Source organism: Nicotiana tabacum, chromosome 9 (genome assembly GCF_000715075.1).
Source record: "Nicotiana tabacum cultivar K326 chromosome 9, ASM71507v2, whole genome shotgun sequence".
Taxonomy (NCBI): Eukaryota; Viridiplantae; Streptophyta; class Magnoliopsida; order Solanales; family Solanaceae; genus Nicotiana; species Nicotiana tabacum.
The window spans coordinates 115802308-115874396 of NC_134088.1; the positions used below are offsets into that span (position 1 = coordinate 115802308).

Consider the following 72089-nt stretch of genomic DNA (forward strand, 5'->3'; position numbering starts at 1 on the left):
CACTTTCACAATACCCATGGTACGGAGAATACGATGACACTTTTCTAGAAATCTCCGGGCATCCTTGGTAGTTGTGCAACTGAAGGTAGGTGGACTATACCTCTTAAATCTCTCAAATCTCTTTTGTCCTTCTTCTGATACTCTGGCTTGACTTCCGCTGAACCGGAATAATAGGTTGTACCAGCATCACACCCGGAACCTAACCAATGTGAACCTGTTGCTCTAGAGTACGGGCGGTAGGACTTTCGACTCCTCCCCCAATCTGTGAAATATTTGGTGAAACAGAGATCAATCCCACCTGAGTTAATGTTCCAAACATGTTCAGGAACTGTGCTAAAGTCTACCAAAGTCTGGGGGTAACACCAGGTGCTTCCGGTACCTGTCCCCTAACTAGAGCTATTGGCGGCTCCTAAACTGCCGCTCTAATATGTGCTTTAACTGCGGCATGTGCCCTTCCTCGGCCTCTACCTCGACCCCGGCCTCTTGTGGCCCTAGCAGAATGCGGGGGTGTCTGCTCAGCTACCCAGTAGCACGTGTCCTCATCATCTTGAGAGAATAGAGATACAAAGGCTCAAACTCTAAAATCAACAAATTCGACACGACGGGAATGAAAGAAGGGGAAATTTTCTAACAGTTCTGTAGCCTCTCGAAGATAAGTACAGACGTCTCCGTACCGATCCGCAAGACTCTACTAAACTCGTTCGTGACTAGTAGAACCTATGAATCTAGAGCTCTGATACGACCTTGTCACGACCCAAAATCCCACCACACAGGCGTCGTGATGGCACTTAGTCTCTAAGACTAGGTAAGCCGATTACAATTACATTTCGAGCCATTTTTTTCTGAAATAGAAAATCGAATACACGTGTCGAAACCAAAAGCAGAAATAAATATAACAACCTCTCAAGACTGGTAATACTGAGTCACGAACTCTAACTGAATACATGCAATAATCTCAAGGATCGAATATACAATATTGATCGAATAAGAGTGGACAGTACAATAAAATGGAAAGACTCCAAGGGACTATGACGACCAAGCAGCTCTACCTTGAATCCTTGTGATCAACACACTAATTCTGCTCGAGTCCAATATCTTTAGTACCTGGCTCTGCAAAAAAATGTGCAGAAGTGTAGTATGAGTACACCACGGTCGGTACCCAGTAAGTATCAAGACTAACCTCGGTGGAGTAGTGACGAGGTACAGTCAAGACACTCACTAATTAAATAACCTGTGCATTATAGCAGTATACAATAGTACTGAAAAATAACTAGCAGTAATAGCAATAAAAATCAACTAGTGATATAAACAACAAGGCAACAAGAACACCATAATTATTACTCAAACGAATAAGGAACACAAGTACAACCAATTAAACAAGTCCTTCAAATATAAATCTTTCACATATAATTCTTTTGAATAAATACCTTCCTAATATATTTCTTTCAAATAAATATTTTTTGGATATAAAAATTCTTTCATATAAATATCACTATGTGATACCTCATTTCATAAACCTAAAACACGGGTCTCAGCGCACTTTCATATTTTGGTAACACGGGTCTCAGCCCACTTTCATATTTTCATAACACGGGTCTCAGCCCACTTTCATATATTTGTAACACGGGTCTCAGCCCACTTTCATATTTTCATGGCACCTTGTGCCCATATTTCTATCAAAACCGCACGGACAACTCACGTGCCAATAATAAAAATTATCATATTTTCTCCGGCACCTCGTGCCCACATTTCATATCTGTTACGACGTGCAACCCGATCCCATATAACATAATCCACCCGGCAATAGCCACAGGCTCACAATTTCAACATAGATCAGACTATTATCAAGTTTACCGAAACAACAAGACAAGTTGCACAAGGTATAAAAATAAACACAAGGCAAATCAAAGCACCACATGAAAATTACCAACGTAATAACCCCATATCATCACATAAAAATTACCAACACAATAACCCCATATCACCACATATCATCCCTGACAATAGCCACTCTTACCTCTCATATAGCCACCCTTATCACTCCTATAATAGCTTCTCTTGTCCCTCCGTCCTGACAAGATCAATAGCCACCCTTATCGCTCTTATAGCCACACTTATTGCTCATATAGCCACCCTTATCGCTCATATAATAGCCTCTCTTATCGCTCCGTTTAATAGCCTCCCTTATCGCTCCGCCCAGACAAAATTCCAACACACATAACAACAATGAAATTCCACCCTTATGCCCACATAATATCAACAATGGAATGCCACCCTTATACGCTGCATAACAGTAACCCAACTCACATAACAATTTACATAGGATATTATCACAACAGCACATCATCATCAACTCGTATTTACAAATTGCCCGCATGCCACAATCATTCCAAAGGTACAATAAAGTCAATTTCGCAACAGATAGTCCACGGCTCAACACAATGTATATAAAATATCAAAAATAACCACAAGGATGGGAAAATAACTCATCACGGGACAACGCCTTCTTTAATCCAACTTTTTGATAAATATATAAACGCCTCAATTTTTAAACTTATTTAATTAATTATTTGCAGATGAAAAATCCATAATGTGATTATTTCCAATAAATATCAAATCAACACACACGGAATTCACATAAAAATTCAAGTGGCAATCACACTAAATTATCATATAAAATACAAACTCGGCAAACAAGGAATGAGGTATGACAAATCAAGGATTTACTAAGTTCCAATAATTTTCCAATTTAATATACAAGGACATCTACGAATTTCAACTGATATAATCTGCACATATAAACCAAGTACGTACTCGTCACCTCGCATATATAATTTTCAATTACATAATTTCCACATAAGACTCAATGCCTAAGGGGTAATTTCCCCACTCAAGGTTAGGAAAGATATTTATCTCAAGCAACTCAATCCACTGGTAAGTTGTTTTCCGTGATTATCGAACTCTGAATGGCTCGAATCCAGATAAATATTTGCTTGAAACATTTTCGGCAAAATCGCTACAAACCGAGCTTTCTTGATTCAAATCTTTAGTGATATTAAAACCTCCAACTATTCTTACAACTTCGATCTACATCAACATAATTCGATTGGACCAATATTAGCAAAATTTTCAGGTTTTAGGTAATTTAAGTATTTTATCAAACACCTAGTAGGCATGAATCTCTACATATATTAACCATAGAATTAGTTCATCCAACTACTATCATTTACCAACAATTTATCCCACCTTCTCTCTTAAATAATTCATAACTTCCAACGTCACATACATGACAATCCATCCACACCCAACCAACAAAATTTCATCAAATAATCACCTTTCAATTTCTACAATGGTTATATATTTAAATTGGGAACATATGACTTCCAATCACCATATCATAAGTTCTAATACTTAATTCATACTCATATTCCTATAATATATCTATGCATGTAAGTCTAAGGGTGTAGGATTACCTTTTGGAAGAAATCTTGCAAAACCCTCCTTTGAGTTCTTGAAGAAATTTCTGGAAAATCTATGTATTTTATGGAGGATTGAGTTAGGTTTAGGGTGGAATTGATGGAATAAAATACCAAATTAGTAGGGATTACTCACCTTGGTGGGAGTTGGAGGTCTTGAGAGAGTGAAGGAATGTTACATCCCGTACTTTGATATTAGAATTAGTCATAGTAATCCATATGAGCTGGAGCTGACCCGCGCCCGGTCTGGCGAAGTGACCCTTACTTTGCTATCCACTGCACGCAAGAGAAGACAGGATCCACGCCCGGTCTGGCGAAGTGACCCTTACTTCACTGTCCGCCAAAATAACTAGGTGATCTAACTTTGGTAATTTGATCATAACTTTTAGTAGGAATGTCCAAATAACAAACGGCTTGATGCGTTAGAAACTAGAATCAAAGGGCTATACTCTAGGTACAAAATTTATGGAAAGTATCTTAACATTATGAGAGTTATACCCATATAAAGATAGGTGTTGTGCAAATTAAAATACCTTTTTCACTTAATATTTTTAACTTTCGCCAATTAGTGTTGAAACCTTCTAGACCTATTGAGATGCAAATCCAGGCATACGCCCAAATTCAAAATCACCATCCGGTCCTAACGGTACCATCAAAATTCCGATATGATGTCGAATACTAAAAAGTCAAATTTGGTCAACTCTTTCAATTTAAGGCTTCCAACATAAAATTTATTCTTCCGAACTAATTCCGAAATACTTGAAAATTAATATCGATGATTCACATACGTTCTAATATATCATATGAAGCTATTTAAAACTTCAAATAGTTAGAAGGAGCGTAAATGTTCAAAACGACAAGTCAGGTCGTTACAGAACTTCCGGCATTTTGTTGTGGAAACGGATATATCAAATTGGCTAGCACTGAAGCTCCCGCAGAACTACATGAATTGATCATGACTGACACAGAAGAAGCTACAGAATTTAGCAAAAATATCCAAGCATTTAACAGCATTTTTGCATTTACATCTTTCAGTGTTATGCTTGATAAGGAATTGGCATCCTCAAGAAAAGGAGTGTACACTTTTAAGGCACAGGGTTAAGTATATCACGATCTACAATCATTGGTACCGCGGGATAATAACCCTTGTTACTTTCAACTATACTTTTTTGATACAGATAATGAGTTGGGCAATAGGATATAAAAAATCAAAGAAGGCAACCTGTCAAACACACTCATGAGAAAAATAAGGCAGACCCTCGGTAGATCAATTTGCAGCAATTTGGATAGATGAAAACAATCCAAATATATCCTTCGACTGGGAGATCATTGTTCATGAACATTCTGGGAACAAACATCGCGTCAAGAACTATTATGGTTGTTATGATCCATTGCAATATCCGTTATTGTTTCCAAGAGGCGAAGGTGGGTGGCATCAAGGAATAAGGAAACAAACAAAATCACAACATTACACAATAAAAGGCTCCTCCATAACACTGAGCAATAATATTCCAACATTTATATTAGCAAATTCAATATTCGCCTACGAAGATCAAGGTAACACATCTCAATTACAAATATACTATAATTATATATGATTACATATAACATACTTATTATAATTTGTAGATGTGCACCGCTAAACAAAAGGCGTTGTTTCTTGCAGAGAATATTACTGCTATAAGTTACAAGTGTGGAATCATAAGGGTCCATATTACTATATTGTAGAAGATTATTGCAGCAATTTGTGGTTGACATGTACATAAAATTAGAAACAACAAGGCTTGAATATTTCAGAAAAGAACAATCTAATTTTATAAGAGAGGTTTATCAAGGTATAGTTGATAGTATTATTGCCGGAGAATCTAGAGGAGATAAAATTGGTCAAAGAGTACTACTTCCAGCTTCTTTTATTGGAGGTCCACGAGATATGCGAAGGCGGTATATGGACGCAATGGCTTTGGTTCAGCATTTTAAAAGACATGATCTATTCATAACAATGACATGTAATCCTGATTGGGTGGAGATCCAACAAGAATTGGGCAAAGGCCAAACTCCTCAAGATAGATCAAACTTGGTGACTAGAGTATTAAGAGCAAAACTGCAGGACCTAAAAGACCAAATTTTCAAAACAAAAAAAATTGGAATTGTTGCAGCTCATGTCTTCGTAGTGGAATTCCAAAAAATAGGGCTACCTCATATACACCTTTTGGTCATACTGAAAGAAGGCCACAAGATACAAATAGCAGATCAGTACGATAAGTTTATAACTGCAGAAATTTTAGACAAATCTAAATATTCGCTCTTGCATGAATTAGTAGTCAAGCATATGCTGCATTGTCCATGGGGACAACATCATCCAACGAATTCATGTATGCAATACGGCCAATGCAAGTATCACTATCCTCGCTCTTTTATCAACAAATCAATGCAAGCAAAGGATGGGTATCCTATTTACAAAAGAGGAAATGATGGAAGGTTTGAGATCGTTCACAGAATGAAAATGAATAACCAATGGGTTGTGTCCTATAATGCTTATTTGCTTACAAGATACAATTGTCACATTAATGTCGAGGTCTGCTCAGGCGTAAAAGCAATAAAGTACCTTTACAAGTATATATATAAAGGCCATGATAGGTGTGTTGTTTATATTGAGTCTGGTGATGGAGAAACAATAATTCATGAGATCCAAAGTTTTCAAGATGCGAGGTGGGTTTCACCACCAGAAGCACTATGGAGAATTTATGAATTTCATATAAGTGAAATGCAATATCCCGTTATTAACCTTCAACTACATCTTCCTGACAAACATTCAGGTAAATAAATGTTAAAGTCACAATTTTAAAATTGCTGCATATTTTGATGTAAAATTATAAATATGAAAATTTTAACTTTAGATCAACTCTTAGTATTTTATTGGAAGAACCGTAATTTGCAAAGTATCATCGAGTGGGACAACAACAGTCAAACCATGCTTACCGAGTATTTCAAGACGTGATCCATCGACACTGAAGCACGAACATACATTTATAGAGAATTCCCTCAACATTATGTTTGGAATCCTCAAAGTAAGCTTTGGAAAAAAAGAAAAATAAGATCTGTAATTGGTCGAGTTACAACATGTAAGGCATACAGTATTAATTTTTAAATATATACGCAACTCTTACATTTATTAATTTTATTAACATATACTAAATATTACAGCTAATCCTAGGGAGGGAGAAAGGTATTATGAACGGTTATTACTAAACCATGTTAGAGGACCATTTTCATTCAAGGACTTACTCAAGGTCAATAGAAGACAGTGTGACACCTTTAAAGAAGCAGCCAAAGAAAGAGGGTTGTTAGAATCAGATGACAACATATCAGAATGTTTGCGTGAAACTGCCTTTTTCAAAATGCCATCAGCTCTCCGAAGTTTGTTCGCAACAATTCTGGTACACTATAACCCCATAGACATTAGGAAACTCTGGGATACGTATTTCGAGGATATATCTGAAGATTTTTGCAGGATAGATGAAAACTCACCCACAACTTAGATGCAATATACTCTTAAGAGTATTAACTATTATTTGGAGAGTATGGGCAAGAGCATCAACAAATATAATCTACCCTGCATTGTTCACCAATCGCCCGAAGTTGTCCCATCGGAATGCAGAGAAATTGTTGAAGAAATATCTGTGCAAATACCTACAGAAAATTTAGAGGCACAATCAAAATTAAATCTAGAACAAGAGTAAGCTTTCAAAACCATTTTGCATTCGGTCGATTGTGGAAGGAATAGATTATTCTTTGTTGATGAACCTGGGGGAACTAGAAAAACATACTTATATCGAGAATTACTGGCAAATGTTAGATCAAGAGGTATGATAGCCTTAGCAACAGCAACCAGTGGCGTAGCAGCTTTAATTTTACCAGGAGGTCGTAGACATTCCTCTCCAAACAAATGAAACGACCATGACAAACATGTCCAAACAAAGTGGTGCAGCCAAATTGATTCGAAAAACAAAATTAATAATATGGGATGAAGCGCCCATGGCCAAGTGTCAAACAATAGAAACAGTCGACGGGAGCTTTAGAGATATAATGGACATCGATAAACTTTTTGGTGAAAAAGTCATGATTTTAGGAGGAGATTTTTGTCAGGTATTACCAGTTGTTCCAAAATCTACAAGAGTAGAAATAGTCAATGCAAGCTTGGTAAAATTATATCTCTGGCCTTTGATGGAAAAAATCAAATTTATCCGAAATATGAGAGCAAGAACTGATCCAACATTTAGTGAGTTCTTTCTTTGTGTTGGCAATAGAGAAGAGCCTATAATAAAAGACAATTTGATCCTTCTTCCAGAATATTTGATTGTCAAGTATAATAGTGATGGTATTGCTGAAAAATATTTAACAAATGAAATATACCCATCAGGGCTATCCTAGCAAGCAGAAATGATCATGTTGATAGCTATGTTCCGAGGTGAAAGCAAAATATTTATTAGTTTTGACTCTGCAGAAGATGACACCAATAATTATTACTAGGAAGAATATCTAAAAACTTTAACACCCCAATGGTCTCCTCCCGCATAGGTATTTTATCATATACATCATGATTTATAAATATATTTTGTTCCTCCACTATTTCTCTTTAATTTACCTTAACCATACACACCTGGAAGATGCAATAAAAAATGACTTTTCTTTTAAACTTTAATTTAGTATGCAGGTTAGTGTTGAAGAAGAACGCACCCATCATGCTACTCAGGAACCTAGACCCTTCAAATGGCTTATGTAACGGAATAAGAATGATATGTAGAGGCTTTGACAACAACATTTTACATGCAGAAATTATGATCGGCCATTGTGCAACAAAACATGTGTTTATTCCATGCATTCAGCTTTCACCCCCTGAAAATGAAAGATATCCTTTCAATTTCATTCGCAAGCAATTTCCAGTACGTCTTTGCTTTGACATGACAATAAATAAAGCACAAGGATAAACCATTCCCAATGTTGCCTTGTATTTTCCCCAACATATTTTTTCGCATGGACAACTATATGTTGCACTTCAAGAGGGATATCAATGTCCACAACAAAAGTTCTCGTCATGACAGAGCAACCAACACGTCGAAGTGAAACATATACTAAGAACATCGTCTACAAGGAAGTGTTAGGTACGGTAGGGGCATATAACATATTTGCAATGAATAACACAAGTAATTAGATTATTATATATACTGCATAACTAACTAAATTGGCTGATTTTACTTTTCAGGTTCAGACAACATATAATCATTGAAGTCCGATAATGAACTCATACAAATAGAAAAATCATTCTTCAATTGAGCTTGTAATTTTTTTCTTACATTTAATACTATTCATTACATACATCTTTTAATATTATTACTAACCTTTTAAAATATCTGTACTTGTACCTGTGGGACACACGTGCCAAACAAAATGTCTTCTTTTCCATTTTCTGTGCAATAATTTGGTTGAAAGAAGAGCATACCCTTTTACTGATGTACATAGACAGCAACACATGTTGAAAATAGTATTTTTAATGGTTGAAACATGTCTGTCAGTAGTAAAAGATTCTTGTTTTGTATCGACTAGCTATGAATATAATTAGAGGGTGAAGACGGGGCAAAACAAACAACAATCAAAAGGTGGCTGACTTTGTAGCAAATGTAACGTACGACACAGAGACTTTGTTGTAATATGTTAGTGATGAAGTGTTGGTAAGATATGTACTCATAATTAGGCACCTGGATATCCAATTAAACAACGTATTTGGATGTTAATGGAATCTGGTATGGTCCTCACTGCTTATAAGAATGTATTTGAATACATATTATCTAACTTTTATCTTAATTTGTTCGTCATAATTGATAATTGGATATTACAAGCTCATCATACTATACAAAGGGAGTTTGGTTAGATATGCATATGCATGATTTATCAAACATTCTGTTGCAGCAATTTACGCTTTATCTTTACCACCTGCACGACTTTCTTTCCCCTATTTCTCTTTGTAATTGTTTTCCAAAGTTACCCTTTTTGTTCCCTTAACCGAGTATTTAATCGCACTACTATCTATTATTCATTTATTATTATCCAATTGCTATTACCTCTGTTTTGCTGGAACTATCCTACTTCCTCAGTAGCCAAAACATTAATTTAAAATTCCTTTGTAACACCTCATCCTATTTTGAAATAAAGAGGTTTGATGCTGGTTTCAAATGTTCAAGTTTTCAGTTTCTAAAATAGTGAATACTTTTGTATCTCCTTTCAGTTAGAAATTTGTTCAATTGCCCTTGGGAGAATGAGACTATCAACCTTGAACAAAAACAGTGTTATGTACTTATATTGTATATGACATGTTTTAATCATATAGAATAGAGCGCTCTCATGAAAAAAATAGCTAATAATTAGTTGTTTGGGGAGTGGAGATTTTCTGTTCAAATCCGGCGGATTTTCTGTTAATAAGATGAGCAAAGAGGAATATGCAATAGAAAGCTAACTCTATATGATATTTTGCAGCAGGGAGGATTATTCGAGATGTTGGTGCTGCACGGCGTCTCAAAGGGAAACAATGCAACATTTATTCCTTCAAACTCTAGCAGCTTCTGAGATATGACACTACTTCATAACAGCTTGTGCTTTCAACGTGAGAGGAAATATATCACGACATCCTTTCTTGCTTTGGCGGAAAAATAGGACATTACCTTTAGACAGTATCAATAATACACAAAATAAAATTGATGTTCGATTGTTCTTTATATAGGTAAAATGCCTGAGATACTGTTATAAACAATGTAGTTAACATATTATGATACTCTACCTTAACTTCTAAAGAAAATATTATTCACATGATTTTATAATTTTTGTACTTATTGGCATTGGGTACACGCGCACGCGTGCCTAAGGAATAGTTAAATTACTAGGAGGACGAACACTTAAATGCACAAAACTTTGGTCAAGAATTTCATAGCTCATTTCTTCGGGTGTTTTCCCGAGGCGGTTCGGGCTCAACTCTGTTGGGCGCACGACTTTGGTTTTGCAGCTACGCTATCGCTGCATGCTGAGCCTGCAAAATTTCGAAGATCAATCGTAGACTGACCCCGTAGCCTTCGCCTTCGGGTGCTCTTTGAGCTGTTGGTCGGGCTCCTCCGCGAACGCTTTTTTTGGGGTCGGTAAGATGGTTGGCGTCGATGGCCACATGTGAGTTAGAATCGACTGGGTCTACGGCTGGGGCCCCGTTGGGATCAGCAGGGGGCACCTCATTACTAGGCACCAGATTGTTGTTTTCGCCATGATGGCCAGACCCATCCTCAACGTTCAAGTTAGCGGACCGAGAATTTGACATTTTTAAGCTGACCTAAAATTAAGACTTTAAAGTACAAGTATAAAATAGAGTGGGTTATGGAGATTTGTATCGAACCACCACTATTATCCTTAGCCCTACTGTTTACCCTTAAAATGGATAACAATTAAATTTATACGTGGTTTTAAGGATATGTGGATTGATTCAGTACAAGTAATTGAGGATGTTAGATAAATGAATGGAAAAAAAAATGAATAATCAAACTAGTTGTAATGCTATGGCCTAACTGCAAATTGGGCTGGACAATAGTTTTGTTCTCGATCGGACCCTCGGTTCGGAGCCAATAGAGAATGAACAACGAATAGTAAATCAACAATTTTGCTATAGCTAGAGAGCAGTAAAAATGAAATTATATTGCTTTGATATGCGTGTTACAATGTGTCCATTCAATAAAGACTACCCCCTTTATATAGTAGGAGAGTTACACCCCTAGTACAATTATAAGAACGGCAAAAAATCTTCGTTTTCGTTAATCACTGATCCACTACCGATACATGCAGAGATTTGCGCCGTGATATCTGATGGGGTGCGGATATCGCGGCCCTCTGTTGGTCGTGGGTAACCGTTATCATGTCTTCCGAGGTCTCGGAGCTCGTTTCGGGATCGAAAAAGTAATGTCTTATCAAGCCCGATGGAGACCACTCCGTTTGGACCTTAGCACGAGAATTTCGACCCCGTATACGTGCCTTTGCTTCGTTTCACCCCGTATAGATTACCCTCGGTTTTACCCGTATACAGGCAGTCCCCTCATTTTTCAGAGAGTAGGTTTGCCGAAATGATGAGAAACAATAGATGTTCCCCAGTTCCTTCCTTCATACATTACAACCGAAACGATAAGGAAGCCAAAACGTCCCACCAGTCATGTCGTTTTGACTTCGGATACGTGTCAACCATCGGCCGGTCGCTTCCGAATGCGAAACGTCGCGTACTACCCATATAAAAGTTTCTACCCTTTGTTCTTTTTCCACTTTCCAATCTAATCTTCCACCTTCGAATTTTCTAGTTGTTACCAACTCTTTCAAAGCTTCATATCTTCATCTTTGATCTTCAAATCTTCATATTTGTTCTTAGGTTCTTACCCAGATCTTTATCCTACCTTCAATTCTTTATACTTTTCTCTTCAGCCTTCAAACTTTTTCCTTCAAACCTTCATATTTTTCTTTAACTTCTCAAACTTTCTCAGATAGTAATGGCTAAAACTTCCAAATTAGTTCCTCAACAAGTTGCCTCTTCGTCTTCTCACCCGGCCACAGGTACCGAGGCGGCCGCTTGGGAAGTGGTTATTCTCGAGACGGCTGCTCTCGAAGCGGTTGCTCCTGAGGTGGTTGTCATCGAATCGGCCCCATAGCCCCCCATGAAGAGCTTTACTCCCGGGGGCTGCTCGACCTTAGACGACTTTAAAGTCGAGAAGGCCTCGTTCAAACAAGACCTAGGTGTAGGGGCATCGAGGTATATATGCTCTATCACTGAATATACCCTTCCCATTGTCCAAGAGGACTGTAACTAGGGAGGTAAGGACGTGGTAGTCCTTGGGCTTGAGGACAACATCACCACTCACGTGAAGGGGTATTTAAGTGTTTATACTTTTTACTTCACACTGGGGCCGGTAGACCCAGTTGTTTTGGACTTTTCCAAAAGATACGCGGTGTGACTTAGGCAAATTCACCCGTTTCTTTGGAGGATCGTGATCCTCCTCCGTTACTTTGTGAATAAAATCGAGTCTTGTCGGTTCACCCTCGACCACCTTCTCCTCCTATACAGTCCCAAAATTTTTTGAGGGAGACTAATCAACCTCACTCGCCGGGCTAACAAGGCCCCCTTATCGAGCATCGATAAGGACCGAGAACGAGGCTGGCGGGGATGCTTCGTTTGATTGAAGTCTGAAGATTTAATCCCTCCCGAGTTTCTGCCATTCCCCGAGAAGTGTAATGCATCTCGTAAGTGTACTTTTTCATTAAGTGTTAAGTTTTATTTGTTCCCCTTCTCACTGTCAGTATTCGTGACCGTGCAGCTGTTGCTCGGGTTCCCAATGCGGTCTCTCCCGGCTCAAGGAGAGGATCAAAGGCATCTGCAAGTATATATCGTATTTTGAGCGCTCGTGGCGCAAGCTTTCGAAGGGCCGATGGGAGGCCCGTTCACATGGTAAGGCTCTTCTTAGAATAGTTAATTTTATGTACCGAATATACATAACGTTGATCCTTTCTCTTTCCTTCGCATGTTTGCCTAAGGCCACAAAACTTAGGCCACTGAAAGGGAGCAAGGATGTGTCCCTATCCATTAATCCCTTTATTGCGGGACATCCCGAGGCTGCCGCGGAGGAAAAGAAGAAAAGGAAAAGAAAATCCTCGGGGTCGGAGGGGTCCGAGGTAAAGATAAAAAAGTGGTCAGCCACTCGGTCCCCGCAAGCCCAAGAAGAATACCGGGTACTAGGTACCGGACTCCGATTTGCTTTACTAGCTCAGGTATGAGTCCGAAGAAGATGATATCCTTGTTGCCCAGGGATCGACCTTTGTCAGGGAGCAGGCGGAAGCCGGAGGAAGAGTCATGAGGCTGACATTCCTCCGATTCGAGAGGCCGAGATGGAGACAGGGCTTGAGACCTCCCAAGAAGCTGCTTCTGTACCGAAAGAGGCGACAGATGTGATAGACATCACGGAGACGCCATCCTACACCAAATCCATGCTTGAAGAGGCCCAAGCGGCAAAGAAAATCAAGTGAAGGGGCACAATGTACAGAAGACCCTCTCCACTCTTTCTTCGAAGGCATGGATACGTCTACATTGGAATATTTTTCTGGGCTGGGCCACCTGGAGATACCAAAGAATGAAGTGCCTTCAGGAGCTGACGAGCCAAGCACGAGCCCAAGATTGGTGAAGTAGTTCCCTGCACCGAGCGCGGACCCCGAGCGTAAAATGACAGTCATTATCACAGTCCCGAAGGATGCCCGAGTCCTATCCGCTCCAGTAAGCATAGCCAGCTACCTCCGATACCTGGTAACCGAGGAGGACTAGTCAAAGATGAACAAGGTGGGCATGTCGATTCTCTTCAACGAGGCACAACAGGCATTGAACTGGGTAAGGTTCTAAAACCTTCAAACTCCCCTTATGATCCACTTAAAGTTTCCCTTTGACATTTCTTACTTAGTTCCCAGGCTTCAGTGCTTCACCATGAGTGCTTCCTTCGGTATCGCTTGGAAATCAGGCAGCTCGAGTTCAACCTCAAGGAGAAGGCCCGAAAAAAGGATATGTTCAAGCTCCTTAGTGAGCAATAGGACGGGGCCATCAAGGGTCTTCAGGCCGAGCTGGACAGGGCTCAGAAGGAGGCTTCTATCTTGAGGTGGGATCACGCAGACCTAGTTGAAAAGGTCAATATCTTGTTAAAAATAAGGATCTAGTCGTGGTGACTAACAACACAACCTCGCAGTTCCAACAGAAGATCGGCCTGATTGACCAACTCCGAGCCGAGATGAAAGAGGTCCAGGCCATGGCCGATGGGTGGAAAAGCAAAATGGACCTTCTGGCTTCGGAGAAGGAAACCGCTAAGGTGAAGCTGACATCGATAGAGGTCCAACTCTGAGTGGAGATAGAGAAAGCTGACAAGTGGTCTCAGTTGAATGATGATCTCCGAGCACAACTGAGCTTGGATATCACAGAGAGGAAGCCCTTGGTAGATAATATGAGGTAGTGAAGTCCAGGTTGGCTACGACCTCCGCCGATGCCGACAAAATGGTGGCCCAATACAAGGCCGATGTGGAGGCAGCTGAAGTCCGCCTGAAGGCAAAGGCCGAATATATGAAGCGGCTATCCCGCAGAGAGACCCTCGAGGAGATTCACGCCCGAGGCTTTGACCTGTCGACTGAGATCGAAGAACCCAAAAAATCTAAAGCCGAGGCGAAGAAGCTTTATGAGCTCGAAAATGCCGAAGGCTTTGAGGGTTCTGAGGGTTAGTAGGGATCCGAAGGCTCTGACGGTTCTGGCGAAGAGTCGGGCATTGGTGAAGATCAGGCGTATATGCCTTAGTACTTTTTTGGTTTTCGTCTTATGTACATTTTTGTCTATTTTGAGACCATTTTTGTTAGGCCTTTGTAAGTATATTCTGGAATATATAAAAAATTTCCTTTATGGCAATTCTGAGTCTTTACTTTTTTAGCATCTTTTAATAATTTCTATTTTTGAAATATTCCTAATGCTTTAGCATAGAATCCAATGTAGTTATAGGGCGTTCATTTTTTCAAAAGTTCGAACGGAGCCTGACTTTGATGCAACCTTGTTTGCTCGAGGCATTAAAATCTCGATGCGATCGGAAGTGCTTTCAAGATGCTTAAGTGATTTTAGATGGTGCTTTTGCCGAGGGTAACCTTTTAGCAGGTTTTGAATTTTTATAAAGGCCTTTATTTTGATTACGAGCTTCAGACGTCTCCGAGCCATTTTTTGAGCGGGCGTAGCCTTTTGTTTTTGGGCACCGTGCAATAGGTTTGGTGCTCGCGGGATCTAGTAGCCCGGATCATCCGAACTTTCTTCGCATGATAGTCCCCGAATAGAGGTAGCCCTTGGGCTCAATAGTCCCCTAGTAGGTGTAGCTCTTGGGTTCGATAGCCCCCGAGTAGGGGTAGCCCTTGGGTTCGATAGTCCCCGAGTAAGGGTAGCCCTTGGGATCTTAGGATCCGGGGTTTTAAGAGGCAAGAAAATGTTTAATAGCAAGGCGAAACTTTCTTTCATTTCAATGTGTAATGTACATGATAAAAATTTGTATCATGGCTAAGGTGGGCTACGTGGGCACGGTTCTTAGGACCGTTTGGCCCTTACAATGTATCCTAACCACCGAGCCTTAGCTACTCAAGTACGAAGTGTCCTCCCTTCCATGCTAAGAACCTTAACACGGGGATGATGGCCCCCAGTATTCGAGGTCGAGCTTGAGAAGGCTCGGATATAGTTGATGCGCAATGAACGCCCATTGACTCTGATTTAAGACCGTCCTTCGAATCTAAGTTATCACGTTTTACTGTTGCCTCTTTAAAAACCTTGCCGAAAAAGCCATTTTGGGACAAACCCGATTCAAGAAAAAAAGAATGCAACGCGTGCTTTCAGACCCGATAGCCACATCCATTCTTGAGTGTTGCCTGCAAGTGTTAGTTTGATTCATAACATGATAAAAGAGTAGTTGAGATCGTACCTTAGCAGTAGTATTGTTTTAAGTGTGTCACATTCCAATTGTTCAGTAGTTGCACATTGTTTCCCGCTTCGAGTTTGTATGAGCCTTTACCGGTAATTTCGATGATTCGGTACGGTCCTTCCCAATTCGGTGGCAGCTTCCCCTCGTTTGGGTCCCGAGTGTGTAATGTTGTTACACCCCATATCTTCGTACATGGAAGTACGCCATAAGTAAGTTGATATAAGCTCGGAAATGAGATGTTACATCCCGCATTTTCGTACGTTAAAGTTTCGTCGTAAGTTAATCGACGTAAGTTGGGGAATGAGATTGTTTCGATATTATAAGTATTACGCTATTTCAAACAAGTGATAAATAAAGTTGTAAAGGTAAGAGGGTAAGAGAATCGAAGGAAATGAATTTCGTTGAAGTTTGACATTTTGGGATAAAATACGGTCCGAGCTAAAATACCCGGTATTTATAGACTAGTGCCATATAAGGTACCATATGGCTATGACAGTAAGGTTTATAAAGTATATTAAAAATGAGTAGTATTTTATGTAATTTGAGATAATTCTTAATTATGTGGATAATTGGTTAATTATTGGACTAGTGGGGGAATTAATGAATTAATTAAGAAAAAAGGGTGGATAATTGGATAAGTAAGGGGGGATTCACGTGGCAGCACCCCTTAAATCATATGTATGACTCTTTAAGTCATTACATTAGGTGGCAACCCAACTTATCAATTTCAAGACACCTAAATTCTAGGATCTTAAATAAAAAGCAACATTTTTCATTCTCAAACACACATCAAACGTGAGGTTTGGAGATTAGCAAAGTGACTTTGTTATAAATTGTTACCAATTTCGTGGAAATTCCTACAAAACATTAGCAACGTGATTTTGATTCTTCAACCAATTCCTACACCAAATAATTCCAACGAGAATTATTAGCACATTAGCAACGTGAGAATTTGCGATTCTAAGGGAGTACGGTGCAACCTTTTTCAGAAATATCATACGGATTTTTTCCTACTCCAGGTATGTTAAGGCTATCCCTTCTTTCTTTTGGCATGATCTATACGACACAAACAAAACGAGCAAATGCACAATTTCCATAAATGACTCTATTCATAGAAATACTAGAGATGTATATATTCTTGATTCCCCATATGAATTATTATTATATCTTCTGTTCATGGGTCTCAGAAAAATACATATTTGATAAAGTTTATCCGAAAGGCATATTGATTTTTATGGTATTCCAAGAAAATCTTATTAACGTATTTCTTATGCTTTTCATGCATTTATACATGTACATTGACCCATGACCAGATGGTGTTATATACACACATATATGTATATTATATTAAATAGGATATGGGGAAATGGTTACTGCGCTATATACGCACCACCACCTGATCAGCTGGTATACGTTGATGATTTTGCTCACAATGGCCGAGATGATATGATGGGATGCCCTCAGAGGCCTAATGATGTTATGAAATATGTACCTATGCACGACATGACATTCATACGCATATGCATGACACTATGAGTATTTCATGATTTACAGAGTTATCCAGACTTACAGGTTGAGTCATTTACTCTATATTTCTTTCAGGTCTATTATGTACTTATTTATGTGCCTTACATACTCGGTACATTATTCGTACTAACGTCTCTTTTGCCTGGGGACGATGCGTTTCATGCCCGCAAATCCTGATAGACAGGTCGAGAATCCTCCAAGTAGGCTATCAGCTCAGCGGAAGGTGTTGGTGCGCTCCATTTGCTCCGGAGTTGCTTATGTGGTCGGTATGATTAGGACATGTACTGATTAGTATGGCAGGGCCCTGTCCCGACCTTTATAATATTTATGTACTCTTAGAGGCTTGTAGACATATGTCGTGCAAGTGAAAGATTGTACGGCCTTGTCGACCTATGTTTTGAGTTTATAAATGATCATGTTGGCCTATTAGGCTCGTATGTCACGTGTATATGATGATGTAATAAGAAAGATATGTTATGTTGGTACTCGATTGAGTAAGGTACCGGGTGCCCATCGCGGTCCATCGGTTTGGGTCGTGACAAAAGTGGTATCAGAGCAGTTCTGTCCTAGGGAGTCTACAAGCCGTGTTTATTAGAGTCTTGTTTATGGGTGTGTCGTGCACCATACTTATAAGAAAGAGGCTACAGGGCATTTAGGATTGTCACTCATTCTTCTTACTCTAGATCGTGTGGCAGAGCTCAGTTGTAAGAACTCAATTTCCTAAACTCTATCTTATTCGTAATACAATGATGCCTACATCTAGAAAGACGGTTGGTAAGAGATATAGTTGTGGAAGAGTTGAGTCAGAGGAACTCAGTTTTTGCATCATGCTTATGATGGATAAATATGAGGTATTCAGCAGATCATGTGTACACTAAGACATGTAAGCCTCTTGATAAGGAACCTTAAGGCAAGAATATTTATCCACCTTTATGGTGAAAGACAATGAGAGATTCAAAAGATAAATATAAGTTTCAAGAAGTAAAAGAAGCAAGATGAAAAAGGGTACGAGGTATCCAGTTAATAAAGATTATCATTACTTACCATTCAAGAAGGGAGATATAAGCATTTTGAGTTACCTTCAATAGTGACAGATGTATGTACAATCGGCCACACCAATCTCAGTTATGCCCTATGGGAGCTAACAGACATAGTTTAAGAGAAGGATGAGTTATCAGGATCTGGCTGGGGATAGAGTAACCCAAAATAGTGGATGGATTGGTAGAGTTAGTTGACGTTTCCGAAGGATAGAGCAAACGTGGTAATGGATCTCCTTATGAGACACTTCGATGGTGCACTCTAAAATAGTACAGCTAGATATGAGTACTACAAAGATAAGCACTGGAAGCCTGGAAGGGATAAATATTACCTTAGTGTGTCTCCCATCCCTGGTAGAAAGAGAATGTTAGGCAATTCAAGGAGCCAGTAGATGGAGCAAGGGGAGCTAAAAGCAAAAGAATGTCTTGTTCGAGTTTTCAGAGTAAAGTGATAGACATAAATATTTGCGGGAAATAAGAAGACAGTTAATGAAGCATTATGAGTAAGATGTGATACATGGATGACAACGGTAGATCAAAATGATGACAATATTACAAAGTCTATAGTCAGGTGAAGGAAAGGACGAGATGTGACATGCCTTGAGACAATAAAAGAGTATAGGCCATAAAGTCATATCCTCATTTCGAGAAATAAGTTCGTGACTCCAACGCGATTACCAAAAGGAAAAATTAGACCCAAGAGTAATAAGAAATTAGTATGGATAGGTGAACAAGATAAACTAAACATGAATTAGGGACTGAATAATTCGATAATGGTCGACATCATGAGAATTTCAGATTTCGTTCCGGCAATAATAGAATAGACGACAGAAGAATACCCTTTAAAGGTCATTCAGGAAGACGCTTCCCTAAAGCAAGCAAGGTGAGTAAAGTTAAGCTTAAGGGACTATATGTGCCAGTTACACTAAGTGTCACCCTCGCGAGTGAGGAATTTTGTTATCCTTGGTACAGAAAGATTATCGCGAGGCGAGTAAGGATCATCGATGATGTGAAAAGATGCCAAAGATGAGAGGATAAAACATCTATATGTAGATCATCGTAGCACTAAATCTTAGTGCTCCCCTAAAGGGAGGAATATGGAGTGATGTGGTATTAAGTCAGAATTAAGTGGTTCTAGTAATTATGGAATGGTAAGGGAAGAATGTGAAGAGAAAAAAATGAAAAAGGGATGAGATTGCACTTATTCAAAGCCTACATATATGCTACGATTCCAGAATACTATGCAAATATGGCGTCAAGGAAAGGAAATAAGGGTTCCTGCCCGAGATGTTATTGATAAATAAGGAGCCAGTGCGAGACGTAAGTTAATGCAAAGGAAATAACCCAAGAAATATTACGCAGAATATTAATATGAGAATGGGTCAACCAGTAGTTAGTAGTTGATCCAAGAAGAGCCTAGTTATGGCTAAACAAGAGGACACAGACAAATCAACAGACTGTGCAAGATGAACATAGTGAACCCCAATATGGGGAATTCAGTCTCGCAGATACGACATTGTGATCCTTAAGAAATATTCAGATAGGAGTTGGGGTAGTAAAGGTACCGTATGAGTGTTACGTAAATAAAATAGTGTCCCACTTGGAAGACAGTCAAAATATTAGTTCACAAGCAACCCTACAAGCACAAGGGCGTAGAGGTAAGTAACTACGGGTAATTATAGAAGAGGAAGGACATCAAAAAAAATTCATCAGGTATACGATGTGATAAGCTCACGGCTTTACAAGAATCAGAGGATCCTCCCTAAATACTACAATGAAAGACTAGCTGAGAAAGTAAGGAAGAAGGCTTCAACCTAAGCTCAGTAACCTAAGGAGGAAATGATCTTGTAACAACAGTCTCACAACAACATTGTATGCTCTCCATAAGGAAGTGGTACCTACCATGTCTAAGGAACGGGAAGAAAAAAATCAAAAGTAATATTCGAGATCATACGAGTTGCACAAAAATTTCGGCATGCGTGGGAACTAAGATAAGCCAAGTATACATGCAACAAGTGGCAAAACGACCAGGAAAAGTAATTGCTTACATTTAAAGAAAGTGGAGAAGGAACGAAAGGAATTATTTGATCAGTGATCCAGAGTGAGTTACGTTATGAATGCACGTAAGATTTCGGAGTAATATCCATGCAGCACATATGTGAAAATCATACAGCCGTAGAAGACTCTGGTATAAGTAAAAGAAAGAATTGAGCCCAGGGCATAGACAAAGGATGGAATTGTTAGAAGATTGTGTCATGGATAGTCCATAGCGCCCATGAAAGGATAAAGTAATAACTAATCCCAGGAGCCGCATATTGGAAGATAGTTTGCCTACATGAAGGCTGATCAGAAGGAAGAAGAAACTAAAGAGTTACATCAACTCAGTAAATCAGGAGTCTGATTATTGGACCAAGAAAATTTTAGACCTCGTGATTGAGAACATTGCAGGATCACTCTTAAATACAAGAGAGATAGTACATTAACCATATTCTATAACGGCTCTACAATAAAGCCAGTACAAAGCTCTCACCGGATTGTGTGTGCACTAGAGGTGCAAGTATTATAATAGAGCTTCAAGGTAGGGATATGAATTATACCTATGTGAAAGGGAGGTCATGAAAGAGATAGAAGACGTGATGCAAGATTTTAAGGTAAGTAAGGTAAAAGTGAACAACGTACGAGATACTTAAATGCAGAAGGTTGGGAATAGTCCGTACTGCGGATAGAAAGCTAGAAGCATGGGAATTCAGTATCCAGGAATGATAGCGGCATCGCTAGTGACAAAAGTGATATTTTTAGGTATCGAGAGGTTCAGTTACGAAAGTAAAGAAGCGTTAGAAATGATGTGATGTCTCACTTGATGTTCCAGAATAATGCAAGGGAATTTATGGTACAAGCAAGTTGAAGGAAGGTTGTGAGTAGTATAAATGAATATATGTAGGTCGCAAGCTAAAGTATGGTAGAACGACAAGGTTTTGGAAAGACATGAGTAAGAATAAGGAATGGCAAGTGAGAAGGTTACAGGAATGGATAAGTTATCGGGATTAAGCCCATAAAGACAAAAGAGTTGATGGTTTCTCTAAGTTATAGAAAGTTCAACCTGAATGAACTCAAAGGAGTCTAAGACTAATAGCATTTAAAAGAGATGGAATATTGCCCCGGTAGTAAATTGAGGGTATACTTGTGATAAATGAAGGATGACGTTTGGACCTTCGATTGAGTGATGATTTGAAGGGATTTCATGAATTGTACAGGATTAAAATACCCACGTAAGTGAGTCACATTGGGATGCTATAAAGTATGGTTATTGAAGTATAGTATTGCCCCTAGGTGGACCAATCTAATTACTCTAGATGTCCCCAATGAGACGTGAGCCCTAGCGGTAGTGTTACATAAGAGATCAAGTTAGAAGTGGCAGATGATAAATCAATATTGAGGTGAATCAACAATGGATGGACACAAGTCACAAAGTATGAGGTGAGATTAGGCCGTCATTCTTAAGATGAACAAGTAATGAGGAAGCATTAAAGGACTTAGATTTATACATATGGGATAAGTAACGAAAGTAACCTGGAGTTCGGTAACATACCTCAGTAACGATAAATCGAAATAAGAGTTATGGTATAGTATGACCTACCTAGATGCAGTAAAGGCATACGAATGGATAAGCGGATCTATGAAATAAGGTATAACAATATTCGTAAGTTTGACAAAGTACCGAGCGAAGAACTTCAGTATACCTACAGATGCCCAGAGGGACATTTTATCAAGCTCTGTATATGTTTGCGAAATGAGGCCTAGAGATTGGCTAAAAGCTGGAGGAAAGAGGAGAGAAGAGTCGCATAGGCGCATATACAAGGAAAAAGTCGTATAGGCTGCATGACAGAAGGTAGCAAGAATTACGAGATTGGAAGAATTCCGACCACAGACCATGGTGCGAGAAAGAGGCCTAAAGGGGGGGGTGCCCTGGCCTTTGGATTTATTCAAAGAACAGTTGCCTAAATGGCAAGAAGAGTATTAAAGTATTCGCAAGAGCTATGGGGTATAAGAATGATAAGTGCATCAATCAACATTCGAGGACGAATGTTCCAAAGGGGGAAATGATGTTGCACCCCATATTTTTGTACATGGAAGTACGCCATAAGTAAGTTTATATAAGCTCGAAAATGAGATATTACATCCCGTATCTTCGTACGTTAAAGTTTCGTCGTAAGTTAATCGACGTAAGCTGGGGAATGAGATTGTTTCGAGATTATAAGTATTACGCTATTTCAAACAAGTGATAAATAAATTTGTAAAGTTAAGAGGGTAAGAGAATCGAAGGAAATGAATTTCGTCAAAGTTTAACATTTTGGGATAAAATACAGTCCGAGCTAAAATACCCGGTATTTATGAACTAATGTCATACAAGGTACCATATGGCTATGATAGTAAGGTTTATAAAGTATATTAAACGTGAGTTATATTTTATGTAATTTGAGATAATTTTTAATTATATGGGTAATTGGTTAAATATTGGACTAGTGTGGGAATTAATGAATTAATTAAAAAAAAGGTAGATAATTGGATAAGTAAGGGGGATTCACGTGGCAGCACCCCTTAAATCATATGTATGACTCTTTAAGTCATTACATTAGGTGGCAACCTAGCTTATAAATTTCAAGACACCTAAATTCTAGGATCTTAAATAAAAAGCAACATTTTTCATTCTCAAACACACATCAGACGTGAGGTTTGGAGATTAGCAAAGTGACTTTGTTACAAACTGTTACCAATTTCGTGGAAATTCCTACAAAACATTAGCAACGTGATTTTGATTCTTCAACCAATTCCTACACCAAATAATTCCAACGAGAATTATTAGCACATTAGCAACGTGAGATTTTACAATTCTAAGGGAGTACGGTACAACCTTTTCCAGGAATATGATACGAATGTTTCCCTACTCCAGGTATGTTAAGGCTATCCCTTCTTTATTTAGGCATGATCTATAAGACACAAACGAAACGAGCAAATGCACAATTTTTATAAATGACTCTATTCATAGAAATACTAGAGATGTCTATATTCTTGATTCCCCATGTGAATTATTATTATATCTTCTGTTTATGGGTCTCAGAAAAATACGTATTTGATAAAGTTTATCCCTAAGGCATATTGATTTTTATAGTATTCCGAGAAAATTTTATTAACATATTTCTTATTCATTTCATGTATTTATACATGTACATTGACCCGTGACCAGATGGCGTTATATATGTATATTATATTTAAATAGGATATGGGAAAAAGGTTACGGTGTTATATACGCACCACCACCTGATCAGCTGGTATACGTTGATGATTTTGCCCACAATGGTCGAGATAATATGATGGGATGCCCTCAGAGGCCTGATGATGTTATGAAATATGTACCTATGCACGACATGACATTCATACGCATATGCATGACACTATGAGTATTTCATGATTTACAGAGTTATCCAGACTTACAGGTTGAGTCATTTACTCTATATTTCTTCCAGGTCTGTTATGTACTTATTTATGTGCCTTACATACTCGGTATATTATTCATATTGACGTCTCTTTTGCCTGGGGACGCTGCGTTTCATGCCCGCAGGTCCTGATAGACAGGTCAAGAATCCTCCAAGTAGGCTATCAGCTCAGCGGAAGGTGTTGGTGCGCTCCATTTGCTCCGGAGTTGCTTATGTGGTCGGTATGATTAGGACATGTATTGATTAGTATGGCAGAGCCCTGTCCTGACCTTTATAATATTTATGTACTCTTAGAGGCTTGTAGACATATGTTGTGTACGTGAAAGATTGTACGGCCTTGTCGGCCTATGTTTTGAGTTTTTAAATGATCATGTTGGCCTATTAGGCCCGTATGTCACGTGTATATGATGATGTAATAAGAAAGATACGTTACGTTGGTACTCGGTTGAGTAAGGTACTGGGTGCCCGTCACGGCCCATCGGTTTGGGTCATGACAGATGTTACTTTCCTCAACACCAAGTTCCCGATCTTGAAGTGTCGTAGGTTGGCTCTTCGGTTGTAGTATCTGTCTATCCGTTGTTTCTGGGTGGCCATCCGGACTAGGGCGACATCACGCCTTTCATCCAATAGTTTCAGGCTCGTGATCATGGCCTCGCCATTTACTCTTTGGTCACATATTAGAACCTGAAACTCGGTTCTCCCACTTCGACCGGTATTAAGGCTTCGGCACCATTGACCAGTGAGAACGGGGTATCCCCGGTACTAGATTTTGAAGTCGTACGGTACGCCCACAGGACTTCGCAGATTCCCTGTGACATCGGTCAACCTCTTTTTCAGGTTTTGGAGAATGGTCTTGTTCACAGATTTTGCTTGTCCGTTTCCACTCGAGTGGTAAGGTGTTGATAGTATTTTCTTAATCTTGTGATCTTCGAAGAACTTATTTACCTTGATGCCGACGAAATGTTTCTCATTATCACATACGATCTCGTTCGATATCCCGAATCGGCATATTATGTGGTCCTAAATAAAGTCAATGACTTCCTTTTCTCGGACTTTCTCGAACGCTTGAACTTTGACCCATTTAGAAAAATAACCGGGCATGAATAATATGAATTGAGCCCTACCAGGTGCCTACGGAAGGGGACCAATAAAGTCCATTCCCCATTTCATGAACGGCCATGGGGATAAGACCGAATGGAGTAGCTCTCTTGGTTGATGGATCATCGGTGCATATCTCCGGCAGCCGTCGCATCTTCGTACAAAGCCCTTCGCGTCTTTCTCCATGTCGATGTACTATTAGCCAACCCTAATTAATTTCCAAACCAAGGATTCCGCTCCCGAATAGTTCCCGCAAGTGCCTTCGTGAACTTCTCTCAAGACATATTCGGTATCTCCCGACCCCAAACATATGGCTAGTGGGCCATCGAACGTTCTTCTGAATAGAGTCCCTTCGGACAAGCTAAACCTGGCAGCCTTTGTACGCAGAGCTCTCGATTCTTTAGGATCCGAGGGCAATTTTCCAATCTTCAAGTAATCGATGTACTTGTTCCTCCAATCCCAAGTTAAACTCGTGGAGTTTGCTTCGGTGTGACCTTCTTATATTACCGACTTCATGAGTAGTACTATTGTCCCCGAGCTGAACTCGTCATCATCAACCGAGGACCTCAAGTTAGCCAGAGCATCGGCCTCGCTATTCTGATCTCGGGGCACGCGTTGTAGGGTCCACTCCTTGAATTGATACAGTGTTACATGTAACTTGTCTAAATACCTTCGTATTCATTCCTCTTTTACTTCGAACGTCCCATTGACTTGATTTACCACAAGGAGGGAATCACACTTAGCTTAGACCACCTCGGTCCTAAGGCTTTTAGCCAATTCTAGACATGCAATCATGACCTCATACTTGGCCTTATTATTAGTCAATTTCACAGTTCTAATAAACTGCCTAACTACATTCCCCGTAGGAGGCTTCAGTATGATACCGATCCCGGACCCTTTTGCATTCGAGGCGCCGTCACTCTTTTAACTTCAGGCACTAAGGCCGACATAAAGTCGGCCACGAAGTCGGCCAAAATTTTAAATTTTATGATAGTTCAGGGTCGATACTCGATATCATACCCGTTGATTTCGATGACCCATTCGGCCAATCGACCCAAGAGATCGGGCTTATGCATGATGTTCCTCAGTAGGTAAGAGATTACGACACATATGGGGTGACATTGAAAGTACTGTTTTAGTTTTTTGGAGGCGCTTAGCAAAGCGAGCGCCAATTTTTCCAGGTGCGGATACCTTGTTTCGGCCTCACCTAGTTCTACTGACATAGTAAATAGGAAATTACGCACCTTCCTCTTCTCGGACCAAAACTCCAGTTACTGCCACCTCGGACACCGCCAAGTAGAGGTATAGTTGCTCATCCACCTTCAGAGTATGGAGAAGCGGTGGACTCGAAAGGTATCGTTTGAGTTCTTTAAAAGCTTGTTGGCATTCCGGGGTCCAGGAAAAATTATTCTCCTTTTTCAACAGTGAGAAGAACTGATGGCTTTTATCCGAGGACCTTGATATGAACTGGCCCAGGGCGGCTATACGCCCGGTCAGCCTCTGAACGACCTTGACGTTGTCCACCACGGTGATATCTTCTATGTCCTTCATCTTGTCAGGATTAATCTCGATCCTCCGATTGGATACCATGAATCCGAGGAGCTTTCCCGATCTGACCCCAAATGCGCATTTCTCCGGATTTAGCTTCATATTGTATTTTTTCAATATGTCGAAGGTTTCCTGCAAATGTTTCAAATGGTCCTCTGCTCGCATGGACTTAACTAACATGTCGTTAATATAAACTTCCATTGAATTTCCTATCTGTTCTTTGAACATCCGGTATACTAGGCGTTGATAGGTGGCACAGACGTTCTTCAATCCGAATGGCATTAAATTATAACAGTAGGTGCCGAATTTAGTGATAAAGGAAGTCTTTTCTTGGTCGCCTGGGTCCATCCGAATTTGGTTTACCCGGAATAATCATCGAGAAAGCTGAGTAGCTCGTCCCTGACTGTCGCGTCGATCATCTGATCGATGTTAGGCAAAGGAAAAGAATCCTTAGGGCATGCCTTGTTCGAATCTTTGTAATCTACATACATTCTTAGCTTATTTCCCTTTTTAGGTACTACCACTACGTTAGCTAGCCAGTCCGGGTACTTAACTTCCCGAATTGATCCTATTTTAAGGAGTTTAGATACCTCGTCCTTGATGAAGGTGTGCTTGACCTCGAACTGTGGTCTCATTTTCTGCTTAACCGGATGTAACTTCTAGTCCAAACTCAGCTTATGAGTGGTCACCTCCGGCGGGATCCCTGTCGTATCAAGATGGGACCAAGCGAAACAATCTATTTTAGCTATAAGGAATTCAATAAGTTTTTTCTTGAGCTCGGGAGTTAACCCCGTGCCCAGGTATACCTTCCGATAGGGCAAGTGTTTGATCAATATGACTTGATCAGCTCCTCAACCATTGATTTTGTGGCATCAGAATCATCAGGGGCGATGAACGACCTAGGGACTCTGTAATCATCATCCTCGCATGCTCTTTGCTCTTCTAGTTTGGTCAGGGCCGGTATCGGTGATTGCTATTTAGTTTCTTCTTTCCTAGTCGGCTCTGTGTTCTTTGATGTCAAGAGCTCGGGCACCAGGAGCACCTCGTCGACTGCGAACATTTCTTTTGCAGCCGGCTACTCTTCATAAATCGTCTCCTCCCGGTGTGGGGAACTTCAATGCCTAGTGTAATGTCAAGGGTACTGCCCTCATGTTGTGAACCCAAGGCCTTCCGAATAAGGCGTTATACCTCATGTCCCCTTCGATCACGTAGAATTTGGTACCCTAAATCATCTCGGCGGTATTTACTGGCAACATTATTTCTCCTTTGGTAGTTTTGCATGCCATGTTAAATCCATTCAACACCCAGACTGCCGTCACTATTTGATCTTGTATCTCCAACTATTCTATGAACCTCGATCTGATGATGTTGGACGAGCTACCTGGATCAATCAACACAGGCTTAACTCGAAATTTGTTTATAAGTACGGATATTACCAGTGCATCATTATGAGGCTGCACGATGCCCTCGACATCCTCGTCGCTGAACGAAATGGATCCCTCCGGGATATAATCTCGTGTGCACTTCTCCCTCGTGATGGATACTTTTGTGCGCTTTATCACGGGCACTTTATCGGTGTCGCGCTCGGAGGAAAAGGCTTTTGGACAAATCTTTTAGAGTCCGGGCCCTTCAATATTGGAGGCGCTCCTGGAATTTGATCAACCCGGGAATTATATGTCTCAACCTTCTTGTCGTTTGCCTCGATTTTCTTTTCACCATATTCCACTCATTTTGTTAATGCCTCTAACATTTTCATTACTTCAGGGCTGACACCGGACTGAGCTTTGCCCGGCCTTTCGGTGATCTGCTCATTTCTTCGAGTGTTTTTCCAGGGCGGTTCGGGCTCAACTCTATTGGGGGCGCGGCTTTGGTTTTGTAGTTGCGCTATCGTCGTCTGTTGATCCTGCAATATTTCGAAGATCAATCGTAGACTGACCCCGTCGCCTTCGCCTTCGGGTGCTCCTTGAACCGTTGGTCAGGCTCCTCCGCGAACGCTGTTTTCGGGGTCGGTAGGAAGGTTAGCGTTGATGGCCACATGTGAGTTACCATCGACTGGGTCTACTACTAGGGCCCCGTTAGGATCAACAGGGGGCACCTCATTGCTAGTAACCAGATTGTTGTTTTCGCCATGATGGCCAGACTCATCCTAAACGTTCAAGTTAGTGGACTGAGAATTTGACATTTTTTAGTTGACCTGAAATTGAGACCTTAAAGAACAAGTGTAAAATAGAGTGGGTTATGAAAATTTGTATCGAACCACCACTATTATCCTTAGCCCCACGGTAGGTGCCAAACTGTTTACCCTTAAAATGGATAACAATTAAATTTATACGCGATTTTAAGGATATGTGGATTGATTCAATACAAGTAATTGAGGATGTTAGATAAATGAATGAAAGATAAAACGAATAATCAAACTAGTTGTAATTGTATGGCCCAGCTGGAACTTGGGTTAGACAATAGTTTTGCCCTCGATCGGACCCTCGGTTCGGAGCCAATAGAGAATGAACAACGAACAGTAAAGCAACAATTTTGCTATAGCTAAAGAGCAGTAAAAATGAAATTGTATTGCTTTGATATGCTGTTACAATGTGTCTATTCAATAAAGACTACCCCATTTATATAGTAGGAGAGTTTCACCCCTAATACAATTCTAAAAAAGGTGAAAAATCTTCTTTTTCGTTAATCACTGATCCGCTACCGATACGGGTCGAGATCTGCGCTGTGATATCTAATGGGATGCGGATATCGCGGCTCTCTGTTGGTCATGGGTAACCGTTATCGTGTCTTCCGAGGTTTCGGAGCTCGTTTCAGGATCGGAGAAGTAATGTCTTATCAAGTCCGGTGGCGACCACTCCGTTCGGACCTTAGTACGAGGCTTTCTGGCTTTGATTCCGACCCCGTATAATCGTGCCTTTGCTTCATTTGACCCCGTATAGGTTACTCCCGGTTTTATCCATATACTTATATATGGTAAAATTTTAATTGTTATTGATTAAAAAATAGATTTTGAACATTCTTACATATCCCACTAGCAAAGGGCATCAAAATTTGATCACCCATATTGAATTTTCTGACTTCGCCACTCAAAAGCTAATTCAAAAGGTAAGGATTGCTCAAAGTCATATAAGGAGATAAATGACCTCCAGCCCAACCGATATGGGGCACTAACAACCCCCTCCCTCCCCCCACGCCGCACAGTCAGAAATAGCGTGGGCGAAAAGAACGAGTTATCAACTCCAAGAGAAGATGGAAAATTCGGAGAAGCCATGGAATTCTTCAATGTTCCATAAGTTTGTGCCAGCCGTAAATCTTGCTGAAGTTGTTGTTGTTGATGTAAGTATAGCGCAGCAGCTGACAGTTCTCACATCCGTATAACCTTTGGTCCGTAATCGTACAAATCAAACTACATATTCACAGCAGCAAAGCAAATTCCGCTGTCGTATTTACGTTGTTTTCTTCAATATTCAGTTAATAATTAATTTAACTTATATACACGGACAATTCAGTTAACTTCTATCTTTTAAAAATTTAATTTTACAAGGATCGAACTTTGGACATGCAAGCACAATATATTTTTCATATAAGTAACATAATAGTGTAAAAATTCATTTACTGTCAATGTATATTAGTTAAACTTAAACTATATTACTTAATTACGGTTAACTCATGCTATAGTACTTAATTACGGTTAGAGTCGAGTGTATGTATATTGCTCAATTCGTTCTCCTATTATTTGTCTAGGAGAGAAAGTCCAATTAATTAGGATTTAGCTAGATATAAGTATTCGCAAATAATTAAGAGACTCGGAAAGCTCGAGTCTTGATCCTTAACCTTGCCATATATATATGGTTTATGTATTGGAAAGTTCTACGGATTTGCTTAGTGTCTTTTTCTTAGAATAATTTATTCTCTACCCACGAACAAGTGTGTTATTGTTAAAGAAAATAGTGTGAAGAATTCTTTTCTCATATTGGTTTTAATTTGAGAATATTGTTCAATAATTTAAATTTGATTTAACGAGAAATTAACATACGTATACATCTTATTTTTAAGGAAAGAGTTTTAGGATGAGTAGAACAATATGTGTTGGAATAACAGGAAATTTTGTTTTTCACCTCTAACTATTCAATTTTGTATTTAATGTAGCATATTACATTTTACAAACTTAAGAAACAACAACAACATACCAGTATATTTTTATATTTGGGTCTGGAGAGGGTAGTGTGTACGCATACCTTACCTCTACCTAGTGAAGGTAGAGAGTCTGTTTCCAATAAACCCTCGGCTCAAAAAAGTAGGGAGGAAGAGAAGAAGAAGGAGAGAGGGAGAGAAAGAAGAAGAAAAAGAAAGAGAGTGAGGAGGGTAGAAGGGGGGAGGACAGAGTAAGTAGCACCAAAATAGATTTTACAAACATAAGAATGGAATAATATTTACTTATTGAAGTCAAGATTGTGGATAAAGTTATAAAGTTTCTCCAGTCATATATATTATTTCGATTTTTCTCTGAAATTCTCCGTAAATTTATGCAAAATCGCAGAAGTAGATGAAGCTGACGTTCAATAAGTTTAAGTTCAATTGAGTCGATACTTCTTTCATTTCAATTTATTTGGTACATTTCGCTTCTCGAAATTTAAATTATGTGACGTAGGGCCAAGATTTTGAAATATTATTTTTTTAATCATATTGATTTTAGAAGAATTCTAACTTATACTAATATATTTTGTACAGTCTTTGAATATCTAAATTTTAATTTTAAAATACTGAGCTGAACTAATCTAATTTAACTTCAAAATTAGTCAAATTAATTCTCGATAAACGAAATATGTTATATACATTAAACATAGAGAGTATTTTTTATACGAAACATAGGTATATATATTTGTTAAAATAACTAAATTTTTTATAGATATTAATATTAAATAAACATTATTAAAAGTGCAAATAAGTTTAGTACTAAAAAATCTTAAAATTTAAATTATTTATTAAATCCTTAATAATAATAATTATTATTATTATTATTATTATTATTATTATTATTATTATTATTATTATTATTATTATTATTATTATTATTATTATTATTATTATTATTATTATTATTATAATAATAATAATAATTTCATAAAAATCCGAAAAATTGAACCAAACAAAAAATCGAACCAAACCGACCAAAAAACCGATACTTTTTAGGTTTGGTTTGGTTTTGGTTTTGAATTTTAAAAACCGATCAAATTTGGTTTGGTTTTGGTTTTAATAAAAAAATAACCGAAAAAATCGAACCAAACCAACTATAAAAGTAGCCATTTGACTCTTTCTAATGTTTGGGATGTTACAACATCATATTTTTATATAAAGTTTATAAAATTTTATGGTACATATTAGTCATTTGTATTTTTAGTCTAGTTCTTTGCTATTATAATAATCTAATTCTTTGCCTTTAAATTCTAGTTTGATTGATAGTTTTCTTTTGCTAAGTACAAGAATTTATTTCATGTTAAAAATTATCGATTTTTACTTGAGTACTTAAATTATCCATCACTATTTGATTCAATTATCATCAATATATCTTGGTAAATGATATATTTCTCAAAAAATAATTGATTTAATAGTGTTACATTGAAAATGTAGTCGCCGAAATATGCGTTTGGTAGTATACGTCTCATATTTAAAAAAACGATAAATAACCAAAAAACCGACAAAAATCGAATAGATAAAAAACTAACTTAATTAATTTGGTTTGGTTTCAATATTTAAAATATTAATTTACTTGATTTGGTTTTCTTTTAGGGAAAAGTCGACTCAAACCTAAACACGAACACTAGTATCATTAGTAGTAGTCATTTTATTATAAATATAGTTACAAAGAAAAATAGTAGCAAAATTTCCCACCAAAAAGAATAAAATAAAGGATGTGAGTAGGTACTAATGTGTCAAAACAATAAAGAAAGATGCTGTTACAATGCCACCAAGTGGACAGAGTTGTGTTTGTAGAGAAAATACTTGTCAGTTTGAGAGAATGGTGGTGCCAATTCCACCGACACGCCGCCACCGAAGCGGCGCAGAATACTCAACTTACGGCCAACTAATGGTTGTGCCACCTACCACCACCGCCAGTACATACTCAAGCAGCTTTAAGCTACCCCCTGGTTGGGGTGTTCAAGAAGTTCCTCGCTCCGATGGCTGTCGAGTTGACAAGGTCTCTGCATTTCCTTTTAACTTCACTTTAATAATGTAATTCTTTATGCATTGATACTGTACAACTTTCTTACTATAATAAGCAACTGACTAATTAAGTTAAATAACTTGTTGTAATAGGTTATATCATACTTTTAATGTGAAACTTCTTATATAAGTTAAATTCTTTTGCATATTACATGAGTGAGTGACCAGGAGGTCACAGCTTCGAGCCGCGAAAACTTGAGTGAATCTGTTGCGTGCATGCTATTTGTTTCTATTTTTACTTAATTGTTTCTGGTTTGGAACTTTCAACAAGAGAAAAAAGGGATGAATAATACTTCAAATTCAAAGCTATGAGATTTTGAGTTAGGTGGTGCGGTGAAAAGGGCAAGTGGTAAAAGAAAGATACTGTAAATTACTTAATACAGTTTGGGTCTAATTGAAGTTGACAGGGTAACATGTTGGATGATTTTTGTCTCTCCAACTATTCAGGAGGGGCAGATGTAGCTCATTAACAACAGGTGCGAGCAAATTAAACTCACTGCTTTTAGTCCGAATTACGTATACATACTCTTCACATAGTTGAAATATTCAAAACGAATATCTACTTATACTAAGTCTACATCTAACATGACGAAGAAAAAGTGGGTGAAATGGTACTGTGTAATCCACTGGTTAATAGGATCGTACCCGCCTCTCTAGCCATTTGTTTATGTTAAAATGTGTAATGGAATTAAATTTTCATGAATGGAGGTAGGCCAACTGCAAATGAGAGAGGATTCTGTTTATTGGAACAGATGTTATCTTTTCTATCATTTGTATTGCTAGTTTTACTGACACTATATTGTTTCAAGGGCTGAGTGTTGCTATAGTATTATACTTGTGTTCTTCCTTTCAAGATTGCATGTTTCAGAGTGCGCTGCGGTTTTTAACTCTTAATTTTGATGCATAGACGATTCATTATATCAGTAACCTGTTTTTGAGTGATTTTGTCGTAGACTTTGAACATTAATGTATTTGCTGGACAACCGGATAATTTGTCCCTCGGGAACTTATACGGTAGGTCCACGGTGTAGCTCTCAAATAAGAGAAGCGTCAAGGATTTTTGAAGAAAGCTGAATTTAATTGAAAACTGGTTAGCGCAAGACCTTTTAGTCTTTAAACTGTATGTATAGCTAACAAGATCTCAAATGATAAGAACTGCTCTGTGGGCTAAATATTACTGGAAGTCCTTAACGTTATAAGCGAGAATAAATATCAAATTTCGATGGATTTTTGACGAGGTACTGAAGTTTTAAGTGACTTATATAGGCTTTAGCACCTTCTTTTTTCCCATGTGATGGAGCTAAACTTTTCATGCAGTTTTCTAAAACAGACATTATGTTTATCATGCAGTACTACTATGAGCCTGGGACTGGGCTAAAGTTCAGATCATTGAGAGAAGTCGAGAGACGATTGAACGGTGAAATATTTGCTCCAAGATCCAGGGCATTGGTAGTGAGACACAATCAGGCAAGTGTAAGAGTTGAATATTTCAAAAAGATTTGTGTAATTTCTTTCATCTTTATGATGTTTAAATATGAGTATTCTCTTTCTTATTTTGGTCTTTTTCTGTTTCCATCATCGACGGAGCATTCATGCTTGGCAGAGTTCTCTATCTCAGAAGATGGTTGTTTATGGTGGAAAGGTACTTCACTTTGGCCCTCAGTTCTTTGACTTAATTACTTTTGATGGATGGGATGTGTGGAATCTATTAGTAATTTCCCTTTGTTAACATTATTTCTTGTTGTTCCTTTTGTCGGTTATGTAAACTATTGAATCCCCTTGACATGGAGAAAAAATTCTGTAGTGATAAGGGGGTTCAAAAGTTGTTGTAGATCATTGGCTTAATTCACGATTGTGACATTCTAAATTTTTTTGAATCCCCTTGCATAAATTCCTGGTTTCGCCACTGGATGCAAAGCCATAATTCTGCTATTTATCAGAAACATTAGGTGAATGAATCCATTGAATTATATTTCTTGACAGATAGTTAAACAACAAACAAGCTCATTTTACTTTGATTAATGCTATGCAAGTAAAGACTGAAACTGATGCGACGAAATTGTAGATAGTGAGAATGGATGAAGAGCAGTTGAATCAATGGGCAATTGTTCCATCAAGAAATGCAGCCACCTTACCCTATGAACTTCCAGATGGTTGGGTGATAGAAGAGGTACCACGTAGAGACGGAAGCTTCGTGGATAAGGTACACTCTCCTGTCCTTCAAAAATAGTGAATTCATTTATCTTTCTTGATTTCAGCTGCTATCATGTTTGCCCAGATTAGCTCTATCATTTGTGTCTAGGAAACGATGATTCATTACATGATCCAAATTTTAAACTTCTGAAAGTTCTAAATATTGTTTTCGTATCCAAATTAAGAGAGCATTCCCTTAAGAATGGATAGCGGGAGACAAGGCGGGTGGAATGTAATCAACCTGAAAAATGGTAGCCCTGTTCGTATGCTTTTCCTAAGCATCTTACATCATGTTTTATGTAGGAGATCAACTGTCAAAAATAAATGTTTCATGTAGGAGATCATTGATTTAAGTGCTTCAGTTTTGCATGATTTGCAGAGAGCTATTTGAGCGAAACTGTTCGAATGGACAACGGTCAAGTTGTCTCCGTATGACCCATAGGTCACAGGTTCGAGCAGTGGAATCAGGGTAGGTTGCTTACATCACACCCCCTTGGGGTGCGGCCCCTCCTCGGGACCCTGCGTGAACGCGGGACGCTTTGTGCACAGCTTCTCTTTACCATGTTGATTTCGTTTTCTGTGTGAAGTTCCATTGATTAACATGATGCTCTTTCTCATTTTGACAACTATGATAAAGACTATCCCTTTTCATGTTTTCCTGGGGAGGAGCCTTCTGCTGAAGTTGCAACTATTTTTTTTTTCCTCGTATGCAGTATTACTATGAACCAGGAACCGGACAAAAGTTTAGGTCCAGAATAGCAGCACAGAGATACTTAGCAGAAATGAGAGAAGATGTTCCTTTGTCTGCTACTTTAGAAGAACTAAAAGAGAATAAACCGCTGTCCAAGATGTTTAAGTTGCACCATCAGACAAAGGTAGCTAATATCCTGAAGGTCAAAATAAGCTTGACATTATGTTTTTTTTTATGTCAAGATATGCCTCCTTTTGTGCCTTTGTAGAAATCCGTTCCATGTAAGAGAAACATCTCCGGAGAGGATTTGCAGAAGTCGTCATTTCTTTCTCCACCGGCAAAAGTAAATTGGGTTCTTTCTAGTCCTAAAGGGGATGCTTGGGACCCTTTCCTTGCCGGAACACCAATCCCTGATTCGGTAAAACAGCAATGGACTAAAAGATTCATGTTGTTCATGAATGATGAGACTCTGAACGCAGAAAACTCAGACTAGAAAGGTAAGCCAAAGTGCTAAAGCTTCAACTAATCTATACTCCTTTTCATATGCTATATGAAACTTCTGATAAGGTATTTCGGACATAACTTTACAAACATCTACAGTTGGACTTGGTAATCCTTCTATCTTTAGTAATGCTACCTATGTAGAAGAATGTTACAAGTAGCTGATTAACACCTTCGATTTGCAAGTTAATTGACATTGCTTCACATAAAACTTAATTACTATTTTTGTAGAAAAAACAAAGATTCAACTATAGTAGTTTCAAACTCATAACATCCATTATATGTAGCATGAGTTACCATTTCTTGAAAAACAGATGGAGTAGTACTGTATGACCATAAATGTTTCTAATCGATCAGTTATCTTCCTTGCAGTTAAAGATGAATAGCTGGAAAATCCAGAAAAAAAATGCAGTTGGAAACAGTAGTTTATGTTACAAGCAAAGCTTGAACTGCTTCTGACCTAGAGAATTACATGCTAATCTTGTACATACTGACATTTTCAAACTCCTCGTAATATTACTGTCTAACCATTGTACAGAATCTGTTATCTTGTTAATTCTACGTCCGCTCGTGCTCTCAGTGACCAACTGATGTATCCTATTACAGTTTTGGCAACTTTTTTCTATGGTGCATGTTTACCTTTCATAGATGGATGCAATAGCTAGTTTGCTACTATGGGTGATTTGATGTCAGTTCAAGTTTAATCCAGTGTACTACATGTGCTCCATTTGAAAAGCTGGTTGCTGCTTGAATCAACAACAAATCATTGCTAAAATTATTTCTCCCTTTGCTTCATTTTACATGACGGTGTTTGATTGGCATGGAGTTTCAAAATGAAAGGAAAACTTTTGGCATATAGCCAAAGTATCATTTAGAACTTGTAGTCTTAAATATGCCGTGATATTTCATGGCTATAAGAGCATGCCATTTAAGAGTAAACTAAGAAGTCTAAGGAAAACTTTTGGCATATAGCCAAAGTATCATTTAGAACTTGTAGTCTTAAATATGCCGTGACATTTCATGGCTATAAGAGCATGCCATTTAAGAGTAAACTAAGAAGTCTAAGTGAGCGTTTGAACATAAGAATTGTAAAATTTCGGAAAAAAGTGAAAAAAAAATTCAAGTGAAGATGGTATTTGAAAATTAGAGTTGTGTTTGGGCATAAATATAATTTTGGGCTGTTTTTGAATTTGTGTAAGTGATCTGAAGTGAAAATTTTAAAAAATAACTTTTTGGAGTTTTTTAAATTTTCAAAAATTCTGAAATTCATCTTCAAGTGAAAATTGAAAATTGAAAAAAAAGTTTAAAATCGAAAAAAAGTGGAAAAAAAAAAATTATGGCCAAACGGACCCTTAAAAGTTAAAAAGTTTTCAAATACATTATTATTCTTTTAGAACAAAATAAACATAAAATAGTGTCACATAAAATAAAAGAGATAAAGTAAATAAGCTCTATTTACATCATTACAAAGGCAAAATTAAAGACCTCATTTGAGGAATTAGGACCATAAAAATCGACTCAAATTGGGTCATGTCTGCTGTAATGAAACAGAACACTTTGATTTGTGTCCAGCCAAAAGTTTGGCAAATGAAAGGTATCAGGAATTTGGACAATCCTTAGAACCATGCATTCACACGTTAAACAACTAGCAAAATTCCTAGGAGAAGAAAAGAATGTATGATTAAATAAGGAAAAGAGCCCAATAATGTCTTATTTTCCTACACAAGTAATATATCTCAGTATCCACTCTGAAAACAGGAACCACCTAATAAAACTGATAATAAAAATTAAAAATCAAATATAAATGCCTACATATCCTTGAAAATATTCTCTATCTGCCATCAAATGGATAGCTTATGCTATTCCTTCACTAAGAAGCAGTGACATTATTTAAGAATGTCACCTCCCAGATAAGTAAAGAGACAGATTGTCCCTTAAAACTGAAGCAGTCTTATCGACAGATTCACAAACCTCTTGCCCGTATCCTGTATCGTGGTGATGAGATAGAGAAAACTCGTCCAGAACCTCATCTTCCATGTCAATGACAATGTTGTGGAGAATGCAGCAAACAAGGATAAATCTCGGTAGCTTGTGCTTGTCCGGTCTCCACATTAATCCATGAATCATTTTCCAGACTTCCTTTAGCCTAGCCAATGCTCTTTGTGCCACGATACGGGTTGCAAAATGCTTCTTATTGAACTCAGCTTTAGATTCTGAAAGTTCTTTCCCTTGATAAGGAGTTAAAAGCCAAGGTAGCAAAGGAAAACCAGAATCACCAATAATATATTCGCGTACTTCTGCTTCTTCGGATAGCTTTATATTGTTCCCGTTCAATCTATCTCCTTTCTCGCAAAGTTTAAAAAAGATTGAGCTCTGAAGCACTGAATTCTCTTTCATCTTTCCTGGCAATCCCGTGACAATGTCACGGAACCTCATATCGGGATCAACAACTGCTTGTAGGATCATGCTGTGGTTCTTGTTTTGATCAAGCCACACGTCAGCTGTCTGCTCGGACGAGGATAACATCATTGTGATGTGTGTAGTATCGATTGCACCACAACAGTTTGGAAGTCCTTGGATTCTTTCGAATTTAGACTTTATCTGTGACATATCCTGCTCGGTGGAAGGCCACCGTAGGTGGTGAAGCCCCTTTTCCTCAATAGCCTCTATAAAGCGCCAAGTTACTTGAGACACAGTCGAGTGGTGTGCACCAAATGAGTCACCCACTGAAATTAGAGAATTACCCGAGCTCAGCCTCCTTAGAGCTAGCGCTACTTGTTCATGCAAAGACATAGGCTTGCCATTTGAGAACACAAAGTGGGCCGACTTTGGCTGCATGTGCTCCTTTGCAAGGGAACATATGTAGTCGAAAGTGCTTCTGGACATCTTGAAAACAGATTGGAACTTATCCAAACCCTTCGATGGAGAAACATTTCCTGCAGAAAAGATAATTTATCCACAAGGCAAAATAATCAAATTTCATGCTGACCATCCAAAAGGCAGGATTCACCTGTAATCAATCACAATCGAGAAATGAGAGTATGAAACTTGGAAAGAATGAAATTTAAACTCCACCAAATTATGTATTTAAGGTAATCCATGACACTGGACCAAGCAGCCAATTATTTACAACTTACATGCAACTATATACCTGAAAATGAATTTAAAAAGTGAAAATCACACAGTTGAGCACATCTAATAGCAAGAATTTTAATGTTTAAGCAACATTGCACGATACGATAAATCATTTGACGTCAATCACAGACTTCATTTGGTTGAATAGGCTTTCCATTATGGATCAAACAATTCATCATTCATCAGAGTAACCACAACTTTTATCAACAGATGCAGTTCAAATGGCATTTTCCCTCAAATTGGATTATTTCATGCCCTTGTTTATGAATGTGTTCCAAAAAATAACATACATATTCTTTTTCCTTTTGACAAGCAAAACCGACTAAAATGAACAAGGGAATTCCATCTCTACCTTGCTTTGATATTGTCCAGTAAAGCAATATATGAAAAATCAAGACAATTAAGGATACCACCAATTACCAAGGAACAACAAATATTATTCTTTTGATCATTTTTTAAACTTCTGTTTATTTTTCCAACTCTTACTGTGAATAGGAACACCTTTCCGTAACTATTTCTTTTTCTTTGCACAATCTTTAGCTTAAGAAACAGAGAACGGTCTATTCAATCTTAAATGACTGGAAAAGAACACAACAGCATGATAAACAAGAAATGGCGACTTTCCTATTTATTGAGTAGACAAATCACTGCCTTGTTTAATTACGAACAATTCAAAAAATCTATCTCCTTTCATTTTATAAATTAAACCGCCCTTCCGACTCGCCTCCATTGATAATATAGTAAACAAGGGGTTTTCACAAAGTCTATTACTTCGCCTCAGGTATCCATCTAATCTCAATTTCTGAAATGCTAACATAAATATCTGTCACAATTTCTGAAGTAATAACTTAAATATCTCATGTTAATCACCATTTTCATTTTCTTTCAACATAGATTGCATCGTCCTACACTGTTAGGCTTGTAAAGTGACTTCATGTTTGTATTTCTCATATAGTTCAGAACAAAATATAATTGTTTCACATGCTGCCAAATATGGGACACCATTCTTATGGCAGTCCTAGCTAAAAATACCAAATAGTTCCTCTAATTGTGCCTCAAGCATAGGAGGCAGCAGCGCACATGCATAAAAAGCACAAAACAACAAGCTGACACCCACCATAAAAATTAATACTGTAATAATAACCTTTTTAAAAAATTATTTAGTAGCATATTCATGTGGGTTCTGAAACCTTCAAGAGTCTATGGATTACTCGAGAATGTAATAGTTACTGGCACTACTCGTACATATACATATTTTATACACACACATGTATTTATATGCATATAAATTTGGAAAACACCTAAACCTCTCACAAAGGTGCTGCTCAAAATCTTTTTGAGAAAAAGATTATTGCTATTATGAAGGGGAGCCTTGGCGTAACTGGTAAAGTTGTTATCATGTGACCAGGAGGTCATGGGTTCGAGCTGCGGAAACAACCTCTTGCAGAAATGCAGGATAAAGCTACGTACAATAGATCCTTATGGTCCGGCCCTTCCCTGGACCCCGCGCATAACAGGAGCTTAGTGCACCGGGCTGCCCTTTTTTATTATTGCTATTATCTTTGATGGATAAAAGATTATTCCTAACAAATGGATGTTTGTGTCTAGTGCACTGGTGCTACGTAGGATGTAAGCACCTCAGAAACCTAAGGCGTCCTCTATTGCTCCATCGGTGATCCTATGTAGTAGATGAAGAAGTTATATCAGTAATCGATGCTACCAAAAACTCATTGGTATAGTTGATTCTCTATCAACTTTTGGCACCAAGTAACTTGTGGTATATCTACAACCACTAAATAGCACTAAAATTGATATAGACAAAGATATACCTGATGAAAGAGCTGACAGGCATTTCCTCATTGGCCTTCTCTTTTAATTCTTGCCCATTCAAAGAAACTAAGCTAGAATATCTTATTGGCTACCACTAACTAAACATCTCACTTACAGATTCAACAGCTTTATAACTCTAGATCTACTTGAATATCATCATAATATCCACGCAGATAGCAATGACATAAGCACTGTAATAGATTCTAGTAATATCTTTGTAGGAAGAATGGCAGCAGATAAAAATGGCATTTACTGCAGCAACTCCTTAACCATCATCTATTTCCTAGTAAAATATGTCGCATACATATGCTTCAGCTACATCTCCACAGTGAGAATGGTAGTAGAGAAACCTCTGTGGCCACTGGCCTTTGCTTCAGCTAATCCATGAATTTCTCCTCCTAATTGCAGTTGACAATTCAGTACAAATGCCATAAATTTCATACTTTCCAAGACATTCAATTGTTAATTGATCTTTAGAGAAACTACATATGCTCAACATTTGTGGCAGCCAGGTCTAATGACTTCACCCGAACTGCGGTTTATGTGTAAGACATTCATCCAATTACCATGTACGTAGCAACTGAGAGGAACACAACTAGCCTGCTAGTACAAGAGGACCACCACTGTAATCCACTGAAAGTAAGAAGAGTAACACTATCATTTTCTAAAGTCGGCAATATGCAAACCATTTAATCTGCTAGGTTAACTGGCAGACTGCATCTTCAAAGAAAGAATGCAATGGCAAACCAAAAACGTTCCTTTCTAACTTCAATTATTTTAGCTTATTTGCCAGTATGTTGAATATTTGGGCAACCTTGTCTGACCTTGGTATCTCCTTTGGTCCGAGTACTTCGGCAAAAAGTTGTCATTTGGTCCAAGTACTTCAGCAAAATTTTGTCCCTTAGATACACCCCTAATTGAATTCGATATATACTAACCCCATCTCTATATGACCAAGCCAGTGTTGTCTTGCAGCCAAGAGAGGTTTGGACAGTATTACTCTGGGTTCATTAAGTTCTTGGCTTCAATGTAGAATGAAAACTTTAGATCCATGTGACGACTTAAAAGGTAGATGCCAAACAAGAAACTGCTAGAAGTGAATGAATACGTACTTTGATCATGCTTCAACACTTTTTCTTTTTTAAAAAAAGAGAGAGAACAATTTCCTGTTAAATCTAATGGTTTCTTTTTTGGCGGATAATCAGGAACCTGTTGTGGTATCTAGCATAAATATCCAGTTAATACAAAACATGCTCTCCAAGGAGCATGGGGAAAAAACAGAGAAGTCACCATATTTTTAAGAATGTACTAATCAAGAGGATGTTAAAGAGAAAACCATCACCTATCATCAGTAGATGTTAGCCTAGGATAATAGATGCAAACTTTTACATGCAGATGAATCTCACGTCAAGATCTCAAGCCAGCTAAAAATTGTAAATGGTTCTCTAAGGGCCAAAAGATGAAGTAAAAGCAGAATGGTTATAATTTGGTCGAAGGAACAAGAAACTGCTTTCCTTTGAAGCATTACAGGGATAGAAAGGTAAGGAGTCAAGAAGCTTCATTGGATGTAGTCGTGCATGAGGAACTCGGTCAATATGTAAAATACCACAGGTGGGCTCCCTGAAGAAAAATGCAGGAATTATCCCATCTGTCCAAGCCTTGGTGGACAGAGTTAACCAATACATGTGCTGGTGGGAGGTAGCAGGTATACCGTGGAATTGATCGAGGTGCGTGCAAGTTGGCCAAGACATACCACGGTGACTTGCAAATTTCATTTTTGGCTCTACGAGATGTAATGTTGGATAGCTGGTCCAATTTAAGGCCAGGTCTAATACTGATCTTCACCGTCTAGACTAACAAATGCAATTACTTGAGATAAGCTAATATGTGTTGATCACCGCACTCCAAATGCCAATTTCTAAAATATAGTTTTCTTTTTCTTTCTCTTTCTTATTTTGGTCAGCAACTTGGTTTTGATTCTCAAAATCTTCTAAGTATCTTCTCTAGCTTTTCAGACTTTAAGCTCTAGAATAAAATGGAATACCACATCAACCAAAAGAGCAACACAAATTTTAGCTGTTAAATCAGGAGCCGTAGGTGTAAGGAGAGCCTTAGTTATCAGTATCCTACTTCTGTGAACACAGAAAAAGAAACTATTGTTTACTTGATACCGAAGAACCAAGACTTCATAGTTGATATTCAAAATATGTTAGCGTTTCGCACCAGTCCTCACACGCTAAAAGCAAAAGGATCATGAGTACAATTTTTATGGTAAAACATACCATTCAAGCAAAGCAACCTTAATTGTAGAAAGAACAAACAGTGTATTGTGTATTATGCAGATGAATTTTTTTTTAAAAACTCTCCTCTATATCTTGGAGCTTTTAGCAATGTGCACCCTACATGGATTTGCAAACTGCTAAAATTGCTGATTAAACGCGTGAAAGTTTTCAAATGCTATTGTTATAAGTAGAAACGCCAGTCATATGTAGTTAGCAATCCAAAGATGGATCATTTGACAAGAGAATTAAGGATAAGACCTATCAAAGCACAAATTCTCAGGTCTAAACTTGTCTCAAATGGCACTCTATCTTTTATCTAATCTCAAATAATTACAGTGCACATACTCCTAATTCATAATAATTCAATCAGAAAAGGAAATATCAGCAAAAAATAGGAAAATCAAGAGGCTAATACCAGTACAAACTTTTAAACTGCTCTAAACTGTGTAAACCATCAACATATTTCCAAATTTAGGTCATTATTATTACATTAGCATAATAATTTAACACATTCTGGTTTTTTGGTCAACAAGAGCATTATACACAGTTGAAACAGGAAAACAAAACTAAATTAGGGATCTTTTGTTCGAATATCGCGACACATTAACAGAACAGAAGCGTGTAACATCAATGAGAGGCAAAGAAAAACACAAATTTAATTATCCACAAATCAAAATTAACTATACGCAGATGATCAAGGGGTAAAAACCAATATTCAATACATAAAAAAAGACAAACTTTTTTTCAACACATACATAAAACCAAAACAGGCAAAGCAAGAAAAACCAAGTTTGCAAAGATTAAATTTTTACCAGCAATTCTTTTGGATAAAATCTCGAACCAATCAGCAGCAGAGCCATTCTGTGAAGACCCAGAAGCTAAATCATCTTTTGCAACTTTCTTCTCTACTTTTCTCTTCTTTTTTTGCCCTCTAACAGGACCCATTACTCAAATTGAATCAAAACCCACAAATCCCACTTAATTCAAACATAACACAAACCCCATTTCATTATAAAAGAAAAAACACAAACAAAGATCATATACAAGTATTTAAGACACAAAAACATGCAAGTTATATATGTATAATAGATATATGTAAAAGATGCTTTAGTTACTTGGTGTCATTGGTGTGTGTTTTTGGTGTGAGTGGTTTTCTTGAAATGTTCCAAAGCATGCAAAGTACATATTGTTAGAGAAAAATAAAAAAGGAAATACATATTGTGGGTTTTGACATAAATAGAATTAGAGAACAGAAAAGGATAGGGAGTATTGTGTTTAGTGTTTGTTTGTTTAAGACAATGTGACAGACATGGGAATTGGTCGAGACTTCAAAAGAGACTCAGTTTATATACATATGGACTATGGTTATAGATTTCAGAGTGAAAAAGAGACGCAGAAATTTTAGTGTAAATTGGATTTAAAGGGAAAAAATGGGTTGCTACGGTTTAGTCAGGCTATGGAATGTCGATATTACCAATTTGTAATAAGTTTTGCTAGATCTATAATCTAGATTAAGGGGAATTTAGAGAAAGAAAATGGTAAAAATTAATTCGCACTGGCGCTTTTATATCAAGTCAACAATTATTTTTATATATATTTTTTATACATACATGTGTCATCTTCGGAGGCGGAGCCACCTTAGGCTTCGCTGAAAAATTACACTTATAACTTGATCAAATAATTATTTTTATTTATATATATTATATGTTAAGTTTCCTTAATTTTTTAGTGGGTTTACTCTCTCATATTTTGAGACCTCTTTGTAAAACTTTTGGCTGCACTACCGGTCATCTTACCATGGTTAAGTGTATACTTCAATATCACAACTTTCAAACAGCTAAAGTTAAATTATTTATTTTGATGTAAATATTTGGTGGAGATAAATATTGACTAAAGAATAGCGTAGCTTTTTATTTTCTCGTATACTTTTTGTTTTTATTGAAATATAAGTAAATAAATGCAATTTCTCTCAAATACTTCAAACAATTAGGCGGACAAGTTTATATAATTTAAAATAGTATTAGAGTCCATCATATAGGATGCAAGAATCTAACTTGCACATGAGGGGACATATGAAAAACATAAATAAATAAATAAATAAACCTCATAATTTAAGATTTTACAATGAGAAAGTTCACACAGTTCAACAGTTAGGAATTGCTTTTCAAGTAACATAATTATTTGCTTTAAAGCATGTAGGTAGAGTTATAGAATGCCACAACACATTTCACTTCTTACTGACCAAGCCAGTGAACTTAATATAAATTTATATGATAAGTAAAATACATATCATAAAATATTTCAACTATAGATTTACACGTAGTTAGAGTTTAAAATAATGGGTGCAGCCACACCCAGAAGTCTGGCAAGTGTAGGTCAATGTCGTAATAAATTTATTGTAGCTACTATCCAATTGTGCGCACCTCTTATATATATGTTACTTGGCTCTTGTCATCAATCAATTTGTTAAATCTTTGTAATATTACTCATTGATTTATATATTGCTTTTTTACCTATTAAACTGTAGACCTTTCTTAATTAGCATTACCATGCCAAATGACTTTACTAATTCGGTTGTAGATTGATGATCACGCCCAACTCTAGTGCTCAAAAGGATAAACGGTCGATGCAAATATAATCTGGTCTAAGAGTCCGGAGTCGAATCCCACAGAGAACAAAGGCTTAGCTACAATTGTTCAATATTGCTAAGAAATATAAGTCCAAACAATTTCTAAATTATAAAGATTGAGATTTATATTTCTAACGAATTAACTAGCAAATACTAAAAAGCGGTAAAATTATCAACTAACGAGACAAAGGGTTGGAGACTAAATTAAGGAGGTCTAGAGTTATGATTTCCCTAATTGTCGGAATCCTTCCAACTATGTTCCCAACAATTTCGCCGATGTATGCTCTACTGATCGTGAGCACTTTAGGTGTCGTAATTCTCTCTCGAGCAACTACAATAATTTACTAGACATATTCTCTTGAACTACGCTAGCTGGCTTCATCGAACCGCTCACTATGACCACGTCAAGGCTTGGTTATTTCTAAACCTACCTTTAAACCCACTGTATTGATTTCTCACATACGTTAGGAGTGACGTTGTTCAACAACCACCTAAATATGTATCCTTTCTCAAGCAACACATAATAAATAGGCACAGTCAATCGATGGCCATTCAATCAACTGAAATAAATACGTAGTTGAACAAATAGATAAATTCAAAGGCTAAATTATATTAAAACATAACAAGAATTCATCCTACAAAAGGTTCCATCAAAACCCTAGATAACAAATTAGCTATTCATAATAGTATGCATAACTACAATACTAGAATTCATAACCAATAATAGAAATAGGAAGAAGGAAGTGAGAAACTTGTAGAAGAATTCTCCGCCTTGCTCCTAGTGTATTCCTGCCTCCTTAGGTCGAATCCCCAGTCTCCTTAGCCTCCTTAGGTCTAAATTGTGTCAAAAATATGTCAAAAGTATGTCCAAGGTCCTCAAAATACCGTTTTTCCATGTATATATACCAAGTAGGGTCTGGCCCAAACAATTATACCTTCTCCTACGCGAAAAAGGACACTTTTCCAGGTCAGGACGTCCGCGGCCGCGGATTAAACCGCGGATTTGGCCGTGGATTTTACCCAATGTTCTGCCTCACATCCGCGGCCAGATCCGCGGTCGCGGATTCGACTGCATTTTTCAGGCTTTTCTGTTTGGAATTTGGAAAAACGTAAAACATAAAAGTTGTAGACCTTTGAATTAGATTTCCAACAATATATTGTGAAGCTCAAATGGAGTTCTGAGCGAAATGTTATGTGTATTTTACTAGACAGTGCGCAATATGCCTACTCGATTTTTCGTTCGTTCTTAACTATCATTCGTTGATCCCCGAACACGATCCCGGCTTAATTCCTTGGGCTTTTACTCAGACTTCAAATCTCAAAATCACTTGAATTTATTCCATAACATCTACATAGCTCGGAATCAATCCTACAAGGCATAAAACACACAATTAGTGCAAAACACTAGCGATTAAAGCTCAAACTCAATTAAAGTGCAGTAAATTAGAGTGTAATAAGCGACTAAAATACGTAATTATAGCCTATCATCAACACCCCACACTTAAACCATTGCTCGTCCTCGAGCAATCAAACTACACTTTATATAGACACGACCTTTTTAAATAATTCTCCTAACTCATCACACCAAGAATACTTAAAATAGACAAAGCACAAAAGCGTAACATCTTCACCTCAAGATTTGACTTACAAGTACCACGCATTATTCACAACTCACCCACTTAATCTAACATAGAGATCATTGACATTACCTTTCCTTCATGAATCAAATGCCCTCACATAACAAAAGAGAGTAGTTCCACACAATAAAATTTAAGAACACTTAGGAACTCAAGATAGAAAGAATTCGCTCACTCTCAGAAATAATATTCATATGCCACAAAAGATGTACCATAGGCTTGCCCGTAGTGTACTACTCTACTAATCGAGCTCATTTAGTCTAGGATCAAGTAGGACTTTATTTGGTTGTAATGTAGGCTGTGGGACGGGTAGGATACATTTAGATATAAGAGTGACTACACCTCCCTAAGCACTTTAATACATATACTTTAACATTCAAACCTCATACTTATGTCAAACCAAACTTTACCTTAACATCAATGAATATTACCCCATACTTTTTTAAGCACAATTACATCAAGAGTCACTACTTATCAAGGAATATTTTTTTTCACATCAATACAACTATTTTTTCCTTTTCTTTCTTTTTTTTCAATTCAAGTGGCTCTTACTTTTTCAAAACATTGCACCTTTCTCCTTATTTCATTAGTTCCACCCAAAAGCCAAACCATCCACCCCACACTTTAACTTTTACACAGTTCATAATAATTCAAGTGCTCATGAGAGGTTAGAAGGTTCAAATAGATGGTTAATTCAAACAGATGGGTAAGGCTCGTAATGTGGTTGCCAAAGAAACAGGATTACAGGCTCAAAGGGGTTAACTACGATACATAACAATTAGGCGGGGAAAATATATATATGGCTCAACAAAGAAACGCCTATATCACTTCCAAGACTGAACAAAACTACTATTTCGCTTTGCAAACACACAGGGCAAGTTCTAGGCATCAAATGTAATGCACAGAATAACACCCAAACCTCACACACACATGACACATAACTCACTCAGGATTGGATTCATCAAGACACTCTAGTCAAAGCAGTTAAGCAAATTTAAAATCATACAATTTAAGGTACTTATACAAGAGTCAAGAACTGAGCATAAGCGTCACAACCAAAGTACTCACTATTCTCAAGGCATAACAAAGGCAAGAGATATTGCTTCAATTCAAAACACAACACAATAGCTCATATTCCTAAAAAAATAAAACTAGCTGCACCCGGTTCAAATAAAACCCTTGAAAAAGAACTGTGGCACAAAAAAAACTAAGGAGGAATTACTACACTACCTACAAAAAAAATCTTTTTATCTTTTTTCTTTCGACTTAAATCCCTCAAGAAAAATATCTAATAGATCCATCGTCGGGAAAAGTCCAATCTTTTCTATTTTTGTAAAAAAAAAAAAAATTATTCAATTAAACTAACACAACTAAAATAGCATGGAAAGTCACCCAAACAATCTCCTCACCCCACACTTAAAATTGTGCATTGTCCCCAATGCACACCTATACATACAATAGGGTAAAAGAAACTATCTGGAAGGCCAAAGGCCGACGCACTAGCATCTCATGGGGTACTCAGACTTCTCCCAGGCCTAGTCCTTCGTGCGGATACATCACACTTAGTTCCAACCATCTGGTTTGTTGTTGCATTCTTCCAATGGCTTTGCGTTCCATGCTCCTAACAAATCAAAAATCGACACTACAAAAATAATACTATAATAAATAAATAAAATAAAATAAAAATAAAAAAATAAAGCTGGGTTGAATCCCAACAAGCGCTTGATTTAACGTCGCGGCACGACGAAAACTACTTTTTGTCTCCACCTTGAACTTATGAATTGGACCCCAAGTTTTGATTCTGCTCTATGATCATGCTCTTGGGGCGATACAAATTGTTGCGAGCCAAAAGTTAAATGAATTCTCATCCACTTTTTGGCTCTCCACCGAGGAGTGTCACCTTGCCTAGGCGGCCTTGAAATTTTCAAAATATAAGGCTCATCTACCTCTTCCATGGACTGCTTTTATGCTCGTAAAGATCCATTACCATTTCACCGTCTGAACATAATGTAGAGAAGTGTTTGGAATGAGATCCAACGCGCTCAAATACATGAACTTCAAGATTTTCGACATCCTCAACACCTATCATGCTAGAGTCAACTAAATTTATATCCTCAACTTCCTTGGTTGACTCTAGTATCTCTTCTATAACATCGACATCCTCAAAATCTAGTTCAATTGATTGTTAGTATTCTACTCTGTCCTCCTCCCTTAGAACCTCAATTTTTGCATCTAATACAAGCTCCTTTTGGCTACTATCCACAATATTAGCTGGTTGAGCATTAAATGCTTCAACTAATTGACGCACTTGTGCCTCCAGGTTGCGAATAGCAGCATCTTGCCTTTTTATGTGAAGTTGTTTCTTATTATTTTGCTCCACAAGGCACTTTAGCATATCCTTGATCTCTTTCAGGTCAACATCTCTGGGTTCTTTATTCCTATACTTCACAAGAAAAAGAAGAATCATCATAGTAAGGGGTTGGGGGAAGATAAGAAGTATAAGTATAACTATGAAAGTGACCATCTTGACCACCATACATATCATACACATTCCACACATAAGATTGAGTTGGTGCACATAACTCGCTCTCGGGAATATTTTGATAATTTTGCAATGGGTGGCTTCCTTTATAATATGCATAAGGAGGATCAAAAGTGAAATTACCAACATCAAAACTCTCATAATTCCAAGATGTCATGTCTCTCAAGTCAAAAATAAAAATTTAAAAAATAATCAGATACAAGAAAACAAAAATAAAAGTTCAAACTTGCAACCTAGAAATATGTACACCTACAGCTACACCGTTAGTTCCCCGACAATGGCGCCAAAATTTGATCACGCCCAACTCTAGTGCTCAAAAGGATAAACGGTCGATGCAAATATAATTTGGTCTAAGAGTCCGGAGTCGAATCCCACAGAGAACTAAGGCTTAGCTATAATTGTTTAATATTGCTAAGAAACACAAGTCCAAACAATTTCTAAATTATAAAGATTGAGATTTATATTTTTAACGAATTAACTAGCAAATACTAGAAAGCGATAAAATTATCAACTAACGAGACAAAGGGTTGGAGACTAAATTAAGGAGGTCTAGAGTTATGATTTCCCTTATTGTTGGAATCCTTCCAACTATATTCCTAACAATTTCGCCGATGTATTCTCTACTGATCGTGAGCACTTTAGGTGCCGTAATTCTCTCTCGAGCAACTATAATAATTTACTAGACATATTCTCTCGAACTACGCTAGTTGGCTTCATCGAACCGCTCACTATGACCACATCAAGGCTTTGTTATTTCTAAACCTACCTTTAAACCCACTGTATTGATTTCTCACATACGTTAGGAGTGACGTTGTTCAACAACCACGTAAATATGTATCATTTCTCAAGCAACACATAATAAATAGGCACAGTCAATCGATGGCCATTCAATCAACTGAAATAAATACGTAGTTGAACAAATAGATAAATTCAAAAGCTAAATTATATTAAAACATAACAAGAATTCATCCTACAAAAGGTTCCATCAAAACCCTAGATAATAAATTAGCTATTCATAATAGTATGCATAACTACAATACTAGAATTCATAACCAATAATAGAAATAGGAAGAATGAAGTGAGAAACTGGTAGAAGAATTCTCCGCCTTGCTCCTAGTGTGTTCTTGCCTCCTTAGGTCGAATCCCCAGTCTCCTTAGCCTCCTTAGGTCTAAATTGTGTCAAAAGTATGTCAAAAGTATGTCCAAGATCCTCAAAATGACGTTTTTCCATGTATATATACCAATTAGGGTCGGGCCCAAATAATTATACCTTCTCCTACGCAAAAATGGACACTTTGCCAGGTCAGGACGTCCGCGGCCGCGGATTTGGCCACGGATTTTACCCAGTGTTCTGCCTCACATCCGCGGCTGCAGATTCGACCGCGTTTTTCACCCTGTTCTGTTTAGAATTTAAAAATACGTAAAACATGAAAGTTGTAGTCCTTTGAATTAAATTTCCAACCATATATTGTGGAGCTCAAATGTAGGTCTGAGCAAAAAGTTATGTCCATTTTACTAAATAGTGCGCAGTATGCCTACTCGATTCTTCGTTTGTTCTTAACTATCATTCGTTGATCCCCGAACACGATCCCGACTTAATTTCTTGGGCTTTTACTCAGACTTAAAAGTTTCAAATCACTTGAATTCATTCTATAACATGTACATAGCTCGAAATCACTCCTACAAGGCATAAAACACATAATTAGTGCAAAACACTAGCGATTAAAGCTCAAACTCAATTAAAGTACAGTAAATTAAAGTGTAATAAGCGACTAAAATACGTAATTATAGCCTATCATCAATTGACCTTGTCATTGTAGTATTACCAACTAATTTTACACCAGCAGCAACGACAACAATAACAACAAACTCAGTGTAATCTCACAAGTAAGGTCTGGGGAAAGTAGTATGTACGCAGCATTGCCCCTACCTTATGAAGGTAGAGAGAATATTTTCGGTAGAACCTCCGTTTAGGAAAAACATAGTAACAATATTGTTGAAAAGAAAAATAATAGTGTCTAAACCATGGAAAGGAAACGGTAACACGAAACAGTACCAAAAAACAACAAGATAACAAGAAAATTAAAGCAAAATAAAAAAGAACTAATAATAATACAAATCTAATTAAATATAAGAAAATACAAGAATATTATTGATCCTACATGTAAGAAAAAGATACGCTTGTAACTACCTACTAGTCTTCTACTCTAATTCTTGACCTTCACAGCTTCCTATCAATGGTCTCGATAAGCAGTAGATGTGTCATGTCCTACCTTATCACCTCTCCTAAATACTTTTTAAGTCGACCTCTAGCTCTCCTCAGACTCACCATTGCCAACCTCTCACACCTTCTCATTGGGGCCTCTTTACATGCCTGAACCATCTTAATCTCGCTTCCCATAACTTGTCCACCACGGGGGCCACTCCCACCTTGTCCCGAATATTTCATTCTTAATTTTCTCTCTCTTAATATGCTCACATATCCAACTCAATATCTTTATTTTCGTTACTTTCATCATTTGGACATGAGAGTTCTTAACTGGCCAACACTTCGCTTCATACATCATAGTCGGCCTAATAATTTCACACTAGCATTCCTACTAATTCTGTGGCAATTTCAGATATAGTTTATGCGGCTTCAATAAAGTTCAAGATTTAAAGGTTGAACCACATATTTCTTTGAAGATATGTGCACAAGGAGTATTTAAATCAGCTATAATGTTTTTACAAAACTCAAAATATAATCCACGTCCAAAGATTCATCTCTAACAATGAGAACTTCAAACACTAAGGAAGGTTACTCCCCTTTTAACTACCAAATATTTTACTTGCATTTAATTTGGTAGGAAAAAAATGAAGTAAGCGAGTGATGTAAGTCCTAAGACCAAGAAAAAGTTGCGAAAGGGAATGTAATTATAATATTGTAAACAAATTAATCTTTATCTTCTAGTTGACAAATGGTCCTTTTTTCTCCAACGATTTAATTAAAATGTAACATGGATAGTAGTAAAAGTATATGATTATATAGACCTCGCAAGGCAATTACTTTATAGTATTTAAGTCTTTCTCCAAACGAAGGCAAATTCACTAAAACAGAAAAAGTAATACGTAACATGAAGAAATTTACGTAACAATTCTATTTATATTCTGGTCAACGCAAATACTACCAACAATGGGCAAAATTCAAAAATAACCAGATTTACAAGTGGTAATTGAAAAATAGCTACAGTTTCAAAAGTAATCGAAATTTAACCATTTTTCATGTAAAGATAAATTTGACCGAAATACTGTTCAAAATCCGAAAAATATTCCAGCATAATATACTGGAGTTCCAGTAGAATATACTGGTCCAGCATAATATACTGGAAGTTCATACACAGGTGCTCCAATCTCCAGTATAGTATGCTGGAACTTTCCGTGTGTTGGAGTTCCAGTATAATATGCTGAAGATTGGAGCACCTGTGTATGAACTTCTAGTATATTATGTTGGAACTTTCCGTGTTGCAGCAAAATAGTGGCTATTTTTTAATAACTTTGCAAACGCTGGTTACTTTTTAATTATCAGTCCGAAAACTGGTTAGCCCGTGCTATTTTCACTCATCTCTCTCACTAAGCCCAATCTAGATATTGGCCTTCCCAATTCACGGGAACATGATTTCTTATTGGGCCTTAAGTGAGGCCCATATAATTATGTTTAAGGAAAGAAGAATTAACCCAAATAGCCGCTCACCCTACCACTTAAACTAAAAATAGACGATGAATATATAATATATGCATAATTTATGTATTACATATGTATAATTATGTATAATCTATATATATGACTAGAAAAAGTAAACAATTAATATGGCCGGCTATATGTGTAAAAATCCCTTAAGGAAAACCCAAGATAAAGCCTATGTTTGCTGAACCAGCTCAGTGTCATGGGCTGAAACCTGTTAACTGTATTTTTGCAAACTTTTCAACCTTATGCAAAGATGCAGTAAAAATGTTTTTACAATTATGTATAAGATGTGTATAAACGTGAGTAATTATTGCATAATTTATGTATACTAGCTAGAAAAAAGTAAATAGTGAATTTGAACGGCTATTTGTGTAAAGATCCCAAAAGTTAAATACATTTACGTATCTATATTGAACATGATTAGTAACCTCAAAAGGGTGGATAACATACTATTAGAGACTGCGAATATTTTTGCTGCATCAATGCATAAAACTTAAAATCAGACTAATATGCTTCCTTTGATCAAACAGAAACATAATTGTAAATTGGCTAAATACAGAGTTTCAAATCAAATGCCAATGTCTTCCATTGAAGATATGAAAATGTAATAAAGATAAGCTGCAATTCTACTGAGGCAAGTGACACTTTGAAGATTTAACCCAAATAGCCGTCTACCTAATCTCTTAAACTTAAAATAATCGGCGGATGTATAATATATATATATATATATATATATATATACATACATACATATACTAATCTTAGAGTACGCGCTTTGCGCGTGTACCCGTCTGAATAAGCATAGATTTTAAGAAAAAACACATAAATATTTATATTACAAGTGTATTTGAGTGGTAAGATAAAAGTTAAGAAAAAATATAAGTTTTTGAAAATAATGATTATTGATCATATATATCTAACTCAATAAAGCAAAAAACTTCTCATAAAAGTATTCAATTCGTCTAAATCTATGTTATCAAACTTAAATTTATTCCAACTTTATTTATTTTAGAATAAATATAGAATATAATCTTTTAGGAATTTATTATATATTCCCTCCAGTCCATAATAAGTGACTTTTCGACCTCTTTATTTTCGTCTAAAATAAGTGTCCTGTCTAATCAAGAAGAAATTAACTTTATTTTTTTCAAAATTGCCCTTATTTACATATCTCAACGCAAATTTTAGTTAAGGGTAATTTAGTCAAAATATATTTTTTCTAGGAGTTAGTATTCTTTTTAAGGAATGTGCCAAAGGTCAAAAAGTCATTTATTATGGATCGGAGGGAGTAATAAATCTTTATTTTCAATTTTTTATATAAAGTTCCATCCAATTTTGTTATTCTTGTTTAAGTTAAGGTGATTATTCACTTTTTGGCCAAATAACATAGCAATGTTAAATTATAAAGAATTAGATTATAATTAAAAATGCAAATACTAAACGAATTAAGGGGCCATCTTGTAGTACTTTGGAAAAAGCATAAGATGAAAAGAAATTACATAAAGATTTCTAAACGTAATGGAACTAAAAATTATCACGGGTTCGGATCCACGGGAATAAGAAATTCTCTTTTGTAATTTGAAAGTGAATAACAAAAGATTATTTTTGTATTTCACGTAAGTCTAATAAGGTAAGAATATATAAGTAGAATCAATTTAAATTTCTAAATATTAGGAAATTCTACCTAATTCAAATGAGGAAAGAATTAATAACCAAAATTTTAGTCGACTTTAAAGTCTTTAATATTAGAAAAATAATTAAATTATAAATTTGCCCAATGTAAAATTTATTTTTAAAGGGTAAAAAAGACAAACGATATTTTGTTAAGGGTCTTCGTGCTTTTAATATAGTACTAGACTTAATGTACGCGTGTTGCGCGTGCCTCTCGTATTAATGAGAATAAACTAAAAAAATATAAGCATTGTTCAAAAATATATTTGCATTACAATATAAAAACTATTAAAAATATTACATGTTCTAAAATGATGATTATGTTAATCATGATTAGGGAGTGGATCCACTCTAGTGGTTTTTTCTTAAGTTTGTTCAGTACTTGCTTCATTGTACAAAAGTATCATAGGAGTAGCATTTGATTGAAAGATATATGAAGTTATGAACCCTTGGGTACGTGCGTTGCATGCATATTATTAGTTATTACTTCCCCGTTTTAATTTAGATGACACATTTCGCTCATCGAGGGTTAAACTATGTGAATTTTGACCAATATTTTAGAATTTTTTTATCATATTGACATGAGAAAAATAGCAACTTATAGTACTTTCTGTATTGTTTTTGAATAACTAAATATAATTTTGAAATACTGAGTTGAATTAATTCAATTTAGCTTCAAATTTTAGTCAAATTGACTCTCTATAAGCGAAATGCGTCATCTAAATTGAAATAGAGGGAATATTAAACTTGTGTCTGGTGTATTAACAACAATTAAAATTTTTTTACATACATAGTACTCATTTTATGATAGTGCTAAAATTTTATCATAACTTTCACATTTTATTAACAAAAATAAAAAAGATTGCGAAACCTAAATTGTGTTCTACACTTTCTTAATGTGAATTTGCACTGTATTTTTTAAGCTGGTATAGCTAAGGGTGGCATGTGGCCCGGGCCCGGTCCTAAGTGGGTTTCGTGGGTCTGGTCCTAAGTGGACCGGTCCTAAGTGGTCCCGGGCTTCGCGGGCTTCTTGTTGGAATCGGCCCGGGATCGGGATCACAAACTAACGGTCCTGGGTTAAGTGGGTCGGTCCCGGGCCTAAGAGGGCCCAATGGATACTTTATATTTTTTAAATTTTTTTTAATAAAATTTAGAGAAAAAAAATGGTAATAACAATATCTAAGGCAATTCCTTGTAAATTATATTATAGAATTGTGACCTAAATTTTTTAATTCAAATTTAAAGACAAAAATATTTTAAAGAGATATTCAAAGCAATGCGTTATAATTTTATTATAGCATTAAAAAAATATGGCAATATCTTTCTTAGTCTTCCTCCCCCCTATGGAACGAGCACAACAAGATGTTAATACCACCATTGAGAAGAAAAAGAAACTAATCAAGATGTGCCAAAATACAAGTTACATATTAATTTTTATTCATATAAGTTACATAGTATCTATTACAAATTTCATAACTCCTTCAAGGTTCGGAGGAATTTTTGTTGGTGGTGGTGAAAAAGAAGCTTGGTCATCATCGCTTCCGGATGAAGCAGCATCCTCCGCAAGTTCAGCTAGTATTTCTTCGTAAGTTTCATCTACCTCTGGTTGTGATTCAACAAGTCCAAAATTTTTTCTTTCCGAACGGATCCAATCTCTAAAAAGTACTGATTTTTCAAAGCTCTCCCTTATAGACGCTCTACAATCACCGAGTTGAAGTCTTGCTTGACTGAAAGCGCTCTCTGATGCCACTTTGAAGCTTGAATAGTTAAAATGTCCCGGGCCATCCTTGAAAGAATCGGAAAGTATTTTTCTTTGTCCTTCCACCATTCCAAAATATTAAAGGAGTCGTCGGAATTCACTTCCTCATTTTCCTGTGACAAATAAACTCCAAGCTCATTTAGTCGTGAAAAATTACTAGTATTAGAACCTTGAGAACCCCTGAACCCCGCCCAAGCACTAAGCGTTCTTACTCCTGCAGTTCTTTTAGATGATTGAGAACTAGAAGAACAAGGAGTTGGAACATTTGGTCTAGCATGAGCTAATGCAACTTGATAAGCATTATAAATAGTTTGAACATTTATTTTAATTGAGGCTATTGCGTCCGGAAGTTTAGACAACTCCTCATCTTCAAGTGCTAAACCATTATAAACAGTTTCATACCAAAATTGAAGACCTCCTAATTTCATAGTAGGATTTAACAATGTAGCAATACCATAAATAGGGGGAATAGGGAAAAAAACTGCATTGTAATATATGGGTATGTGTGTATTTCATTTTTCAAGAAAAAACATTGCAACGTGATCAAACAAATTTGCAAGTTCTGCAATATAAACTAAACAGTTAGAAATAGTAGGATAATATTGCCCAAAAAATTTATTTGTAGCAATATAAATTTTTTCTAAAAAATCTACAAGCATTTTAACATTAGCCCAATCCGTATTTGTAAGGTACTCATCATCATCACTTACATGAGTATTAAACGTTGAGTTTATGGGGTTTCTATATTCATATGCAACAACTAAACTTTCATACATGTAATTCCATCTAGTTGGATAAGGTTTAGGAACCTTTCTTTCTCTTAGGCCAAATTCATCGCATCTTTTAAAATATTCTCTAAGTCTACTTCTACGGTTTGAATAAAAAAGCCAATTAAGAGCCATTTTAACCTTTTCAATTTCAACATTTAAAATTCGCATACCATCACCTACAATTAAATGGTAATATGACAAATACATAAAATATGAAAAATATTACTAAATGCAGGATTTAGTGTAGTGGTAAGCAAGGCTACAACATTTATGTTACTAATAGCATTATCCATAGAAACTGACATTATTTTATCACTAATGCAAAAATATCTACAAATATTTGTAACCGTGCTAGAAACAAACAGCCCTGTGTGACGTGAATTAATTATTTTATAAGCAATAATGTGCTTTTGCATTATCCAATCCTTATCAATCCAATGACTGGTAACAGTAAGGTAATCACAGTCATTACCACTTCTACTAATATCAGTTGTAATAGCAACACGATAATTTATATGAGTAAATAAATAGCGTAAATATTGTTCATATTCATGTTTATATTTATACATATCGCTCTTTACGGTTATGCGAGGAAAACCTTTATAAGTAGGATTATAAACTTTTCTAATATAATGCACAAAGTGAGGGTTAGAAGGAAAACTATAGGGTAAGCACATAACAGTAACCATTTTTTTCAATTCTTCCCGATCTTTTTTTGGATCATAATATAAAATATCACCTGTAACAGTGTTAATTTCCGGTTGAAATTGATTTGACCTGGTACTAAGGTCAGCCTGACTAGGTGCACTTGTTCCCTTGGCCAAAGCTTTCATACGAAAATATCTAGCTTTATCTTGAGGGTGTAGTAATATGTGTCTAGTCAAACTTTTCGTCCTCTCCCCCCTCCTCCCCCCTCCCGACTTCCAACAGATATTTCTGCCCGTTTAAAAGGTTGTCTAGAAAAAGTAGGGGCAGTAACAGGAGGGTCAGACAGGGCATCATTTGGATTATTATTAGTTGGGTTAACTTCCGTAGCAGGACTAGTGGGTGTATCGTCATCCGGTTGCGTTTCATCAAAATCTATTTCTTCATCATCATTTTCATCAATAGTTGGATTACCATAAAGAGCATTCATATATATTCATAGTTTAATTGTTCACCGAGTGCAATATTATGTCAAAATTGATTTTCGGTAAATTATAATAAACTATTATCGCTATCAAGAATAGGAGGTGTAGGACGGGTAACAGGTTTAGGTCGGGGAGCCGGGGGAAGTGGAGGAGGAACAGATTGGCCACTAGTTTCACCACTCTTGGATTTTTCCTTATTTTTACTAAATATTTTTTTTAAGGAATAAGCCATCTTAATTAATCAAGCAATACAAAGTAAATAAAACAAACAAAACTATACTATTAAAACTTAAGAGTTGGAACGAATTTACCGAATTGACGAACAACTTGTTGGAAATTAATTATCGTTGAAGACTTGAAAATTTCAATTCACCAACTTCACAATTTTACACAAATTGTAACAATAAAGTAAGCAATTATAAAAGAAAATTAGAGAGAGATTGAAAGAGATTGATGATTTTGTGAGAAAAATGAAAGAATGAGGGGGTATTTATAGTTGAAAATAGGAAAAAAAATATAATTATAAAAAGTTTGGGGTTAAAATAAAGTTGGGGAGGGGGATTAAATGGCTATTTTATAAATAGCCAACGGCTATTTTGGCAGGTAAAACGGTCATATTTTAAATGTCGTAACGGCTATAATGTGGTAGATTCTTTTTTAAAAAAACAATTAGTCGTTAGGCCCGGATAGGCCCGTTTAGGACCGCTTGAACCGGCCCACTTTTCAGCCGGTCCCGGTCTCGCGGGCCTCGCCTATGGGACCGGCCCACTACCCAACCCACCTCCCCACGGTCCCAGTCCTATCCGGTTAGGACCGTTTAGGCCCATCGCCCATTTGAACTTGTGGTCCTGGACCGGGCCCGATCCTAACCGGTCCACATGCCACCCTTAGGTATAGCTATGAGTCATTCCCCTTTTTAATAGTCTAGCATAGTCAAGAATTATCCCCTTTTTTAATCTTCTTTCTTTTTCTTTTTCTTTTTCTTCTTTATAATTTTTTGTTTGTTTCTTTTTCATCTTTGTAATTTTCATTAGGTGAAGACCCCCACTAAACTGGATAAATAAAAGAATTTACGTGGACTTAAAATTCTAATATTTTATTATTTAATAAGAATATACATGTCCTATATGTCTTGGAAGTTCTAAAATTATAACACTTTAAAATAAAAAATAGACTTCTAAACCTACAAAATATTTTGAAACGTGATTTTTAATGCCTGATTATGTGAATTTGCAATGGCTTTTTAAGCTTCTGAATCTAGAAACGTGCTCTCTTTTACAAATATGGTATATATTACATAAATCAAATAATAAAAATTAATACACAACATTTAGTAAATTTTTAAGTCCTAATATTAGAAAAATAATTAAAAATCTTAAATATTAGGAAAATAATTAAAGTCTTAAGTATTAGAAAAAAATTAAATGACTATGTTGTCTAATGTGAAATCTATTTTTAAAGGGTAAAAAACGCAAACAACATTTCGTTAAGGGTTTTTGTACTTTTAATATAAATATAAACATATTTTATTAAGATAATTGAATTATATAAAATTAATTAGTTTTAATTCGATGACCACCTATAAATCTTCAATTGAGAAGAAGAAAAATCGAAGGAGTGTCGACCAATATTATTGACTTTAGTTATAATTTTCTGCTTGATCTTTCTCTATTTTTATTTTTTAATTTTATTAAGACAATTAAATTATATAAAAAGTTTAGATTATAATTCTATGGAAAAGAATAATTCAACCCAACAATTTTTATTTATTCTCTGTCAATTACGATGAATTTTGAAATCATCCAAAAGACATCAGTACTCCTACCTAGAGTAAAGATGTATAGGACTACGAACTTATTGAAAGAGCTGCACATGAGTTGGTTGTTCATGATTGAATGGATTTTAATTTAATTTTATAGATATTTCGGTCAATGCTTGGTATGCTTAATTGTTCTCTATTTTTTATTTGTTTTTTAAAAATTTATAATATATAATTTAAATAAGGAATGGATTTAATGTTCAAAATTTTAGGAGAAAACTTAAATGACTATCTTGCCTAATGTGAAACCTACTTTTTAAAGGTAAAAAAAGCGAATGATATTTCGCTAAGTGTTTTCTTACTTTTATATATATATATATATATATATATATATATATATATATATATATATATATATATATATATATGTACATATATAATGTATAATCTATGTATACCGGCTAAAAAAAGTAAACATTAAATCTGGACGACTATTTGTGTAACAATCCCCAACACTTTCTCATGATCTTCTTGCAACGGGAGAAATTCAAAAATAGCCAGATTTACAAGTGGTAATTCAAAAATAGTCACAGTTTCAAAAGTAATCGAAATTTAGCCACTTTTCATGTAAAGATAAATCTGAACAAAAACACTATTCAAAATCCGGAAAATATTCCAGCATAATATACTGGAGTTCCAGTATAATATACCGGTCCGGCATAATATGCTGGAAGTTCGTACACAGGTGCTCCACTCTCCAGTATATTATGCTGGAACTTTTCGCATGTTGGAGTTCCAGCATAATATGCTGGAAGTTCATACACAGGTGCACCAATCTCCAGTATATTATGCTGGACAGTTCATACACACTTTGCAAATGCTAGCTATTTTTGAATTATCAGTTCGAAAACTTGCTAGCCCGTGCTATTTTTACTCTTGCAACTGCATAAGGCCCACGTCTCTAAGCCCGTGTTGAGAACTATAAGCCCACAAGTCTAGCCCGGTCCAATTTCCTTCACATATTTCATCTACAAGGAAATCCAGAAAAGAAAAGGAATCTTTACACATTAAAGCCGTCCTTCAAAATAATAGATGTAAAATATATATTTTTGTATATTAATATACAATATACATATAATATATTATACATATTTTACACAAATTAATGTGTATTTTTTGTAACTAGCGACTGTAATTATTTTTGGCCAACCAAATAAATGCGTGAAAATACCGGTATCTCATCTTATACATTATTGTTATAAGTTAATATTATAAAATATTTTCTGACTAAAATTTTATAAATATGTTTAATAATAAAAAATTGTTTATGGAATTTATGTTTCTGTTATTTCACTTTATAAAATTTAAAAATCCATATCTAAATTCACATAAAAGAAATACTCTAGTAGATATTTGATTTAGGGCATGTTTGGAAAAACAAGATTTTTTTTTTCGAAATCAGTGTTCGGGTATGGAATTTTCGATTTTCACTTAAAGATGAATTTTGAAATTTTTTAAAAATTTGAAAAACTCCCAAAAACTATTTTTTAAAATTTTCACTTCAAATCACTCGTAAAAGTTCAAAAACAACTCTTTCATATTCAAACACAACTCTAATTTTCAAATATTATTTTCAATTAGATTTTTTTTTTTTCCGAAATTTGATGATTCTTATGTCCAAACTCCCACTAAGTCTGCCACTTCTGCGAAGAGTAAAGAATTGGTTGTCCTATTTTAACGTAGTTTGCTGGTGGAGTCAGCAGGTGTGTGTTGGGGGGAGGGGGAAGAATCCTGTTGCTTCGATATAAGACAAGGTTGACAATTTTTCAAAAGTCTGAAAGGTGGAGCTAAAGTATTTAAATTTTTATAATGACCAACGTTAACATTTGTCGCTTTTTACGAATTTTTTATATTTTAAAGAAGCCAATGGTCAACACAACGTATTTCTAGGTTATAAAATTCGTAGGTTTTCTAATCGATGTTGAGCCATGTACAAAGATTTCTAACTTGTTCGAAAGCTAAGGAATTTGACACCGTCATATAATATAGGAGTAATGTTTATCCCAAATTAAAGCTCCCCACTGTCAAAACTCAAAAGTCTAAACCAAAATGATAGGACATTCTTATAGAAGTTAAACACAATCAACCACATGCAAAATGACAAAGCAAACAATCTACTTAAGTTTTTCAAAATAATACCATATCCTTCCCTTTAAATTTGGATAGGAGAAGAGAGATAGGGGGCGTGAGCACGGCGTAATTAGGGGATGTAAGGGGGTAATGCAGGAAAATAACACTATGTATATTTTATCAATTATTTTATGTAAAAATACTTAACTTCTTTTGACTTTTTAGCATATTTATAACTGGTTTGGCCAAGCTTTTCAAGCTCAAAGTTGAAGTGTTTGACCAAATTGTTTGAGGAAAAACAAAGTAATTTTGAGTAGAAGCAGAAATAGAAAAAAATAGCTTCTCTCCAAAAATACTTTTTTGAAAAGTACTTTTGAGAAAAATAACTTATAAACAGTTTTTAAAAGCTTGATCAAACAATAATTACTTCTCATAAGTATTTTTTAAATAAATTAGTCGAACACAAATTAGTTCTTAACGAAAATACTTTCCAAAAACCACTTTTCGGTAAAAGCAATTCTTGATTTTTTAGACTTGGCCGAACAATGTTATTAGTTTTTAATTTTCTCATCGAAAATCATGTCTCAATGGAAGTGAAGAAAGAGAAGAGAGAAGTTGCCCACTTGTCAAATCTTTCTCCTTTGCTTTTTGCTCTTTAGGCGCTGTATATCCATTTTTATTGTCACGTCAGCTTTTAATTAAGGTGATATGAGATTCTCATTGGACAAGATATAAAGTAGGAGCATGCTAGCAAATTTTAATTATGAGGGTTTTTCTTAACAACTTTTAAGGACAAGATATGTATTTCCCAATGTTTAACGTAAATTAGAGTGCTCTCAACGCTCAATGTCTTAACAAAAATGAGTAGAAAAGTTTCACGCGGAAAGTGTAACGATCCGGCCGGTTGTTTTGAGTATTTCAGCCCTGTTCTTCTATTTACTCCTCAATTTGTGCTTCATAGTTGTTGTGTGACTTGCCAGGGTAATTGGTTCGGGTCCGGTGAGGTTTTGGAATGAATTGAAACACTTAGTTCCAAGGTTTAAAGCTTAAGTTAAAATAGTGACTGGATGTCGACTTATGTGTAAATGACCCCGGAATAAAGTTCTGATGATTCCAATAGCTCTGTATGGTGAATTTGGATTTAGAAACGTGTCCGAAAAATTATTTGGAAGCCCGTAGCTAAATTAGGCTTGAAATGGCTAAAAAAAAATTTAAGTTTGAAAGTTTGACCGGGGAGTTGACTTTTTGATATCGGAGTCGTAATCCAGTTCTGGAAAATTTCATAGCTCCGTTATATCATTTATGACTTGTGTGCAAAATTTGAGGTCAATCGGACTTGATTTGATAGGTTACGGGATCGAATGTAGAAGTTGGAAATTTTTAGTATCATTAAGCTTGAATTGGGGTATGATTCGTGGTTTTAGCGTCGTTTGACGTTATTTGAGTTTTCGACTTAGTTCGTATGATGTGTTAGGACTTGTTGGTATATTTGGTTGGGGCCTCGACTGTGTTTCAGGTGTGTTTCGGATCATTTTGGGCTACTTTGAAAGCTGATTTTCTGATGTCTAGTATTGTTCTTCGCGTTCGCAAGGAGCCTCTCGCGTTCGCGAAGAAGGATTTGGCTTTTGGGATTTTGTTATTCGCGTTCGCGAAGAAGGAAATCTCTATTGCACATGTTTGACTTTGGAGGCTCATATCTCACAATCTATAGAGAATTTGGAGATGATCCAAAAATGAAAGTTGTAACTCTTTGTGTATAGTTTTCAGAAAGGTAAATCATTTGTCATTTAGAGTTGTGTACAAAACGTTATGGTAGATATACTATAGGTTATCTGGGAAGAGTTTGAAAATCTCTGCTGCACAGGACTGACTTTGGAAGCTTCTATCTCATAATCTATAAGAAATTGGGAGATAAGTAATAAAATAAAAGTTGTAGTTCTTTGTGTCTAGTTTTCAGAAAGAAAAATCATTTATCATTTGGAGTTGTGTAGAAAAAGTTATGGCGGATATACTACAAGTTATCTGGGAAGAGTTTGGAAATCTCTGCTGCACAGGGCTAGAATTTGAAGCTTATATCTCGCAATCTATAAGAAATTGGAAGATGAGCAACAAATGAAAGTTATAGTTCTTGGTGTCTAGTTTTCAGAAAGTTAAACCATTTGTTATTTGGAGTTATGTACAAAAGAATATGACCATTATGCTAGAGACTATTTGGGTAGAGTCTGGAAATCACGGTTGAGGAATTTGTTCATCGCGAACGCGAGGGGTAGATCGCGAACGCAAAGAACAAACCCCTGGGCAGCAGAATAAAGTCCAAATTCGTCTTATTCTTCCATTTTCGAGAGTTTTTCAAGAAAAATATTGGGGCAAGAATTCCTAACTCGATTTTGGTTAAAATACATGAATCTATTGTTGTTTTTATCATGAAATTAGTGAATTGGGTTGAAAATTATAGAAATTTTTTTATACCTTAAATTGAGAATTTGGAGGTTGATTCGTTGTTGGAATTTAGTAAAATTGGTATGTTTAGACTCGTGGTTGAATGGGTTTTCGGATTTTGTAACTTTTATCGGGTTCCGAGACGTAGGCCTCGCAGACGATTTTTGAGTGCAATTTCGAATTTTGTTAGAAAATTAATATTTTCATATGGAATTAATTTCAATAATTTATATTGACTGAATCAAATTAATTGTGGCTAGATACGAGGCTTTCAGAGACCAATTCGCGAGGCAAAGGCATAGCGGAGTAAAATATTACACGATTTGAAGTAAGTAACACTTCTAAACTTGGTTATGAGGGTATGAATCCCTGAAGTACGTGTTGTATGGATTGTTTGGAGATGACGCACATTCTAGGTGACGGGCGTGTGGGCGTGCATCATAGGAATTGTGACTTAATTGATTCCGTGGAGTTGCATAATTAAATAAATATCATTATCCGCATATCCTCCACGTGTTAGAGAAATTGAGCTGAGATTCATATTAAAGATCATGTTTAGGCTACACGCCGATATATTTTGGGACCCACATGGGTTGTATTGCTGTTGAACTATTTGTTTAAAATATAATTTTGTACTCAGTCACATCTATCACTTGCATATCATATCTCAGTCTCTGTTGTCATTTATTGATACATCATATCATTATGTCAGGTTGATTTTCATGTCATTGAGTGCCCGGGAGACTGGAGATTCTGAATGATATTTATCTTTATTTATTTATGCATGAATTTGGCTATTATAGCGCTTGGGCTGAAGGAGTCCCTCCGGAGTTTGCACCCCCACAGTGAGCTCTCTCTCTCTCTCTCTCTCTCTCTCTCTCTCTCTCTCTCTCTCTCTCTCTATATATATATATATATATATATATATATATATATATATATATATATATATATATATATATATATATATTGGGATGGATCTTCTGTGCATGGATCTTGCCCGAAGCATTTATATTGAGGGATAGATTTTTCCTGGGCATAGATCTTGCCTGAAACATTTATATTGAGGGATGGATTTTTCCTAGACATGGATCTTGTCCGAATTATTGATATTTGAGGATGGATCTTCTCCTGGGCTGGATTGGCCTTATACAGTACTGGGCGACTAACTGTCAGTTGATGTGTACATATATATGAGGGATGGATCTTCCCTGGGCTGGATTGGCCATATATAGTACTGAGTGATTGAGTATTTTTAGATTGTGAGTACACGAAGTTTTCACTAAGGTGCATCACATACGGTATGTACATTGGCATGTAGATACAAAGATGTAATATTCCTCGTACTGTTCCGAATTGATCTATTTTTACCTGTGCTGAGTTTAACTGTTGAACTTGAAAGCATACCTATATTTCTGTACCGTTATTGCTATACTGCATTGTACCTGCTAAGCTCGTTACTACTTTCAGCCTAGAGGTTAGTCTTGCTACTTATTGAGTTGGTTGTACTCATACTACACTCTTCACCTCGTGTGTAGATATAGGTGCTCCCGGATTCGGCGATTGCTAGACTTGGTGATTTATCTGTTGGAGACTATGAAGGTAGTTGTTTGGCGTCCGCAGACCTTGTCTCTATTCCCTTCATTTATTGTGTTGTTCTATATTTTTCAGACAGTATTCTTATCAATCCGACTTTATTATTATTTAGATGCTCATGTACTCAGTGACACCGGGTTTTGGGAATGTTTTTTACCTCAGTACGTGAGATTTTACTATTAAATTTATATATTAAGTTTTCAAACTTAAAAGAAATTGTGGCTTATTGAGGTTGTCGGTTGTCTAGTATTGAGATAGGTGCCATCACGACATGCGAATTTTGGATCTTGACACAAAGACAGTGATCCAACATGCAAAGCGACAAGGAAACAATCTCATTCACAAAGTTTCAACCAAAAAAAGTTGTATTGAAATTCTTAATTGAAATTAGCAGCAGTCCTTTCACTTTCTTTTCTCAACCTTGGATCCTACTGCACTAGCCGTGCCGTGATTTGCAAGGCATTTTGTCCTATGTTTCTCGATATCACATCATATTTTCACCAGGACACACAGACTTTTCTTTTCTTTAATTCATTTACTCTTTTCTTAGGGATAGCACAGCAGGCAGGAGGCGGATGCAGCATATCAATATTTGGTTTATTTCAACTCAATACTTTCGATGCGAAGTATAAATTTATGCGCAAAAATTTATTTCAACTCAGTACTTTGGACCCAATTCTGCACCCTCATAGCTTGAACCCAATGCAAAGATCGCATCCATTTAACCATACTTCTTGGTCTCTAGCATGTATCCTTTTATTGAACATTTTAGAGTGCTCTTAAAAAGCTGCATCTTTTGTATCAGTACTTGAGATTGCAAATTGATTCACCACGTCAAAAAGCCTTTCGTATGTTCAAGATCACTCGTAGTTAGCAAGATAATGCAATAAGACGCCAGTTAAATTATCGAACATCAGAATCAACTTCTGGTACACATATTTTTTCATACGAGGGAGTTGATCTTGAGCTACTCCACCCATTCCTTTATTTGGCCTTTGTGTTTTAAGGATAATTTCAGGCGCGGATCTAGGCCTAAAATATGGGGCACATGAACCCATGATCTCTTTGTCAAACTAGGTATTTTATGTACATATTCTCTATAATTGGTGTAATATTATCTGTTAGCACTCATGCTCCAAAAAGTCTGAGTGGTGCACGTGATTCAGTTCCTACTTAATACTTCTTTTTTCTTCTTTCTTTAGAAGTGAACTCATGTTCTAGAAATCCTAGATTTGCATAATTTAAAGTAGTCTAATTGACAACTTAACTTTAGGCAACCTAATGGTCAATACAAGGACATTTCTAGATTATAAAACAGCAACAAACAACAACCCTATGTATCCTACAAGTGAAGTTTGCAGAGGGTACGGTGTACGCAACCTTACCCCTACCCTATACAGGCAGAGTGTTTTCAATAGACTCCCGGCTCATTTCTAAATTATAAAGTGACGAGCAAACAATCAAACAATTCTATCCACTTCAAACAAAAGAAGCTATATTGAAATTCTTAAAAGAAAGCAGCAGCATCTCACTTTTTTTCCCAAAGTCAACAGTGCATTTTGTCCTATGTTTCTTGGTATCACATCATGTTTTTACCCAGAATGACACCTTTTTCTTGTCTGTTACTAGCTGGAATTTGTTTGTTTTTTTTCATTTAGCTTACAGAGATACTCCAGTATTTACAACTACCAAGGAGATTAAAAGAGGTTGTTCTGGTGAATGTTTCTGACTCTCTAAATTATGGCTTAATTAAAGATTCTAAACTTGGGGTTGAACCACTACCCTTTTGCTACCATGTTGGCTACTGCTACTACTTGAAATACTAGCACTGCTACTGCAAGACAAGTCACTGCTTCCTTCCTTTTTGGTGGATTGATTCTTTGGCCTTCTTGGAATGCATCTTGCTCTCACTTCATCTATCTCTTTCTCCCTCAGTTCCAACTTTGCGCTCCTGCAAACCAAAACAGAAAAAAGAAAAAGATTTGAGTAATATACACTAACATTATAAAGATTTTGTTTTACATATTTATTGTAGTTTTATACTTATCATTGAGATTTACATGTAATTATGTTAAAAAGTAACCTAATTATGTACTTTTTCTCACATTCATAACACCATAACTCAAAGAAGATAAGAGGCATTGGTGAATGATTAGAGATAAACAGCCCCACATGAATAGAATAGTAGGATACATAAGTTAGGTAAGTTTTTTTTTTTTCTGCATCTGCAATTCTGAAAGATTACAGAAAGTTTTTAATTAATGTTGATGTGTACCTTTTCGGAAGACAGTGAGCAATTAATTTTAGTTCTAACTTAGGAGGGCAATGTGATTGAGACATCGTACTAATACCCCTATACTAAGTATACTAAGTTACAAGAGGAAAGATCAGTGGATAAGCCAAAGCGGAAATTGTACTTTTCAATCATGAAAACAGGACAAATTTTGACAGGTTTGAAGTTACCCCAACTCGAATCTTGAAAAAAGTTGAATCAATTTACTCACATACTGCCAATCAGTCATAAGGTTACCCTTTAAGTAATTCACGTGTAGTGATGAATAAACTTTACTTGAAGCTATTTTTTTCTTTAAGTGGAAAATAATAATTGCCCGATACAAATGGCCAGAACCAGAAACTGCAGAACCTCTTTAAGTGCTGTTCCTGAAAATTTACTCTCTTGAATTGCATTTCAGATTGCAGACTGATTGACCAGTGACCACATGAAAAAGCCTTTCATAAACACCAGATAACTCCTAGTTAGCAAGATAAAGCAATAAGGACGCCAAGTAATTTTTCTTAGGATTCTAGTGTTAATAACTATTTTGTGTGACAAAAGTTAAACCAAGTATAGATTTAATGTATTTTTGAATAACTATACATGTAATCGGAAACAACCTCCCTACCTTGAAGGTAGGGATAAGGTTGTGTACACACTAACCTCCCAAGATCTCACTTATGAGATTACACTGAATTTGTTGTTGTTGTTGAATAACTATACATATACCATGTATTATCTTCAACGTAATGCTAAAGAGGGCTTTGCATTTACGGCTAATTTTTAACAACGGTTATATTCTAGTTAGCTTGTACATACCTTAACTAAGTGAGACTTCTCATTAGTACAAGTACTTGGATATAAATCTCATTTTTACAGCTAGTTCATGTTATAATAATAATAACAATAATATACTCAGTGTATTCTCATAGAGTCTGAAAAAAATAATTTATACCGTATAAAAATAAAGAGATTATTTTCGATAGAAATTCGGATAAAGAAAAGCATCTAACTAGTTCTTGTTACATGAGTTGGATAAATTACTTAACTTTAGGCAAAGGGACAAATTTTGAATGAAACAGACATGATACATCGAATCACTCTAAGCAAAGTAAGGTATTTTGGAACTACGCAAAAGTGTTAGTCATGTACTAGTGATTTTTGACACGAAGCTAAAGAAACAAACAACAAATTCACAAAATAGAAGTTAACTCACCGATCTGCATTAAATGAAGAAGATCTCTTCAGAGCTGGATATTCGTCCTTCTTTGTCTCTATTAAGCTTCCACTAAAGTACTCCTTATCCTCTAGCTTAACTCGTTCTATGATTCCTTGATACTCCACCGTAGTATTCTCTGCATCCTTCTCCACCTGATTCAACCCTGCTCCACGTGGCAGTCTGGATTTGTAGTGTGAAATCAAGGAAAGCCCATGATCTTTCCCATAATAACCGGGCCCACAATCTTTGAAGGACATTGACCCACACGATAATAAGTGCATGAACACGGAAGATGCTCTGCTGCTGCCCTTTCCATTTGATGATTGATTATTGTTAGCCGTTTGATCATCGTTGACTGTTTCTGACCGTACGATTACTCTACCGTCGGCTTTCATCAACGTTTCGAGAGTTTCCGGGCTTGAATCCGACGGCGGTGGAGAAATTTCACCTCGGCTCAGCTCTGTTGACTGGCTTTGACCAGAATTTCTCTCCTGTTCTTCTTCTTCGACGATTCCGATTTCTCTTCGCCGGCGACGGCGGTCGTCGGTTTGAGTTGACGCATCGGCGGCGGCTTTTCCCGTAGAATCCTCGCTAGACTCTGCCTTATACACTCTGTACTCGTGGAAATCAGCCGAACACCACGATTGATTCCGCCGCCGTGAAACCGCAGGGAATTCACGATCTTCGGCGATTTTTCTCACTTCCGGCAGCGGAGTTTTCGAACTGGAGAATTCTACTTCTTCCGATTGAGATGTAATTGTAATTGCACCGTCGACAAGTTCTGAGCCTTTGAGAACATACTCTTGACCGTGTGCTGGAAATATAAAATCGTGCTCCGACAAATCGTGCCACACAAATCCATTTCTATAGCTTCTGAATTGCTCAAAATTAGCAACAAAAAAAAAATCAAATTCAGGTCCATAGATGCACGAAACTCGTGACATATTTGAAATTGATAAAAAAAAAAAAAAAACTCAAATCATTATAATTCACCTTTTGGCTGACCATGAATACAGCGAAGCCATGCCTTTTCCTCGGAGAAAATTCAAGCGGTTAATCACATCTGAAAAAAATAAGAACTGTACATTCAAACGAAATGCTAAAAACACTTTCAAAACATAAATGTAGCTTATAATTGTAACAACTCAAGCTCAATGTTTTCATGTAGTTGAATTGCACCAAACAAGCCTTGAGATCTACTAATACTGTTTTTTGTTCATTTGGTA

The 72089-nt window shown here is 36.5% G+C and overlaps 3 protein-coding genes across 5 annotated transcripts in view; 1 reads left to right on the forward strand and 2 right to left on the reverse strand.

The window, feature by feature from the left end:
* Positions 1–32661: 32661 nt before the first annotated feature.
* Positions 32662–36980, forward strand: LOC107785555 (methyl-CpG-binding domain-containing protein 7). 2 transcript variants are annotated; one of them, XM_016606882.2, is made up of 7 exons: positions 32662–32925; positions 34302–34424; positions 34555–34593; positions 35017–35154; positions 35858–36019; positions 36104–36332; positions 36709–36980. In XM_016606882.2, exons 1-6 carry the CDS (start codon positions 32689–32691, stop codon positions 36326–36328), a joined length of 924 nt encoding a protein of 307 aa, XP_016462368.1. In that variant the 5' UTR covers positions 32662–32688; the 3' UTR covers positions 36329–36332; positions 36709–36980. The 2 variants fall into 2 exon arrangements, with proteins under 2 accessions (XP_016462368.1, XP_016462369.1); XM_016606883.2 differs by having other exon boundaries at positions 32663–32925; positions 34302–34418.
* Positions 36981–37990: 1010 nt separating this feature from the next.
* LOC107785556 (protein ALP1-like) lies at positions 37991–44975 on the reverse strand. 2 transcript variants are annotated; one of them, XM_016606885.2, is made up of 2 exons: positions 44396–44975; positions 37991–39346 (listed from the first exon to the last, which is right to left on the reverse strand). In XM_016606885.2, exon 2 carries the CDS (start codon positions 39220–39222, stop codon positions 38236–38238), a length of 987 nt encoding a protein of 328 aa, XP_016462371.1. In that variant the 5' UTR covers positions 39223–39346; positions 44396–44975; the 3' UTR covers positions 37991–38235. The 2 variants fall into 2 exon arrangements, with proteins under 2 accessions (XP_016462371.1, XP_016462370.1); XM_016606884.2 differs by having other exon boundaries at positions 37991–39272; positions 44396–44667.
* Positions 44976–68847: 23872 nt separating this feature from the next.
* LOC107785558 (protein SOSEKI 5) overlaps positions 68848–72089 on the reverse strand; it is a 3705-nt gene continuing 463 nt past the window's right edge. The window contains exons 2-4 of the mRNA XM_016606886.2: positions 71857–71926; positions 70861–71736; positions 68848–69320 (exon numbers count right to left, since the gene is read on the reverse strand). Coding sequence (XP_016462372.1) covers positions 69128–69320; positions 70861–71736; positions 71857–71926 — 1139 coding nt within the window. The 3' untranslated portion in view covers positions 68848–69127. The remainder of the gene's footprint in view (positions 69321–70860; positions 71737–71856; positions 71927–72089) is intronic.

Excerpts from the sequence above, each read along its gene's own strand:
- LOC107785555 (XM_016606882.2), top strand. The coding sequence starts at position 32,689 with ATGCCACCAAGTGGACAGAGTTGTGTTTGTAGAGAAAATACTTGTCAG. Across the intron at positions 32,926-34,301 it reads ATGGCTGTCGAGTTGACAAG|TACTACTATGAGCCTGGGAC; the intron begins GTCTCTGCATTT and ends TTTATCATGCAG. Across the intron at positions 34,594-35,016 it reads TGGTTGTTTATGGTGGAAAG|ATAGTGAGAATGGATGAAGA; the intron begins GTACTTCACTTT and ends ACGAAATTGTAG.
- LOC107785556 (XM_016606884.2), bottom strand. The coding sequence starts at position 44,528 with ATGGGTCCTGTTAGAGGGCAAAAAAAGAAGAGAAAAGTAGAGAAGAAA. Across the intron at positions 39,273-44,395 it reads TTTATCCAAAAGAATTGCTG|GAAATGTTTCTCCATCGAAG; the intron begins GTAAAAATTTAA and ends TCTTTTCTGCAG.